The sequence below is a fragment of the Megalobrama amblycephala genome, linkage group LG14, assembly GCF_018812025.1.
Source record: "Megalobrama amblycephala isolate DHTTF-2021 linkage group LG14, ASM1881202v1, whole genome shotgun sequence".
NCBI classification, from domain to species: domain Eukaryota; kingdom Metazoa; phylum Chordata; class Actinopteri; order Cypriniformes; family Xenocyprididae; genus Megalobrama; species Megalobrama amblycephala.
Genome location: NC_063057.1, coordinates 31,661,200 through 31,733,288, shown reverse-complemented (window position 1 = coordinate 31,733,288; position 72,089 = coordinate 31,661,200). Strand labels below are relative to the sequence as shown.

Here is a 72,089-nt window from a genome sequence, read left to right as displayed (position 1 = left end):
AGTACGAAGCTCAGCCTAACAGACAGACCGTACTGTAGGCACATAGCCATGGAGGCCGGAACAAAGGGCCTACAACATAACTAGAGTTCTTAATAATGAACTAAGCATTCCACAGAAAGTCAACACATGAGGCGATATTCCAGGATGGCCCGTAAAGCCAAGCACCTGAAACATAGCATGCTGGAAGCATGACCACCAAGTAATTAAGTAGCTGTGAGTGCCCACGAAAACAGCCCATCCAACACAATCCAACGAGCAGTGTACTCGGAAAAAGCACCTTTCTACTCTTTAGCAAGAGGAGTACAGCATACGCCATCACGCGCTAAAGAAGGCCCCATGGGCCTATAACCGCATCAGCTCGTGGCAGTGTTATCCTAAAGGAAGCAAAAGCACTCAAAATGTACTCAGTAAAAGCACCTTTTACTCTCTAAGCAAGAGGAGTACAGAGCCAAACTCCAGCGTGATAGCAAAGGAGGCCTGTGAAAGCCTACGACTCATGAAACACGCGGCGTCAGCTAGTGCAATCACGATTCACCCATGGTGAAGAGACATACAAAAAACCCACACAAAGCTGTGCCAACATGCAGAACGAAAGGAGGTACTGATGAGGGCCTACAACCTCCATGAACACATGGCAACAACCAGTGGTAACTTATGACAAATGCCAGCCAACAGGCCAGTACTCGAAAGACCTATAGGTAGGAGAAGTACACACTATGCCTCAGAACTCAACGAAAAGCGTGAACTAAGGCTTATTCGTACAGAGGGGGCGTGGCCAATGGCGGCATGTGTCATAAGACATGACTCAACCATGGAAAGAATCTAGATATAACCAACCCAGCTGGGCCAACAGAGAGGCTACTTTTAAGCACCATGTGGCGCCAGCCCGTGGACATAACAGGGCCAGTGCTCAAAGGGGACCAGTTCTAGACCCTACACGATAACTGTGGGGAACTAGCTACACATCCTGAGCTTAAGCCTACTGTTACGAACCCCACTTTCAAAAAGCTCGCTAGGGAAAGGGGTAAGCAACATAAAAGGACACACGAGACAAGAAGAAACAATTTATCTGTTTATTGATGCCACAGCACTCACGTATCACAGGCAACTTGTTCCAATGGTAGAACCAGCTCTCTGTTACAAAGAACATGAATTGACAAAAGCACAGATCAACAAAATAAAAGAAAAAAATAAAACAACAAACAAACCACTTAGTAACAACAGCGGGCCATCAGGACGCACACAGAACTCATCGGACAGAAGCTGGCCATCCACGTCAGCTTACCGCACGAGCCCTCTCTCTCAAGTGTGCGCCACGCTCACGTAGAGCTAAAGACAGTGGCAGTGGTGGCTACACGACTGGTGTTGTAGTCATTGGGGGTTCCCAAGTGCGCACCACGCTCACATAAAGCCAAAGACAGTGGCAGTGGCGGCCTGGTGACTGGAGTTGATGTCGTTGGAATTTCTCAAGCGTACACCACGCTCACATAGAGCTAAAGACAGTGGCAGTGTTAACCTGGCGACTGGAGTTATGATGGAGGCAGCACAAGTTCGACACTCAACAGCACACCCTTCACATCCACACTCTCTCCTCTTATAACCAGCCCAGCGCGTCGTAAATTAATGGGCCGCAGGTGCCCAGGGGCGGAGCTTACCCTCGGGAGAAGAGAAAGACCAAAATTAATACAAAGAAAAAATACACACCACACTAAACAAATAATAAATACAAAGGCTTGGACTGTAACACTACACATTCCAACAGGCAATGTACATATAAATATGCTATCACGGTCTAAGGAAGGCGTATAAGGCCTAACACCTCAAATAACGTGAGCATAAGCCTGAGGCAGTGCTAAAAAGCGTGAGCAAACTAGTGATCGTAAACCAACAGCGCCCCAAAAACAAGCTGTAATAAAGAGAGGCTATAATAAAGAGCCAACAATCTAACAGCAAGTGTAAAACAGCTGCTGTGGTCATGATCGACTGGGGGGAAGTCGAGAATATACTGTTCTAACCAGAATAGGACTCTCTACACTCACCCCGAGTGTGCAATCCAACAGGTGATGCACTCAGTGAAACACAAACCCTAACCGGGGAGTACAATAAAACCATGTTCATAGACAGAGGCTAGTCACAGCCTGCTATCACAGAAACAGGTGTTAACCTGTGGCAGCGCTAGAGTAAGCTCACAAAAATATGAAGGGGAATATGGGCAAAAACGGCCACCAACTCCCTCAGGAGGAGGCCAGAACTAGGAACTATATGACCACAAGGGGATAGTAAATAACAGGGGAATCAAAGTTCAAGTCAAGTTCAAGTTACTTTATTTATACCCGAAGGTAGATTTTGTTTGCAGTAGAGTCCTCATACACACATATGAAACAGAGCACATAAAAAACTACAACCTCAAAAAGTTCTTGTCGGTCCAGAATAAATAATACATACATGACTCCTCATACACAAATAGAAAATAAAATACATAAAAACCAAGTACACAATAAGCTATAACTCATTCCTCAAAGTAATGGCTGCTGGAACAAAACTATTTTTGTATCTTTTTGTTCTACACCTGGGGATTCTAAACCTACGCCTTGACGGTAGAAGCTGGAATTCTGTGTGCAAAGGATGTGAACTGTCATTTAAAATCGAAGTAGTTATGCGCTGTAACTGTTTTGTATACAAGGTCTCCACATTAAGCTGCGGGTCACCTATCAGCCTGCTGGACCACTTTACTATTTTATTAAGCGAGTTTTTATTTTTCAAAGTGAGGTTCCCAAACCAGGCTGCTAGCGCAAATGATAAAATTGACTCAATAAAAGCGTGATAAAAAAGGATCATGATGGATTTATCAATATGAAATTGATTCAGTTTCCTCAAACAAAACAAACGCTGATGCCCTTTTTTACAGACTTGTTCACAGTTCGTTCCAAATGTAAGTTTAGCGTCTATTACCATCCCCAGGTATTTATATGATTCGACACATTCAACAGTTTGACCTTTGATTGATGTAATTTCTTGTGTTTGGATTATTTTTTTCCTAAAGTCAATAAGCATGTCCTTTGTTTTAACTACATTTAGTTGAAGGTGAGACGCCTCACACCATTCAACAAAGTCATTGATGACTGGACCGTGACCTGTTTCACTATCTTGGAGCAGGCTAACAATTACTGAGTCATCTGCATTTTTAATTATAGTCCTGTTTTCCCACCTGCTCTGGCACATATTTGTGTACAGGATGAAAAGAAGAGGTGAGAGTACGCATCCTTGTGGGGAGCCTGTTGATGAACAGACTTTTTCTGAGAGACTGCCATTCACTCTCACTCTTTGTGTCCTGTCCGTTAAAAAGTTAAGGATCCAACCGACCAGATTATTACTTAGATCAAACTGTTCCAGCAGCCTTGTGGTTAAAATATGAGGTTGAATTGTATTAAAAGCCGATGAGAAATCAATAAATAAAAGTCTGGCATGAGAGCCATTATTATCTAAATGCTTAAAGAGTAAATTAAGTAAGGTGACTATGGCGTCTTCCACCCCCCTACGGGGTCTATAAGCGAATTGCAGAGGGTCAAGTGAATGCTCCGTTTTCCTCAATATTTCAGACCTCACTAATTTTTCAAAAACTTTCATTACTATTGATGTGAGTGCCACTGGTCTGAAATCATTAAGATTTTTAGTGTTGTTAGATTTGGGGACAGGAATAACTACAGCATCTTTCCAGACCTCAGGTACTAATTGTGCCTCTAAAGATTTATTAAAAATGTAGTGGAAGGGAATACTCAATTGTTTTGCACAGGTTTTGAGTGTGCGCCCACAGATATTATCTGGACCGTGACTTTTATTAACTCTTATAGAGAGGAATGCTTTGTGCACTTCTGTTTGTGTTATATTAAAATGTTGAGTGTCTGCAAGCTGTTTACTCAAATTATCGATCTCATCGCTAAAATCAAAAATATTAAAACGATTGTAAAATTGAATAAGAGCACTGGCCAGCTCAGTATCTGAGCTGAAGCCATCCAGGGTGACTGGGCTGCTGCTTTTTAGATTCTGGAGGCCTGCTATGGTTTTCATACTGTCCCAGGCTGATCCAAGATTGTTTGTTGCCATCTGGTTCTCCAGTTTATATTTATAGTCTCGTTTTGCTTTGAGAATTCCTATTTTTAAATCCTTTTTTGCTATTTGTAGTTCAGCAATGTCACCCCCCTTAAAACATGATTGTTTTTTCCATAAACTATCTTTAACAGTTTTAGTTATCCATGGTTTGTTATTAGGATAAATTTTCACCTGTTTATATGGGACAATCATGTCCCTACAAAAGGCAATATATGAGCATGTCACATCAGTCCATTCATTTAGGTCATCCCCACAAGACTTTTTAAACATTTCCCAGTCTGTACAATCAAAACAGTCTTGTAAGCAGAGTATTGATTCATCAGTCCAGTCTTTAATTACTCTAACTTGAGCTTGAGGGGAATGTAAACAAACAAACACCTAGCCTAGCTCTAGCCTAGCCACTAGCTAAGGCCTACTGGGCCAAGCAAAGCTTGGGCTTCATCTTGAAACCTTCAAGTATCAGGAGAAAATGAAGCACTGCAAGCAAACAGTGCCAGGCGGCTGATAAGCCGTCCTGTACACAAATAACTGAAGCGACGAGTGCTAACTCAAACCAAACTGAAGTATTAGCTGAGAAGCTACCCTAACATAGGAGGCTACAAAATAGCGGCCATAAAGCGGCCTGCATGTTTTGAAAACTAGCCAACCTAATGCTACAGTTATTTTGCCCAAAAAAAGCCCCTTCTAACTTTACTGACTACATGCTCAGGAAAGCTGCGGCTCGTAGAACAAGGATATTCCCTCCTTATTTAAAGCATGAAGAAGGAAGAAATCAAAAGTTATTTAAAGCCTAAAAGCACTTTCACTATCAAGCCAGAAGGCAGCCTTAGAAAAAGGCCAGCCGACAGCCTAACTGTAAAAACACCTGAGCAAGTAGAAATATATATATATATTTATGGGAGGTGAAAGAAGAAGAGGAGAGGGTAGATATAAATCGCCCTAAAATAGCTGGGGAATCGATTACAAACGCAACGGTGTTTACAATCAATCATCCATTACTCTCGTTTCTTCCTCCTCCCATCTGTCTGGCTCAGATACAAATCTGAACGGCCAGGGGTTTTTCCATGCCCTCCCGATCTCAAACACGGAGATCAGGAGAGAATGGAAAGTCTATGGGAGCCGCAATATTCATGGACAGAAAGGAACCGTTCGTCGAACTGTCCACGCATGGCTCCTTTCTTAACGCGCACTCACGGCAGCTGCAGCCTGCCGAAAAGCGCATCCCAAAAACACAGCGGCTCACACACCCAGCAGCCAGAGGAGCGGTCATAGCACACATGGGGCTACAAACACATATGCAGACACCTCCTCCCTCAGAAAGAGTGTCAAACGAGAACAGAGCGTCCGAACAGAAGAGACGCTCGCACTGAATAATAGACAAACACACATAGACGCCGCCCTCAAGCATTGTCTATGCGTCCGCTCCTCTCAGACAGAAAAACGCCAGAAACGTGTACATCAAGTGTCAAACCAGGGGACACGGATGAACACATTCTCCTGAACGTTTGCAGACAAAAAAGAAGTAATTTCCTACCGGGGTTTGTGAAACAATGGCACGAACAAAAACAGTCCCGAAAAGACGAAAGGATGTTGGCTGCTTCCCCAGGCGCTCCCTTTATACGTCACGGTTCGCGCCATTTGACGTGATAGGCTGTCGCCGGCCAATAGGATTGGAGTGTTGTGATTCTTGGCATTTCGAACACGAGTCACGAGTGACGTTCCCCATAGCGCGATCAGCGCAGAGTTGAAGTTCCCTTTCGAAAGGGAACTCAACACACCTCCAACTACTGCATACTACTTTTGGAAGGTGGAGAATATGGGCGGCCATCCTGAGAAGCACTACAGAGCTCTGCTGAACAAGTATCTGAACACACCTAAAAAAAGTTGTGAAGGCCAATGCTGTATTCCATGCACAGATGCAAAATGAGCATGATTTCTTCTTCTCATCTTGAGTGGTTGATGGCTGGCTAGTGGTTATGAAGTGTTTCTACAATTATAAACAGAAATATGATACAAATATGAAAAAAAATTATTTGCATGACCCTCATGAAATTAATCAGAAATCCTATTAATGGTTATTCAGGGCATTTATTCTGTATTTTTCAGGTGATCTTTGATTGAAGTTTGTAGGAGAATAAAATTCAAGTTTTGTTTCATTAAAACTGTAGAGAAGGTGTGGGGATGGAGACCAGGATGGTTGTAAAACTGTTTGCTTGAAGTGCACTATGTATCTGAAACTTCAATATTATTTCCACACATTTATCTGCTACAATTAAAATAGTTTTGAAATCTGCAACTTGTGAAAGTAAATGGGAATCACAGTCTTTCTTACCAATCAACTAGTGAAGTTTGGAGGCATATATATTGAGTTCGCTCAGCACAATCTCTACCATGTTTGAACATGGAGGAACGTCACAACTCTAAACAGCTGCAGCTACAGCAGTGTTTCCTTTAATAAAATATAAATGTTCATTTTCCTTTTATACAGTATTGACTTATACCCAGAAAATGTTTGCCCTACAGTTGAAATCTGTATCTAAAAAGCTCAGTGTGATACACAAGCACTCAGCTAGACAAAACTGACATACTTCTATAGTATTGAAAGCAGTAGGTGTCAACAAAAAGCTTTAAAAAAGGTAAAAACAACAACAACAAAACATTACATTTGTAAATAACATATTTCCATGGTGGCATTTTTTTCAAAAACCAGTATAGCTCACACAATGACAAAAACACTTGATATTTTGGTGGCATTGGCCAATTTGCTGACACAGTAACTAGGTTTTGAAGCATGAATTTAATGTTTTACTGAGTTACTACATTTTGCAGACATGATGTTTCAGCAAACCGTTCAGACAATTGAACATTGAGAAACTATAATAGGATATGACTGTCTTTCCTCTATTCTCTTGGCTGTGTGTCTCAGATATGTACAGGTATGTTTCAAAGTTTAATGCTCTGCAGTTGTCTCGGCTGTTGAATTGTACAGCATCATCAGTGATGTGGAGCATTGTGGCTGGAATCTTTTGCCTTCATCCTCTCCAGCTTACCTGAGCTTCATGGTGTGCAAGAGAAGATAGATGGGATTTCCCTGAGTTGAAGAAGCCTATTGCTCACCTTTTGTTTTTGAGTGGTGGAGAGCCTGAGTCCTCTCAATCCACTGGTCCAACTAAAACTGACCACACACTTGAAGAATTTAGGGTGGATTTTGAGCCCAATTTGCACCCCTCAATGATCTGTGGCCTGATAATATAACACTTATAGTTAATTAACATTTGAATAATGTAGCAATGATAATATTGATAATTATTATTAGTAGTGGTAGTGATCATGTAGGAGGAAAATCAATTTTCTTGTTTCAAACCATAACATTACTTTGCATGCAGCTTTTAATAGTAATTTTGCCTGTACTAACAGGCAAAAAACAAACAAAAAAACTTACAAATACAATAAACAAGACTTACCAAATATTGTCTAAACAAAGATAACATCACTGCTTTTAAATCTGTTTTGATATTTATTTATGGAGCATACACGACAGACCTCTTATAGGTTTTCTGCTAATCAATTGCCTCTTTATTGAACTGCACCACCCTGTGGCTTCCACATGAACTGCATCATAATGAAGAAGAATAATGAAGATTTACATATCCTGACATCCCCCCTTTTTTTTAAACATAACATCTTTCTTGTTTATGAACATGTTTTTACATTTCCTGTACAAAAAACAAAACAAAACAAAAACAAACATTTTTTTTTTCTTCTTTTTCTTTTTTCCCTTAACGGCTTCTTTAATGTCCTTTCAACTATTGCACCTCAACAGTCATCACAAAGTTAATAGCTACTCCTCAATAAGCCTTCTTGGCTTGGTGACAATACGTCCACTTGCTGTTTTGGTTGGGAGACTTGAAAGCTCTGTAGGACTAGCATTTCTTTGTTGTGTTTTGTTTTGAATGTCCACTTCACATGGTTCATCGGCATTGTCACACAAATTCTGCTGTGTCACATTTTGATTGTCCCTGTCCTTAGTCATGTTATTTTTCACCTGTGACTGCATCAGAAACTTTCTGTTCCATCTATACATCTGTCCATCAGGAGTCTGTACAACATAGGATCTGGGCTGATCAGAAAGTTCAGTTACTTGAGCTGGTTTCCATATGCCATCTTGCAATATTCTGACACTGTCGCCAATCTGACGTTTCTGAAGCACCCTTGTTCCTTGATCAAAGTATTCTTTCTGTTTTTGTTGTCTTTTTTCTAACAACTGCTGCACTGTGGTAGAGACCAAACAGGGTTTCAACATTTGTGACATTGTTGGAAGTCTTGTTCTCACGCGTCGACCCATCAACAGTTGGGCTGGTGACGCTCCAATGTCTTCCAATGGTGTACTCCTAAGGTTCAGCAAAGACAAATACGGATCCTTTCCATCTGCGTTAGCTTTTTTTAGCATGAGCTTAACGGTTTGTACTCCTCTTTCAGCCATTCCATTCGACTGAGCATGGTGGGGGCTTGATGTTTTGTGAGAAAACTCCCACTCTTTTGCAAAAGCTTGGAATTCACGCAAGCTGAATTGAGGTCCGTTATCTGAAATTACTGTCTCAGGAATTCCATGTCTAGCGAATTGTGACTTAAGATGGGTGATGACTGTTGCACTTCTTGTGTCTGACTTCAGCCATTCTACCTCGATGAACTTGGAGTAGTAATCCACTAAGAGTAGATACTCCTGCTGGCCAAAGGCGAATAGGTCAACACCTATCTTTTGCCAGGGTCTTTCTGGAACACTGTGTGGATGTAACGGCTCTCTGGTTTGTCGTTTCTGATGAGTCCTACACACATCACAGCTGTTCACCATTTCTGTGATACTTCGCGACATTCCAGGCCAAAAGAGTACTTCTCTCGCTCTACGTCTGCAGCTTTCAATGCCTAAGTGACTTTCGTGAATTCGCTTAAGCATTTCAGCTCTCATTGCTGCTGGAACAATGAGTCTTTCTCCTTTGAATAAAACACCATCCACTACTGAAATTTCCTCTCTGTAATTCCAATACATTTGTATTTCTTTTGCAGCTTGACTCTTGGTCTTCGGCCATTCATTCAGGACTGTCTCTGTGAGTTTAATCAGCGTCTCATCACACTTTGTTTCTTTTTTGAATTCTTCTAATTTCTCACTTGACACAGGCAAATTGGAGATCACCATGTGCACCTGAGCTTCTACGTCTTTATCAAGTGAGCCGGTCACTGGTAAGTAAGCTCTGGACAATGCATCTGCAATATGCATCTCCTTTCCTGGCCTATACTGTACGTTCACTTGATATTTCTGCAGTCTCATTAACAGTCTCTGTATTCTAGCTGGAGCACTGTTCAATGGCCTTTTCATTATCACCTCAAGTGGCTTGTGATCTGACTCCACATTAATTTCTCTCCCATACACATACTGATGGAAACGTTTTCATTGAGCATTGTTTTCAATTGGTCGAATGCATGCTGATGCTCATCTCTCCACTGCCATGCCACATCATCTCTAGTTAGTCCACGTAATGGCTCAGTGTGCTGTGACATGTTTGGAATGAACTTTGCTAGGAACGTGACCATTCCCAGAAATCGCTCCACATCTTTTTTGCATTCAGGTGTTGGCATTTTCTTTACAGCCTCAATCTTGCTCTGATCAGGTTTCAGTCCTTCTTTTGAAAAAACATGACCCAGGTATTTGATTTCCTCAAGGCACACTTTGCATTTTTCTTTATTCAACTTGAAGTTTTTAATTCTTGCTCTCTCTAGCACTTGTCTCAATCTTCCATCATGCTGTTCTTTTGTCTCTCCCCAGATCAAAAGGTCATCAATGTACGTCTCAACACCTTCAATTCCCTCAAACAGTTGTCCCACGGTCCTGTGGAACACTTCTGGTGCCGAATTAATTCCAAAAGGAAGACGGAGGAATCTGTAACGGCCAAAAGGAGTGTTGAACGTACAGAGGCGAGAACTGGCTTCATCTAATTTGAGTTGCCAAAAACCTGAACTTGCGTCCAGCACTGTAAAGTATTTGGCTTTCGACAGTCTGCAGGTTATTTCCTCAACAGTTGGTAGCTGGTAGTGTTCCCTCATTACTGCTGTATTTAGATCACGTGGATCTAAGCAGATTCGTAATTTTCCATTAGACTTTTCTACAATCACGATTGGGTTTACCCACTGCGTAGGCTCTTCGATTTTTGCAATCACTTTCATTTTTTCCATCCTGTACAGTTCTGTTCTTAATTTTTCCCTTAAAGTGACAGGAATCTTTCTGGGTGGGTGTACTTTTGGTGTCACACTCTCATCAATTCGAATGGTGTGTTCCCCTTCCAGACAGCCTATGCCCTCAAACACATCAGCATACTCTTTGAAAATATCTGTTTCTTCACTTTTATTCAGTGCCATCACTCTCTTGATGAGCCCCATCTGTTCACATGCTTTAATTCCTAGTATTGGTTTGGCATCTGATTTTACAACAATGAATTCTAGGAAATAACTTTTCTTCTTGTATTTCACTGTCCAGTTGCACTTTCGTTTCACAGGTATTTTGTCTCCAGTGTATGTTGACAGCTTTACTTTTGTTGGTTTAAGTATGTTCTGTTTGCCTGTTCTCTGTAGTAAACTGTAAGGAATTACATTATCAAGTTTGAATTTGACAGTTTTGCGCTCCAGTTTCATTTCGATAGTCCATTCCTCTGCGTGTGACTGTGTGTTCGCGTGCACAGCTCCCACGAAAAGACTTGCTTGCTGATCCGTGACGTCATCATCTACTGCGTGCACTTTCCGCGATCTACACATCCTGGCAAAGTGGTTCATCTTCTTGCAATTTTTACATTGTTTGCCATACGCAGGACATGAACGCGATGTATGCTCAGTTCCACATCGTTTGCAATTAAACGTGCTTGCTTTGTCTTTTTCACTCACTTTCGTTTTATTTTGCTGGTCTTTTTTCCGTGTCTGTTTATGTTTCACGGCATCTACCTGCTTGCTTTCACGTGCAGAGGCTTGTACATTGAGATCCTCCTCATGCATTTTTTTAATTTGTGCTTTAGTTGTTTCTGCAGCGACGCAAAGCTGGGTTGCTTTTTCGAGAGTAATGTCAACTTCTCTTAACAATATTTCTCTCATTATATCCGACGTGATTCCACAGACAACTCGATCTCTAATAAGGGATTCTTGTAATTGTCCGAATTCACATGATTTTGCCCTCAGCTTTAATTCAGTGAGATACTGGCTGAATGACATGTCCCCTTGCACACACGTGAAAAACTTGTACCTTTCATAGGTTATGTTCTTCTTGGGGTTACAGTAGTTTTCAAATTTTTCCATAATTTTCGTCAGCTTTTCTTTATCATCTTCTTCTTCAAAAGTGAAGGTATTGTACACTTCCACTGCCTCTTCACCGGCAACATGAAGAAATAACAAGGACTGTACCTTAGCTGACTTGTCAGCTCCTCCGATAGCTGTTAGATATAGCTCAAACCTTTGTCGAAATCTTCTCCAATTTTCCGACAGGTTCCCGTGCTGTAGATCAAGTCCAGCGGGTGGCTTAAGTCCTTCCATGTTTGCAACACTGATGTTCGCCTTACTAATTTACTTCTGACACCATGTTTTGATATTTATTTATGGAGCATACACGACAGACCTCTTATAGGTTTTCTGCTAATCAATTGCCTCTTTATTGAACTGCACCACCCTGTGGCTTCCACATGAACTGCATCATAATGAAGATGAATAATGAAGATTTACATATCCTGACAAAATCCACAGTAAAGATTAGCAAAATAACTACAAGTGTGTCACTATTGTAAAGGAAAAGTCATGAAAGCTCCATTCAGAGGTGGTCATTTATCCAGACTGAAAATGTTTGCAGCGTTTCATGGTTTATGGTTTTAATAGAGATCTGCAGTAATGGTACATCTATTTATGCGTATTCTGCGATGTAGTATATCCACACCGCTAGGGGGAGCTCTCGCAAAGCTTTGCTCAAGAGCACACTGAACACTGCAGTTCATTCAGAGACGAGCTGATGATTAACTTCGTATTGTTAAATCTTCTCTTGCAGGTGAGATTAATTCAATACATTACAAGATAAAGGGTCTGTGAGCACTTTTCATTGACACTTTGATGTATTAAGTGGGTTTTGACTCAAAACAGTATTTTAATTACTTGCGAATATAACGTGAACAGAAACGACGCGAAAATTATACGTTTTTTAATGATACAAATTATCCTCCGATCTCCTTCTAGAATGAAAGTCTCCTCTCAGAAATCCTCCGAACAGCTTCAAAATCACAATATCCGCACAGAAAATACTCTGCAAGTCTCCTAAGACGAGGCAAATTCACAGATTGATTTACAGAATACTGAGAGTTTAAATGAAGAAAGAGTTATTTTATGTGGGGATTTTAACGCACATGACAGTATGGTGAGGAACAATGAATGATGCTAATGGGATGGTTATTGAAGAAATAATGGATCTAAAGAATTTGGAAATGATGTAAATTATACAGACTTTCCTACAGAGTTGTACGGGTGAGTAATTAATCCATTAGGAATGGAAACTGCCTGGTATTTTAGACTGTGAATGCGTTCGTGATCATGATATGAGGGCTCCTATATGGTGGATGCAGTCAGCCAATGTTCTCAATGCATCAGGGTTCAGCATGTTGTCAGTTATCTTCTCTTGACGTGTAGAATATATATCATCCAGCAGAGAGTTTGTGGCCATACACAGGATTGGGACTTGTTGGTGACCCAATATTTGTATCTCATTACTGTAACGGGAAGGTATGTCAACCTCTTAAGAAGCACTCACAGCACCCCCAACACTTCTCTGATCACAGACAATCTCATTGGGAATAGTAAGAACATCTGCCAGGATTGGTAAGCCAAGTTTTCTGACACGAAATTCATTTAGTCATTCAACTTCCTCCATGTCATCAAAATTAAAAAGCAATTGTTTACATGGTAAATCTATTGTTATAGACTAATTGGCATCATACAAGAGTAAAAACTCTTCTTCTGACAGCAGATGATCATTTAATGCCAAAAGATAAAACTCTACTTAAGAAAGAAGATTAAGTAAACAGTCATCAGTACCCTCCACTACATAAATATAACTTTGCATTATCATCCTTTATTTTTTGGGCAGTCATTGCCCCGGCAGAAGGACTACTGCTGAATTTCACTGAGGAAAGAGTCTGCAAAGTTACAAAGCACAAGATCGCTCCAGCAGGAGATCTTCTCTATATCAGAGTCACTGTTTCTGAACTCCCTGAAACACCTCCACTGTAGTCTTGAGGTTTCTTTTGGGAACAAACACGTCACAATATCTCTAAAGTATTGTTCACAAAAGACTGAAGCAAAATGTAGTTATTTGTTTTTATGTTTGTTGAAATAATTGTGATTATCAAATTAACCATTATGCAGCAAGATGGAAGTGTATTTCTTTTTCATCGACTAAAACTAGACTGAAATGATCAGAAATATGAGTTGATTATAATTTGTTACAATTATACATATATCAGTTACAATAATTAACATTATGTAGCAGCATTGATATTACAATGAATTAACCTGTTCGTCCAGCGAACACAGTTTTAATTGTCTATAAAACATATTTTTCCAATTATCTAAAAAACATTTCTCTCATACTACAAGCAGTGTGAAATTTGTGATTTCTTTCTCCACTCCTGTAGTTGTATCTGTATCCCCTGGATCTCATGTTCTGCATTGAGGACCATCTCCTCAAAAGACCTGGATCCCCTTCAAAAAGCAGAATCAACACATTTAAAGATCTGTCAGCCAATAAGAATAAAGCATTTAGTGTATACATAGGACAAATCTTTAATGAAATCTGTGCATGATCAATTTCAATTCAAAGGTACCTTTGATATTAATACAATTATTTGTGACATTACAATAAAAACAAAATGAGATTTCCATCAAAGCAAATAGAGTTTGAGAAAAGACTTACAGCAAAATCCTCAGTGGTAAATTAAGACTGCTCAGTGTCTATACAAGCCCTTCCATTCTACAGTGTCAAAGTAACACTTAAACAGTGTAGCAGTCAATGAGATAACTGAGGATTCATTAAAAAAGTACATTTCGATTGAAAACTGGAAGTCACCACTTTGACATTTATTTAAAAATCATACTAGCAGGCAACTTTAGCTGATCTGCTTCTTTATTCTCTTTCTTTAACAATGTGAAAAGTAATGTGTCAGTGAAACTCTATTGAAATTGTTAATAGAAAATTAAGTTTAATTGACGTCAACAGTTTAATTAAATGAAACACTAATCACCATAACAATGACCATTATTAAACCAAAAAAATATCTAGAGCTAAACTTATTAATTCTTAAGAAGAACTTCTGTAGACGTATGAAAGAAATAAAGTCAAACTGGTTAGTAATGAGTGAAGATGATAATGCTGATTTTGGAGTCGTCTGCTGAGATCTTGAGAGATTTAATGTCTTCTTTTATCTTCCGTTGATTAAGGCTGTGTGTGTGTAAGTCAGTTATAGTTGTGTTTCTGCTCACCTCTTTTCTTTGTTCTGTTCTTATTGTTCCTCGTTCCTGCAGTGATTCACTAATCCTCAATCATCCCTTAATCATTTAATTATCTCATAAACTGAAACATTGTTTCAGTGTTACTTTAACACCAGGTACACACTACATGATCTTCAGAGTCGTTGGATCACTGTTCTTCTCACAACACATGACTGTCTGGGGTCAGTTAGTGTCTGTTATGCACACATTACACAACATTTGAATAGGAAGAATCACCAACAACTGTCTGGAAAATTAAGTTTCATAACCAAACATGTGAGAATTAATACAGGAAATAACATGAGTTCATGCGTGAGACCGAATTTCTTCTTGCTAAAATGATCCATGCAAGAATCTTGTGAACCAAGTTTTCTGTGCGCAGATTTGCAACAAAAAGAAAATACTAATATGAAGGAGAGGATGGTTGCTTGCAGAAGTCATGCTTTCAGCTGCAGGTCTCTGACTCCCTCTGAACTATCTCTTTCCCTGTATCTTGCTCTGTCATTGGCTGTAGGTCATCACTGATGTAATTTCTAGTCAAAACACATTTCACACTGCATGACTCTTGAGTTGCAGACAGTTCCAGATAAATATCTCACAGGCATCGGTGATTGAAGTTCTAAATCAACACAGTTTCACTGATGATCCATAACAAACATAAAACCCAGGATAGAGCGGTTGAGTGAATGTGGTCTGGACTGTGTGGATGAGGATCATTGTGTCTCCAGAGACGCTGTAGAAGGACAGAGTTCCTGCACTGTGATCCACATACACTCCTATTCTACTGCTGATGGACTTTACAGGGAGTTCAGTCACTATCTTATTGTGTCTGAATGAGGAACTGGAGGAAGAGCAGTTCAAACTCCAGGACTGATCATTAGATCCAAACACACACTCAATACCCCCTCCCTTCCTGCTGATGCTCTTATATGACACTGATATAAACACACCAACACTCCACTCAATCTCCCAGTAACAGCGTCCACACACACTCTCTCTACACAACACCTGAATACAATAATCAAATCTATCTGGATGATCAGGATACGGCTGCTCTGTGTTAGTGTAAGTAATCACTCTGTTCCTCTCAGACAGATGGAGGTTTTTATTCACTGTGTTCATATCCAGAGTGAACTGATGGGAATCTGATGGAGATAAAACACATCAGAATCAGGAATTATGAATCTGATCTTTTAATGTATCTGAACTCTTCATGTTCAATATATCAGCAGTGTCTCAGTACAGTTTACCAGATATCCTGTGAAAATCATCATTTACATGATCAACTATAAAACTCTTCTGTCATGTTTTCTTCCTCCTTCTACAGGAAGAACATGAACACACTCAGTGAGTTTCTCTGCTTGTTTTTGTAACCGGGTGATAAATAACCTTAAAGTTTGTTTCTCTCCTTGCATGTTAAAATCTGTTATTTTATTATTCTCATTATTTTCAGTGTATTAAGTTAAGATAAATAGTAGTTACATGTATGTTCCTGGAGTGGTCAGCAGGTGACATTGTGTGTGTTGCGTATGAGACAGTCCGCATGCACTTTCACTCTGAAATATCCCGTTGAGATTGCGAGCAGTGCAAGCAGTGCAAGCAACGCGTGTTCTCTGGAAATTGTGATCATCCACGGGTAAATACACTGATTTGTGATTATATTTTAGTTAAATACCCATTTTGGATGTATATTTTGTTATGTTGATTTGGAGAACTGTCGTATTTGAAACGATATGTCGTGTTATGATGTCATACCATGCGGTTTAGCCCATTTCATTTAACATTAAGAAAATGTTATACAAATGTTATACATTTTCATATGTTGTTGTGCTTTTCATGTGACGTGTATTTAATGTGATTCTTTACGCAGTGAACAACATATGTTGGGGATTTCAGCCTTTGTAAAAGTGTACGTGATGTTATGTGAGTGTTATTTTCTCTCATTACATTCAAATGGTGTAAGTGGGTAATATAAAAATGTACTCATGTCATTTTGTACAGTATTCCCACTGCCGTATTGTGTTGTGCAACATTTGTGTTACATTACTCGTAAGGGTTTTATTGTCTTTTATGTTGCACTGACATTTCTGTAATTTTTCTATTCCCCTTGCATTTTGGAAATGACACTGTAGAGCTGTGAAGGTTTAATTTGTGTCATCAGCTCTGTGAAAGTGCTCATTTTGATTATCTAAATTTTGTTTCACTTTTTGAGATCTTTTTGTGAATTTTCTTCTCAATTTAAACTGAGAAGCCAGTTTTGATAATGAATAAACTAAATGAATAAACAGCAAAGTAAATAGAACCCCTCAATGTGTTCCTGGTGGTGAATTTAAATCCCCGGTCACATTTTCTCAGTGACTTACATTGTAGGAAGTCGTTCCTGGTCCTGGGAACAATGTTGGTGAAAGTGACTGTGGAAATCAACAGACATGAAGAGTGTGATTATCATGACAAGAGAAAATGATCCCTGCATTCCTTTCTAAGACATTTCTAATATGATCTTCTACATGATATGAGATGATAGAGGATCATTTCTGAGAGCAGATGAATCTCCAGGACTTTACCTTTGTCAGAGATCTTCTTGAGCTCCTCTTTGCAGAAAGCCTCCAGTTTGTCTCTCAGCTGATGGACAGATTCTCTCACAACAGCAAAAGAGGAGAGAGAACTGAAGGGATCGTCATTTACATCTGTAGATTCAGGAGGAGCTGAGAGAGACTGGAAACTCTACAGAAAACAGAAATCAAAGCTCATCACCTCCACACTTCAGCCAATAACCTGCACTACTGTCAGATTTGAGCAGCTCTTGTTGATCTTTAGTAACTCTCCTCAATCCAGCACTTTCACAGCATCAGATTCATTCTTCTCATATTCATTATATTAGAATAACAAATTAGAGTATATGTGAACTTTCTAACAAATCATTTTGTTTAGATGATAAATCATTTGCTAAGAACATAAATGTTGAGTAGGGTTTGAGGGTTGAGTAGATTTGATCAGGAAAAGCATTTCTTTTGAGCAGTTAGTCGTCATTTTATGCATGGCTTGCTTTCGATGGCTCTGCATGAGCTTTCAGCTCCATCTAGTGGCTATATTCAGCATATCCTTAAGATCTCAAAATGATCACTTGATAAGTGCCAAGCTTGTGATCTGTGATCCACAAGTCGCTTTAAACATGCATTTGATAACGTCTTCCAGGATTTGTAATGAGAATACCATCTTTTTTGTCTATACTCGATCACATGCCTTTATTACTTTCCTAATAAATTATTCAATATTATGTAGTTATTACACTTGTGAAAGTGGTCAAATAAAGTGTCCATTTATTCACTATAATTCAACAAATTCACATAAGGTATTTTAGTGCAGTGAATCTTATCACAAATGAAATAATTTATACTACACACTCAAAAAAGAAAGAAATGTACAGTATATTTCTTTTATGATAAATTACACCTGATGCAAAGGTTGTAGTTAATATGGTAACTCTGAAATCAAAGTACAGTTTAATAATTTAATCAAAATCAAAACTGAATATTGGACTATACGATCCTGTTCTGCATCAGGACATCTTTTAAACTGTCCAAATTATAAGCTGCTGGACCTGAACAGTTTTGACTGTGCAAATGTCTGCATTATGTTCTACAATTTGTACTTCATGAAAGACGTGCTGTAGTTCTGTCTAGTGCATTATTGTTGTTGCTCATGTTTTGCTGTCGGATTATCATACAATATGTATTAATGAATAACACGGTTTTGACTGTTCATGCACACACCATGACAAGCATAAAATACCTGCTAATTACGTTGCTTATTTTGATCACTTATATTGGCCACTTTTTGCATTTAATTTGGCTTATTTGGACTGTTGACACTGAAAATGATACAGGTGTTTTACCAAGGATATCTGTAAATTTCTTGATTGCCTTTTTGACAGTGTCTGCTTGGATATTTTAGTCATATTTGCTAATTCTCTTTAATTGCCCTGATTTGATCAGTTTTCCTGAAGAATTTATATAATTTTATATAATTTTGTTAAGAATTTTGTTCTCTGTGAGTCTCTTGCTCAAGTCCACTATGATCCTGTTCTTCTAGATCTCTGTTACCTGCAGGAAATGGATGTGATCCTGTGTGTGTGAAAGCTGCTCCAGCTCAGCGTCTCTCCTCCTCAGATCATTGATCTCCTGCTCCAGTCGCTCCAGTCGTCCTTCATCTCGACTCACTGCAGTCTTTTCCTGATCTCTGATCCGCTGTGTGGCCTCAGAGCGGCTTCTCTCAATGGAGCGGATGAGCTCAGTGAAGATCCTCTCACTGTCCTCCACTGCTGTCTGTGCAGAGCGCTGTTAGGACACACATCACAATCACACAGTGGCTTCAGTGAGTCCTGACTGAGACTTCTCAAACTTCTCTTCTTCTCCAGACTCACCTTATGAGACTTCACAGCCTCTCTCAGCTGCTGGAGATCTTTCTTTCTCTGCTGGATCCTCTGCTGGAACAACCTCTGTGTCTCCTTCAGCTGGTGCTAAAGGACAAACCAATGACAGGAGAAACATCACATAAATCATCATGAGAACATCTGATATGAATAGTGGTCGTCTGATATAGTATATCGCCAATGCTGATATATTGGCTGTAGCCCTATAGGTCGTTTTTAAGCACCTCATTATGACCTATATTTACATTTTAAAGTCATGCGCCCTCTAGCTGGCGTAAAAATAATGACAGTGTCGTGTTACGTCTGTCGTCATGACGTATGACTGTCATTACCAATCAAAATGCGTGTTTATTTAAATACAATGTATGGAGTTTTTACACCATTTCTCCTATTTCCATTTAGCAAAACTCATTTTTTTATTAACGACTACACCCACCCCACCCCTAAACCTAACCTTAGTGATTTATAGTGCATATACACTTTATGAGCACATGTCTTCCCTGGATCGAACCCACGATCGCATGATCACATGATTGCATATTGCTATTCCAATGCTCTGCCAATTGAGCTACGCAAAACCCGAAATATGATGCAGATAAAAGGGAACAATGCATTAAAATAAAAAGTGTCCTGTTGTCGATAGGGGTGCAACTATAGCAAACGCTCCTACGGGTCGTATTTCAGGGAAGTGACAAACGACCTATATGGACGTATTGGTTGGAGAACATGTTGCAGTAAGCACAGTGAAGGCTTCCGTGTTTACGTCCGAATGCCGGCTCAGTATTGGCCAAAGCTGATCACATGAGCAGCACAATGAATGCGTGTGATGCTGACGCAGGAGCCGGCCAATAATGAGTCGGCGTTGTGACGTAGAACCTGTAAGCGCTGGACGTAAAAAACGTATGACAATATGACAAAAAAAGAGAAGATATTGTTGAATAGATGTTATTTTTGCACACAAAAAGTAATCTTGAAGTGAATGTGGACAGGAGAGTTCAGCTTCACTGAAGACGCGATCGCCAAACTTTAAACCCTTAATTTCAAACTATGCTGCGCTATTTTCAGTTGCCCACTACGTCATATTCATGTCATTTTTACTCTGTGCTTAATGTAAAATTAGTGTTACCTTGTCTTTATTTGAAAAAATATGATTCCCAGTCCGCACAAACTTACCAGATATCTGAGTGCCCTGTTGGTTACAGTCTTTCTTTATTTGTGAAAAATACTGTAATATGATTAAAAGTTGTTATCTAAAGAAAGCCTGTTTAATTTAGAGATTTATTTAATTAATTTTCAACTTATTTTTTTCTAATTTATTAAATATTAATTAAAAGAAATATAAAGTATACAGGTGCTGGTCATATAATTAGAATATCATCAAAAAGTTGATTTCACTAATTCCATTCAAAAAGTGAAACTTGTATATTATATTCATTCATTACACACAGACTGATATATTTCAAATGTTTATTTCTTTTAATTTTGATGATTATAACTGACAACTAAGGAAAATCCCAAATTCAGTATCTCAGAAAATTACAATATTACTTAAGACCAATACAAAGAAAGGATTTTTAGAAATCTTGGCCAACTGAAAAGTATGAACATGAAAAGTATGAGCATGTACAGCACTCAATACTTAGTTGGGGCTCCTTTTGCCTGAATTACTGCAGGAATGCGGCGTGGCATGGAGTCGATCAGTCTGTGGCACTGCTCAGGTGTTATGAGAGCCCAGGTTGCTCTGATAGTGGCCTTCAGCTCTTCTGCATTGTTGGGTCTGGCATATCGCATCTTCCTCTTCACAATACCCCATAGATTTTCTATGGAGTTAAGGTCAGGCGAGTTTGCTGGCCAATTAAGTACAGGGATACCATGGTCCTTAAACCAGGTACTGGTAGCTTTGGCACTGTGTGCAGGTGTCAAGTCCTGTTGGAAAATGAAATCTGCATCTCCATAAAGTTGGTCAGCAGTAGGAAGCATGAAGTGCTCTAAAACTTCCTGGTATACGGCTGCGTTGACCTTGGACCTCAGAAAACACAGTCGACCAACACCAGCAGATGACATGGCACCCCAAACCATCACTGACTGTGGAAACTTTACACTGGACCTCAAGCAACGTGGATTGTGTGCCTCTCCTCTCTCCCTCCAGACTCTGGGATCCTGATTTCCAAAGGAAATGCAAAATTTACTTTCATCAGAGAACATAACTTTGGACCACTCAGCAGCAGTCCAGTCCTTTTTGTCTTTAGACGCTTCTGACGCTGTCTGTTGTTCAAGAGTGGCTTGACACAAGGAATGTGACAGCTGAAACCCATGTCTTGCATACGTCTGTGCGTAGTGGTTCTTGAAGCACTGACTCCAGCTGCAGTCCACTCTTTGTGAATCTCCCCTCTTTTGCAATGACCTTTTGTGTTTTGCCCTCCTTGTGCAAGGTGTCAATGGTCGTCTTTTGGACAACTGTCAAGTCAGCAGTCTTCCCCATGATTGTGTAGCCTACAGAACTAGACTGAGAGACCATTTAAGGGCCTTTGCAGGTGTTTTGAGTTAATTAGCTGATTAGAGTGTGGCACCAGGTGTCTTCAATATTGAACCTTTTCACAATATTCAAATTTTCTGAGATACTGAATCTGGGATTTTCCTTAGTTGTCAGTTATAATCATCAAAATTAAAAGAAATAAACATTTGAAATATATCAGTCTGTGTGTAATGAATGAATATAATATACAGGTTTCACTTTTTTAATGGAATTAGCGAAATAAATCAACTTTTTGATGATATTCTAATTATATGACCAGCACCTGTATATTTGCTTTATACCGATCATTGGCCACTTGGATATAGAAGATATTGGCATCGGCCAAACAATAAACAATATTGGATGTATAATATATTGCACTATAGATATGAATCAAATATTGATAGTGAGATCTAGTATGGAAATGCTCAAAGGTTCAAACTAGGGATAAACTTTTTCAGGAACACTGATACTTTCATTTTTGGTACTTGGTGATACTGAGTACAGATACCTGCATATACATTGCATTTGTAATTTTTCAAAAATAATGGTAAAGAAACTAAAAGAATATGAATCAAATTAGTTGCCATAAATTGGTTTAGAAAATATTTCCTTTTGACAGTGTTTTGTCTGGAGAGTTGACACAAACACTGTATACACTCTGTGTGGTATAGATTTTTGGTATTGGAGCATTGTAATCAGTACGAGTACACAAGTGCAGTATCGGTGCATCCCTAGTTAAAACCATACATTCATAGTGTCCTGAAATGAGATTATGAATGAACATGAGGAATAAGTGTGTCTACATTATTTCATATTGTAAGTTCATACCTGTTTCTCTTTCCTCTGTGCTGCAGCTGATACAGTGTCGTGGTTTTTATGTTCATCCATCGTACAGAGCACACATATACACTTCTGATCAGTGCGGCAGAAAACCTCAAGGAGTTTATCATGTGTTTGGCAGATCATCTCCTGCAGTCGTCCAGTGGCTTCAGTCACTTTATGTGGCTTACGTGAGTGAAATTCCTCATGACGGTCAAAATGAGTTTGGCAGTAAGACTCCAGACACACCAGACAGGACTTGACGGCTTTGTGTTTTCTTCCAGTACAGACGTCACACTGCACATCTCCAGCTCCAGCGTAACAGTCAGCAGGAAGTTTAGTCTTCTTCAGTTTCTCCACCACTTCAGCCAGCATGGTGTTTTTAGCTAAAGCAGGTCTTGGACTGAAGGTCTGTCTGCACTGAGGGCAGCTGTAGACTCTCATCTGATCCTCCTGATCCCAGCAGTCTGTAATACAGCTCTTACAGTAACTGTGTCCACAGGGAATGGCCACTGGATCCTTCAGGAGATCCAGACACACTGGACACAGGAACTCATCCTGAGAAAATCTGGCTTCTGCCATTTTACTGCATGAATACAGAGACACAAACACACAACAGCTCAACTACACTTCAGTTTCAGTTTCCCTGAACTCATGTGATTCCCATTTCCTGGTTCTGTGTTTTAGTGACGTGTACAAAACAGGTTTCTCTGCAAGTCTAAAGTTCACAGAAAATAAAACATCCACTAGATGTCAGCCTCAAACAGACACTCAAAGAATATATATAATAGATAAGCAGACAACACAGTTAAAAACCACAGTAATACTGCATCCTAATCACTGCACTGGTACTGCAGGACTGAAAACGGTCCAGATTTAGTTCCTTCACTCCCCATGAAAGTTTTAATTTTGTCAAGTCACTTTTTTTTATATAGCACTTTTTACAATACAGATTTTTTCAAAGCAGGTTTTGATTGATAACAGGAAAATTATGCTATTTAAGCTGTACAGAAGCTCTAGAAGAAAATAAAGTCACTGTCTAGCTTTAGTAAGTTCAGTGTTGATTCATTTCCATTGTAAAAAAAAAAAAAAAAAGCATTAGTTATTAACCTGTTAGCATTCAACTGCACACATACCTTTTAAAAGAGACCAAAACCATGCATATACTCCAAATGGATCAAGAACATCATGTAATTTACTTTGGGTATGCCTTTTTTTAGGCGTTTTAGGCAAATTTTACAGGAATGCTAAGAGGCTAATTTAGTTCATTTATCTATACAGCAGCTCTGGACAAAACAGTGATGTTATTGTCCAGCTTATCTAGTAAATGCTTCTTGTTTTAAAAAATATTTATATATTTAAACAAAAAAAGCATTGTGAATGCACACAGATTTGCGAGCTAAGGCAGAAAAACGTAATCGTATGCTGTTAAAGTATATCTAGCGACAGTCCCAGATCACATTCAGCATATAAAGTGTTAACGGGAAGATTTTTCATATGTTTAAAGACTGAACGTGTTAATTCTGCTCTGATCATCATAGCAGCTGCCATTTTGTGCTTCAGCGGAGAGGACTAATTTGTTTCTCTAATATTATTTTACAAGTTCACACGTAAAAATGATTAGATAGAGTAAAAGTGTATGCATATTTTGCATAGTCTCCAGCGAAGGGCTCTGAGCTCGCAATGTGGCCCGAACCCAGAGTACTCTCCTGTATCTCTGGTTAAGAAAGTAACCAGGTGAGTGTGAGGAGACGGTGAAAGGGATGCAGAAAAAAACTGTTGAGGAACAGGTGAGTCAGCCATGTATAAAGCAAGTCTTGGATGCATCAATGTGCATCGGATGCGCAACTAAAATTCATCGGCCATCTTCTGGTGTGTGATGCATTACTTTTTTCAGTATTGGACTGTTTTTCTGTTTCTGTCGAGGACCAAAGCCTCGCGTAATCACTTCTCTGTGTGAGCAACAGAGTGGAGTAATGAGATTTTGACTCTGTAAAACAAAAAGTGTCTTGTTTATGTCTGAAAAGGGAGTGAGATGCTTCATCGATGACGCTTTGGGAACGTCTGAAGCACGTTTGTCAAGTTGTCCAATGGTGAGAATGAACGTCACGGGCAGGTGACGTCATGGCCAGGAAAGCATTAAAGCATTTCCGGAATGACCAGCATTAGCTTCAATTAGCCAAAGCAAGTTGGTCACAGGAACAAAGGAAGTATGGCAAGGTGTCGCGGTGTCTCGTTCCCTTGGGGAACTATGGTTACAGTCATAACCTGAGACATTCCCTTTCGAGGAAACTTACGCTGCATTGACGACGCTTTGTCGCTTTGCCGAATAAGCATATCCTGGACCCAGTTAAGATCCTGGCAGTTAAATTTTGTACACATTGCAGCTTATTGAGTGTAGATTTAGAAACTCCATCTAATAGGGCATAACAGTAGTCTATCCAAGAGACGACGAAGCAATTTATCAGCTTTTCTGCTAAATGAAAATTTAACATAGGACGCAATCTTGATCTTGAATTGCAATGTTTCTGAGATGGAAAAAAGATGTTTTAACAGTATTCTGAACAAAAGAATCATGAAAGATTATCATTAAAAATAACTCTAAGGTTCCTCACTTTTCTTTGGGTTTCCAAAACACTTTACTTTGGGTTTATAAATGCAAACAGGCGTTTTAAGTTTAGAAACATTTTGAGTCACCCCTCCCTTGCCTCACAGTGGTTTGGTCCACCGCGCACGTCACACTTGTGTGTGTATAAGTCCGGCAGTGCCGGCGGGAGAGAATAGTTCTTCAAGTTCAGACAGTAACGTTAGTTGAGAGGAGCTCCAGTAAGTAGGCTGTCAAGGCTATTTTATTCAAAAACATCGGATGAAGTGATTATTTTCGCTTTAATACTGACAATGCTGAGTAATTAGTCATAACAAAAGTTATGAGTCCACTATTTTAGCAATTGTAATGTTACCTAGCTTGATTGCTAGCTTGTTTACAGTAGCTTGTTGGATACTAAGTCACCTACACCAACAACAACTAACAATGTGGTAAGCGTTGAAGTGTAATAAGGCTAATAGATTTACTGTTGTGTGTTGGGTTTTGCTCAATGTGTATTCATCATATTTTGGTGACTTGGTTGTAAACAACTTCAAAAATATTTCAATAAATAAATGATATTGAAGAAATATCATTATCAGAATATTTTGGTCAATTTAGTCAGTTTTTTCATTGAACCAAATAGAAACAATGAGCATAATGGCACAGTTTCCATGCTACAATGATAATAGCAGTAAGGTTTGTTTTCTTCTGTGTAACATTACATATATCCTTTATAAGTAAAATTTTGGCTGTATTATTTGTGTCCCCTTCAAAAATTGCTCTTGAGAAATTTTATGTTTTTTGTTACCCCCCCCCCCTACTGTCAGATGAAATTTACGCCCCTACATGTGTGTTCCCACCAGGAGTTATTTAACATAAAACAATGACAAACCTTAGTTTACTGCAAAACTCTCAACCTCAAATAGCACACTTGAACTCATAGTGTACTACAAGTGGTAACTAAATACATTTTTAAGTACTGAGATATATTAAAAGAACATTTTAGTTAATATTTGTCTCATGTTGTCTCAAAATAGCACAGCTGAGTACACTTAGATGTTCTTAAAATGATCTTAAGAAGTACTAAATAAGAATTTTTAGTATATTAAGTACAAAATTAGTGTGCGAAAATAGAGCACTTTAAGTATTTTTGAAATGTACTTTTTTTTGCCTGGGACATCTGGACAAACCAGGGACTTGTGCAAGGATCCTGTTTGTGGACTTCAGTTCAGCTTTCAATACCATAATCCCAGATACCCTCCTGAATAATCTGACCCAGCTCTCTGTACCCACCTCCATCTGTCAGTGGATCTCTAGCTTCCTGACAGACAGGCAGCAGCTAGTGAGGCTGGGAAAACTCAATCCAAAGTTGATGGTGAATCAGCACTGGAGCTCCTCAGGGCTGTGTTCTCTCCCCACTGCTCTTCTCCCTGTACACAAATGACAGCACCTCTAAAGACCCCTCTGTCAAGCTCCTGAAGTTCGCAGATGACACCACAGTCATTAGCCTCATCCGGGACGGAGACGAGTCTGCTTACAGACTGGAGGTTGAACAGTTGGCTGTCTGGTGCAGTCACAATAACCTGGAGATGAACACGCTCAAAACAGTGGAGATGAGAGTGGACTTCAGGAGAAACCCCCCTGCTCTCCCCCCACTCAGCATCATGAACAGAACTGTGGAGGAAGGGGAGTCATTCAGGTTCCTGGGCACCACCATCTCTCAGGATCTGAAGTGGAACAATCAAATTGACTCCATTGTGAAAAGACACATTTTAATTCATTCTGTGTGTGAACATTTTAATTAAAAGGAAATGATCAGTGCAAAGAAAAGCACAGATACACACCGTCACTCATCATGACTCACAAACACACACTGATCTTACTGTCTATATGAGGATTCATTACACACATTTATTCTGAGGCTTAGTCCACACATACATGGGTATTTTTATAAACAGAGTTTTTTCTCCTTATTTTAAAAATCGTGTTCACATGAAAACAAAAAAACACGCTGTAAAGAGCATGCCAAACCAACAGATGGCGATATAACCCTAAATGTAAAGCCATGTTGGCCAATCAGAAGCCTGGAAAAAAGGTTATTTCTGGTTCCGACATTTTTTAGAGTTTCTAAAAATCTTCACCTTGGCAGGAAGTGTGGGCGAACGGTCAAACCGCACAGAAAAAGCTGCGGTTTTGAAAATACCCTTGTTTGTGTGGACAGGGCCTGACATGTTATTTCACTGACAGAAGTTCAGCTGTAGTATTAATGTAATGAAGAGAAAATAAGAGACTCTTTAACATCTCACTGTTTCTAATTTATCATGAGCTCAAAGCATTATGGGTAGAATTTATTCTGATTCATCAACATAGTTTCACTACTGATCTAATCCGATACCCAGGATAAACAATAAACCCAGGATAGAGCGGTTGAGTGAATGTGGTCTGGACTGTGTGGATGAGGCTCATTGTGTCTCCAGAGACTCTGTAGAAGGACAGAGTTCCTGCACTGTGATCCACATACACTCCTATTCTACTGCTGGTGGACTCTACAGGGAGTTTAGTCTCTATGTTATTGTGTATGAATGTGTAACTGTAGTCAAAGTTGTACAAACACCAGGACTGATCATTAGATCCAAACCGACACTCATTACCCCGTCCCTTCCTGCTGATGCTCTTATATGACACTGATATATGCACACCATCATCTCCACTCCATTTAATCTCCCAGTAACAGCGTCGATCACACACACTCTCTCTACACAACACTTGCCATACATCATCAAATCTGTCTGGATGATCAGGATACGACTGGAGTGAGCCAGTAAATGTAATCACTCTGTTATTCTCAGACAGACGGAGGTTTTCATTCACTGTGTTTGGATCCAGAGTGAACTGATGGTAATCTGATGGATATAAAACACATCAGAATCAGGAATCTTTTAATGTATCTGAACTCCTCATGTTTAATATATCAGCAGTGTCTCAGTACAGGTAAAGGCAGGCTCACACTACAGGATTTTTGGCTGGATTTTGCTGTCGCAGATAGATTTCCAAGGTTTGCGACGAAACCCCCAGAACGCCACCAAATCAGTGCTCGTAAAACATAAGCAGGTCAGTGACATTATCTGGAACTGTCTCCAGCAGTCACAGACGCTGAGATATTTTCAAACCTGTTTGACATTATCACCACGTTTTTGTATGTAGTGCGAGCGAAGAAACAAAATAATAAACTGCTCATGCACCTTATCATATATGAATTCAAGGTGACAATTTGATAATTGTTTTATTCTAATAAACTAATAATTAATATATTTTTAAAATCTAAATATGTGGTCTTCAACATTATATATTTTTTTTTACTGTCAGTTTTCTGCTGAACAGACATTTAATGAATTCTGTGTGTGCAGCCCGCATTTATTTCTGCTCATTTGTTCCCCCCTTTATTGTCATCTTTTTTTGAATACATGACTTGGACAGCGGCTCTCAAAAGTCTTGCATGAAAACTTAATTTTATGAAGCATTTCCTAAGACCATGGTCATGTGAGCAGTCTATTTTCTAATGTCATTTTTTCTGTTGTTAAACTAGCAAAAGTGAATTCGGGCACGCCCTAATGAGTACACCTGCGCCTTGTGCTTCAGAACATGTGCTTAGATCCTTAAAATAGGGCCCTAAATCTTCATCATTCTTTTATAATTGTTTCTATTCAGCCATTATAAGCCTTTATTGTGGCACTATGGCTTGCCCATCTACACCACTTTCATCCCACTATACATTAATTCACCTATTATCTGAAGTCTTTCCAGAAAAAAAGTATTCTTCAACCTTTTGTGAATTCTTTTAACAAAATAGATTGTGAAATAAATATAGCTCCTGGCGTGTGAGGTGCATTAGAGCTACAATTGGCATCAAGCTATATAACACAATTTAAGATTAATATACACTTAAACTCAATTAAAATAAACATTCAATGATGGTTTAAAGGATTAGTCCACTTAAATAAAATTTTCCTGATAATTTACTCACCCCCATCATCCAAGATGTTAATGTCTTTCTTTCGTCAGTCGAAAAGAAATTACGTTTTTTTGATGAAAACATTCCAGGATTATTCTCCTTATAGTGGATTTCAATGCCCTCCAAACAGTTGAAGGTCAAATTTACAGTTTCAGTGCAGCTTCAAAGGGCTTTAAACGATACCAGACGAGGAATAAGGGTCTTATCTAGCGAAACGATCAGCCATTTTAAATTTTTTTTAAATGTATATGCTTTATATAAACAAATGATCGCCTTGCACGTGCTTCCGCTTTCCGTATTCTTCAAAACGCTTGTGCTGTATGTCCTACGCCTTCCCTATTCTACTTACAGAACAAATGCAGCGCCAGTTTTTTTCCCGTAAGTAGAATAGAGAAGGCGTAGGACATACAGAGTAAGCGTTTTGAAGAATGCGGAAAGCAGAAGCACCTACAAGGCGATCATTTGTGTTTATGATGGATGGAAGCACTTTCTTCAGTTCATACTCATTGGTCCTGTTCACTGCTATTATAAAGCCTGGATGCGTCAGGATATTTATTAACCCTCTGGAGTCTGAGGCTGATTTGGGGCCTGGAGAAGTTTTGACATGCCCTGACATTTGTGCTTTTTTCAGTTGTTCATAAACATATTAATGGAAAAAGTGTCATTACACTGTATTCAGCACAAACTAGGCTACAATAATATGTGAGGAACATGTATGTACATGTTTGTATTTTTGAAGGAATAATGTTTATGCGTGGTTATTGAAAAAACAAAAAACTTAAGTCACTGAAATAAGGCCAAAAAAGTATAGTAAATCTGTGTTTACAATACTTTAGGGTACTGGAGGTTGTAAACAAGAGTTTTTGCTTCAAAATTATGTAAAAATTATGCTGCCTACTCCTTCATATAAAACAATATATTGATTTAGTTTTTGTAAGACACTTTTTGCCAAGAAACACAGTATGCGTGGAGGCGTGAATCACCACTGAATAATGGGCCATTCTCACCTGAGAAGACAAAAGAATTGGATAGTAATGAGCTGAAATGACTTGCATATTAATGAGGCATTTCAGTCAGGTAGGCTGTGAAAAAAACCTTCTGTGATGTCTCAAGCTCATCATGATATATGAAACATACAGAAAAATATTATTACAATATAAAGTAATGGTTTTATATTATACTTTAAAATATAATGTATTTCTGTGATGCAAAGAGTCTGAATATAGGCTTTTAGTTTAAAAGCATGCACATTTGGAGAAATATTGGATTCTCATATGCTTATGTCAATTTTCTATACAGAGAAGTTATATTTATTTAATATTCATTGTCATTACTATGAGCGCTGGTGTTTTCAATTCATACTTGAAGTCGGAGGGCGTTCTCTGTGCATTTTTAGTCCACAAATTCATCTAAAAGAAGAAGAGGCTATTACATGAATGGAGTTTCCAATTCATACTGCAGCCGGAGGGCGCTAAAGAAACAAAAACTCATCTAAAATTCATCTATAGAAGAAAAGAAAACAGGAACTAACTGCATGTCTTCTAGAGCTTGCTAACCATGACTTTTACATCCAGATAAACACTTTTCAAGACAATAAATACACGATTGAGACGATGAATGCATGCATTGACTCAGAATTTGCGTCTGAATAGCGCTGGCTCCGTGGGCGTGGCCGGATTAGCAGATAATGAGCTGAATCACGGACTTCTGACATGGCTCTCTTTTCATACAGATTACATAAACACAGAAGGTTTGTTTTCGATTTGACTTACATGATTTAAAACCTGACATCTTAACGTTTTTTTTAGACATAAGTTTAATTTTTCTGTGATTAGTATTCACTAAGTTACAGTTCATTTTCTGAGAACTATCAGATTGGACTTCGTTCAGAGGGAGAGGAGAAATCACGCATCATGTTAGTTTTCTTTATTTTACAAAAAGCTCAACATTGTGTTTTTACTCTGAGTGTATACAAATAAAGAAGATATTCTATAGTCTCAATTGATATATTACTTATGTCTCTATGACAAAAAATGACGGAGTATTTTAAGTCTGTTTTGCTGCAATGTGAAAAAAAACCTGCAAAACGCGCCGGCGCGTTTTCAGACCTCAGAGTGTTAATATATCTCCAAGAGTGTTTATCAGAAAGAAGAAAGTCATATACACCTAGGATGGCTTGAGGGTGAGTAAAGCTTGGGGTAATTTTCATTTGAAAGTGAACAAATTAATGTCACTGCAAAAGAAATTAATGTCACTGCTGTAAGGCTTGATTTTCCTGCTAAACGAAAACTGAGATCAAGCATCCTGCAATAAAGCATATCTGGAGAGAAGATCTTAAAAGAATAGCATAGGACAACGCCTTGCCCCCATCTATCTACAGTATGCAACCCCCCCCCACACACACACAAACTCTCCTTCCCCCTGCCTCAAGTCACTGAAAGTTTATATTCCATGTATAATGTAACTTGTATATATATTGTTTTTCCCTTTCATGTTTGGTATCATTTAATTTGTCTCAGTGCGATTGGTAAAACGGTCTCAATTTCATAGCAGTCACTAGAATATGAAGAAGATGGAAAATTAAGGAAAATTCTGTCCTCTTTTTGGGTGGTGTCTCTTCTCCTCTCCCCCAAAACAGGTGTTGGTGTAATAAACATTTACGATCCTTTTGTTCTGGTCTGGTATAAAAGGTAAAGAGCAAAGCAGTCAGGGGGGACCTTCTGTAACCAGAACCCCCATACAGAGATGGGTGAATGTCTGAAGACATTCACGCATCACTGTGTGTATATATGCATTTCTTTGAGTAATCGATGTTATGCATTTATTATTTCTGAATTGGCTTCTAATTGTCTAATTGTAATGTAATTGGCATGATATATTTTTACTTGACAAATAAATGTTATATTTGGTTGATTCTGTATTATTCTTAATCCATTATTTCTAGTAGATCAAAGCGAAGGTATTACCTCAAATCTGTGTTCAGGATTGTTCATACGAAAGGTTTAATAGATGGAGCATAGGGCACGTCAATTAAGTCCATTTCGATTTCTGACTATCACTGCCTTAAATAAGTTGCAGTTTTCGTAAATATATAAAAACTATGCTTTTTGTTACGAGTAAGCAGAGCGCGACCGACTTAAAGGTAGATGTTTACCCTGCATCCAATGTTTAAGGTCAGACTGACGAGTTTGTGTCCGGGAAGAGCAAGTTGGCCAAAGTGACTCTTCTAAAGCGATACCGGGACTGCAGTGAACGAAATAATTGAAGATATAAGGTAATCAGAATAATCGAATATCTAAATTCATACATAACAAATGATTAATTTCTAATTGGAAACACAACCTAAGAGTAATAATCATTTGAAATTGGGGTCAGATTAAACGAGTGAAATTAAGTGAACATTCAGAGACGCTGAAAAGGCATACACGCGTTAACCTTCCCCGTCCTGTGGGAAACCGTCATTGGACCCATTAGGCGGGCCTTACACTGCAAACTAGTTTAATCATGAACAGTTGTCAAATATCAAAGCTGGAGTCTTTAATCTTTCTAACGATACTCAGTTTGTCCCAAAAAAGTAAGAGTGTGATGATTTAAAGTGCAGTGAATACTCAACAACATTAATCTGGGGTTGTCTGCAATCTATATGTAAAGGGGTTAAAGACAAGAAGATGATGAGAAAACTTGTTGTGTAGTGTGAGCACCATGGCAATTCATGTAGTCCTGTAGTGTGAGCTTGCCTTTACCAGATATCCTGTGCAAATCATCATGTACATTATCTACTATAAATCTCTTATGTCATGTTTTCTTTCTCCTTCTACAGGAAGAACACGAACACACTCAGTGAGTTTTTCTGCTTGTTTTCTCAGTGACTTACATTGTAGGAAGTCGTTCCTGCTCCAGTGAACAATGTTGCTGTAAGTGGCTGTGGAAATCAACAGACATGAGTGTGATTATCATGTCAAGAGAAAATGATCCCTGCATCCGTTCCTCAGACATTTCTAATATGATGATCTACATGATATGAGATGGAGGATCATTTCTGAGAGCAGATGAATCTCCAGGACTTTACCTCTGTCAGAGAACATCTTGAGCTCCGCTTTGCAGAAATCCTCCAGTTTTTCTCTCAGCTGACGGACAGATTCTCTCACAACATCAAAAGAGGAGAGAGAAATGAAGGGATCGTCATTTACATCTGTAGATTCAGGAGGAGTTGAGAGAGACTGGAAACTCTACAGAAAACAGAAATCAAAGATCATCACCTCCACACTTCAGCCAATAACCTGCACTACTGTCAGATTTGAGCAGCTCTTGTTGATCTTTAGTAACTCTCCTCAATCCAGCACTTTCACAGCATCAGATTCATTCTTCTCATATTCATTATATCATGTTAGAGCTATAAATTCTTGCATTTGACACTTACACCATATGTGAACTTGATGATCAAACATCTGGCAATAACATAAATGTAACAGATGAAGAGCATCAATGGCGTCACATGGCAGGATAGTGGCTCTGAAATTCCCAAGGACTCTTAGGACACGATCCCAATGTCAGGTTTTGTGTTTTAAATACACTGAAGCATTGATAATATACAGCCTCACTTCCTGTTTGAGGACTTCACTGTTAAATTCATTAATGTGTTAATGAAAATTATTATAAAAGGTTTTATTATCTAATTTTGGTAAACATTACTCAAAATTTGTAGTCAACGATTGTAAAAAATAAGTAAAGACATCGGAAATCTAGCTGGGTGAAACTTGGTACCATCAAGTTCATGGATTTCACATAGTTGCAAAACAAAGTTTAAATATTAATGTTTTGATCTTGTAAGGACTGTGGCTGAACCAGACAAATAAATCATTCAGATGATTCTTTCAAAACATAATTTCATAAACGTCTAGGTTACGTATGTAAGCGATCTCCGTACGCATGACAGGAGCATCTTTGCCCACCATCGTGGCACGGACTCCCGAAACCTGGGGGGGGGGGGGGGGGGGGGGGGGGGGGCGCCGAGCGAACTGAATCGCATAGCCGAGCCTGATCGTTCGAATGAGCCAGCGGGACAGGTTGGGTAGCTCTAACCAGGCTCCCAGGAGTGGAGGGGGCCGCGGGAGGGTGGCCTTGGCGACGAGCAGACTGAGGCACCTGGGCCGGCAGAGGTGCAGGAGCAGCAGCTGGCTGCCGGGGCAGGATATGGCTGATCGCCTCAGATTGCTTCTGAGCAGCCGAGAATTGCTGGGCAACAACCTCGACCGCATCGCCGAAAAGGCCGGCCTGAGAGACAGGGGAGTTTAGGAGCTGAGAGCGGTCCGACTCCCTCACGTCTGCCAGGTTCAGCCATAGGTGGCGCTCCTGGACCACCAAAGTGGACATCACCTGACCAATAGGCCGCGCCGTGACCTTCATAGCCCGGAGGGCGAGGTCGGCGGCCGTGTGTGCCTCTTGAAGGGCCGCTTGGTCAGCACCCGCCTCATGCAGGCCTTTGAGCACCTTCGCCTGGTAGACTTGCAAGGTGGCCATGGCGTGCAAAGCAGAGGCGGCCTGACCCGCAGCTCTGTAAGCCTTGGCCACAAGCGTGGACGAGAACTTACAGGCCTTGGACGGGAGCTTGGGATCACCGCGCCACGTAGAGGTGCCCGGAGGACACAACTGCATCGCAACCGAGCGCTCCACAGGGGGTACCCCAGCATACCCTTTAGCCGCCCCGCCATCGAGGGTGGTGAAGGCGGAGGAGGCAGCAGAACGATTTCGGGCAGTTAAAGGTGCCCTCCATGAACTGGTAACCTCCTCATGCACTTCCGGGAAGAATGGAACCGGTGGGGGGGGCCTTGGCATGCAGCCCCCAGGAACCAATCATCCAGCCTCGAGTGTTCAGGATGGGGTGGAGGATTCCACTCCAACCCAATGCTCTCAGCTGCCTGGGCAAGCATGGCCGTCAACTCGGGATCTGACTCGGATGACGCCGCTCTCCCAGGGGGAGGCAACGCAGCCGAATCTTCATCTCCCGAGGACTCAAACACACCTTGAGATGCAGCGATCGACATACAATTATCCTCTGGAGCCCTGAATGAGATGCTGGGTCCCCCCAGAGGAAGAGGCAGCAGGGCCCACCGGAAGCTCCAGCTACGGACGGGGCCTACGCCAAAGATCATTAACCTTATATATTCTGCTTGCTGTTTGGTAATAAATATCAGTGTTACGTTATCTTGCCTCCCGAGTCTTTCTGGTAGAACACATGGGCGGTAAGACATCTTAAAAAAAACGAAACCGTTTAAACCCATACACTCTTTTAGGAGGAAAGCTCTTTTAGTACTGAAGCGCTCAGGGGAAAGCAGGCAACAGGCAGGAACACTGGAATCTGCTGAAACGCGCCGTCACACCAGTACTGCAGGCTTGTAGAACACACTCCGATGAAAAGCAATGATGTGCTCGGCTCCGAAGCGAAATCTTGAAAGTGAGTTGCTTGCGCTGCTCCTTATATACCCACAGTGTGGGGCGGAGCTTGCGCATGCAAATTCCACAGACCAAGATACTCTTCGTATCATTGGCTTGTTTTGTTAACACTCAAAGGTGATAGGGCTCTCAGACGAGACCCCCATTTCGTCAGTCTCTGACGTAACGTCAAAGTGACCAACTGAAAGGGAACCCAAGCTATCTAATTTTCGGCTCCAGTCCGTCTACAGAACAACCCCCTTGCTAAGTACTCTTATGGCACCCATGCTTCCTGACTGAAGGAGAGGTGACAAAACTTAAACCATTGGTAGCAACCAAATGGTCACCAGAAGATAAAGAGTCTTTGATCTCCAGATCAAGAGACAGAGAGACATTGCAGGCCTGTTTCTCTGTTTCTCTAACCTTACAGAAAAACCCACAAAGACTGTTCTACAACTAAAACTGCATCAAATTGTTCCAAACAATTTAAAATGGACTTATCAAACATCTTTTAACTGCATAAATTTTATATCATGTCTACACATGCTACATGTGACCAGTTATGTTTTAGAACACCCACAACTCATGTAACTGTATAACTATTGAATGGTTGAATGAAAGTATTTCTTGTCTGATATGTGTTTAAATCTCTTTTTCTCATTTAAATCATGGCTTGAATGAAATCTGTGTAAAGTGTATCATAATCCATTTAATAGAAATTATCTAAACAGTACTCTCTGCCAAAGCCAGCAATTCCAGAGACTGGAGATAACGCTTATTTTATGATTGGGGGTGGATAAAAGCCACCTTTTGAAACAAGACGATATCTGATTGGCCAGAACTCCTCACAGAGGTGGGACAAATTCCTAAGTTTAAATAGTCGCATCACAGTAACGAAACTACCGTAGTAAGAAAAAAGCAACCATGGAGTAACAAGAAGAATGAAACAAAGACAAGACTAAGCTGACAAAGGACAGACAAGCAGCTCATTCAAGCCATCCAACTTTCACTCACTTTTCACTTCTTTCACTTAACTTTCTTTCCGTTGAGAGTCTAAGTTTGCCACAAAGTTTAACCAACGACTTTTGCTGCCTCAACTAACTGAAAAGATTCTGCAACAAATCATTGACTCGGAAAACCCTTCTCTCCACGCCAACGAGGAGTTTCCCATTTAAAGTCGACTCGACCAGCAAGTACCTCCAGGTTCTAAAGCTGAACCGGTGCATTAAATTAATGATTCATGGTTTGTTCAGGTCAGGTCTTTTGAAGTGCGTATTTTGCTAGAAATCCTGTTCATCATTTCATTCTCTCTTAAAACTCTTTTGCTCTCATTTCCTTTCTTACTGCAACGCATATGAATGTTTGTGTGTGGGTTTGTGTTAGATTAGTTTGTGTTGGAATAAATAAAGTCTCTTGTAGATTTTAAAAGATAGTGTCTTGTATTATGGGCTCCTAAAATTTAATGTCTTAAATTGTCTATCTTAAAGTTATCAGGCTCTAATCAGTGTTTTCACGATAGTGGATATTCATATCCTCTACAAGAGCTTATTACGGCCTGAGCAGATGAACGCTGGACGATTCAGTTGCTTGGTCGTAAACTAAATGACTCTTTATAATTCCGTATAAATTAATTCTTTCATTTGAGCTAATTTTGGTTCCTACAATCTGTTGTCTGGAAGCTCAATATATCTTTCAGAAAAATGTTTCCTAAGAGATTTCCAGAGCTGAACTGCATTTGTAAGTGCGTCTCTATCAAAAGAAGATGATCAGATGAGAGTCTGACTGATGATTATATAATAACCGAACACACAGATCAACACTTCAGTCAACGGCTCATTCTGCTCTCATGAAATGTTTCTCTGTGAGTCTCTTGCTCAAGTCCACTATGATCCTGTTCTTCTAAATCTCTGTTACCTGCAGGAAATGGATGTGATCCTGTGTGTGTGAAAGCTGCTCCAGCTCAGCGTCTCTCCTCCTCAGATCATTGATCTCCTGCTCCAGTCGCTCCAGTCGTCCTTCAGCTCGACTCACTGCAGTCTTTTCCTGATCTCTGATCCGCTGTGTGGCCTCAGAGCGGCTTCTCTCAATGGAGCGGATGAGCTCAGTGAAGATCCTCTCACTGTCCTCCACTGCTGTCTGTGCAGAGCGCTGTTAGGACACACATCACAATCACACAGTGGCTTCAGTGAGTCCTGACTGAGACTTCTCAAACTTCTCTTCTTCTCCAGACTCACCTTATGAGACTCCACAGCCTCTCTCAGCTGCTGAAGATCTTTCTCTCTCTGCTGGATCCTCTGCTGGAACGACCTCTGTGTCTCCTTCAGCTGGTGCTAAAGGACAAACCAATGACAGGAGAAACATCACAAAAATCATCAAGTAAACAGATATGAATCCAGTATCAGTGAAGTGGTGAGATTGAGGGGTTAAAGATCTTTCATGATAAGGTTATAGGTTCAATCATAAGTGCCAGAATTATTTCATCAATGCCTAGTTTTATAGGGATAGTTCTCCCAGAAATGTAAATTCTTTCATTTTTTATTCATCCTAATGTCTTTCCAAATTTGAATTGATTTTCTCTTGCATAACACAAAAGAAGATATTTTGAATAATGTCTCTGTTTCTAGAGCCTAAATCAAATATGGTGACACATCAATAACATTAAAACTCATTGGCACATGCATGTCACGTGACTAAACATGCCATCATATTATTTATGGCTTCAGAAGACTTAGGTCACCCCCTTGGAGTTTTATGGATTTCTTTAATCCTTAATGTCCTTTTTGAATATTAGAACTTTTGGATTCCATTGACTTTCAATATACGGACAGATGAGACATTCCTTGAAGTCAGCATGAAATCAAAATTGACACTGATACTTTGTTAGTGCATATTACTAGACTTGTGGTGAACAATTAATCTGTGCAAGTTAATACACAGAAAAAAATGGTTTGTCGCAGTAATCTTTAATAAAAAAAAATTTACTTCCGGTCTGATGACGTCAGTTTGACTGCTTGGATTGAAAAGGCGTAAACCACTCCCCTCCAACCGTTAGTCTGCTATGAGCGAGAGATGGAGAGGAGGAGTGCTAAAATAAAACTCTGCCCTCCATTTAATATTTTGTTTCACTTGGAAATACATCACAACACTGGAGAAAACTCGTTTGCAACTTCCGGTTCATGGGGACTTTAAAGGATTAGTCCACTTTCATATAAAATTTTCCAAATAATTTACTCACCACCATGTCATCCAAGATGTTCATGTCTTTCTTTCATCAGTCGAAAAGAAATGAAGGTTTTGATTGAAAACATTCCAGGATTTTTCTCCTTATAGTGGACTTCAATGGCCTCCAAACGGTTGAAGGTTTCAGTGCAGCTTCAAAGGGCTTTAAACGATACCAGACGAGGAATAAGCATCTTATCTAGAGAATCAATTGGTCATTTTGTAATTTTTTTTTAAATGTTTATGCTTTATATAAACAAATGATTGCTTTCTAAGTATGTCCTACGCCTTCCCTATTCTACTTACGGAACGAACGCAGCACCAGTTATATTTTTTCCCTAAGTAGAATAGGGAAGGCGTAGGACATACGGAAAGCGGAAGCACGTGGAAGGCGATCATTTTTGTTTATAAAGCATACAGGTGCTGGTCATATAATTAGAATATCATAAAAAAGTTGATTTATTTCACTAATTCCATTCAAAAACTGAAACTTGTATATTATATTCATTCATTACACACAGACTGATATATTTCAAATGTTTATTTCTTTTAATTTTGATGATTATAACTGACAACTAAGGAAAACGTCTCGGGTTACAGATGTAACCCTGGTTCCCTGAGTAGGGAACGAGACGCTGCGTGACAACGCATTGGGAACCTTCTGCGTGATGTCGTCACTGAAGCACTCATGTATCTAACCAATCGCGTAGCGAGACGTCAGAGACGGGTGACGTCACGGACCAGGAAACTATAAAGCACACCCGGATGCAGAGCACGCTAGCTTCTGAATAAGTCTGAAGCAAGCACTCGCAAGTGTGCAGGGGTACGGCAAGAGACGCAGCGTCTCGTTCCCTACTCAGGGAACCAGGGTTACATCTGTAACCCGAGACGTTCCCTTTCGTGGGAACTATCGACGCTGCGTGACAACGCATTGGGAACGCAATCCCAACTGAGCCGTAGCTCAAACACTTGTCAAAGTTATCTTGACAAAACGGAGGACCCCAGAGTGGAGCCGATATCAAGGTTATAATACTTAATAAATGTGTGCTGGTATGACCATCCAGCTGCATCACATATATCACCCATGGAAACTCCTGACATCAAAGCTTTTGATGCCGCCATACCCCTAGTTGAATGGGCGCGAACATTCAAAGGAGAAGGCTGTCCGGCCGCTTCATAGGCAAGTGAGATGGCCTCGACCACCCACTTGCTCATTCTCTGCTTCGATGCTGGGCCGCCTTTTTTAGGGGACCCATAACAGACAAACAATTGATCTGACTTACGCCACAGGGCAGCTCTGTGGACATAAGCATCCAAAGCCCTTACTGGGCACAGCAGATTACATTTTTCCTGATCCGCAGATTGAAATGGAGGAGGATAGAAGGCCTGAAGCACAGTGGGGCCTGGGACATTGGTAGGGACCTTTGGGACATAACCCGGTCTAGGATACAGGAATGCTTTCACCATTCCTGGAGCAAATTCAAGAAAAGAAGGAGCAACAGAAAGTGCTTGTAAGTCTCCTATCCGCTTCAGAGAAGTGATAGCCAATAAAAGAATCGTTTTAAGAGTGAGGAACCTCTCAGGAACCTCCTCTAGTGGTTCAAAGGGAGCCTCAGCTAACCCCTGTAAGACCACGGCCAAGTCCCAGGCCGGAACCCTTGTGCGCACTGGAGGCCTCAACCTCAGTGTGCCACGGAGGAAGCATGTGACGAGGGGGTCTCGACCTACCGAGATATTCCCCTCAAGAGGAGCATGATATGCTGAAATTGCTGCAATGTAAACCTTCAAGGTTGAGTGAGATAGGACCTCCGAGAATTTTTCCTGGAGGGATTTTAGCACACAGCTAATAGAAGAAAGGACAGGGTCCGTATTATTGTTTCTACACCAGGTAGAAAACAAATTCCATTTGTAGGCATACAACTTCCTCGTGGCGGCAGCATGGGTCCCTGGGACAGGAATCAAGGCTTTTTCCACATGACCCGAGCACGAAGGCATCGCCGCGTGACTTCGATCATGCGAAAAGGATTTCCCCTCAGGGAAAACCCCTTGGTCCTGTGCCACCACTGTAAGGGTCTCATGTGCAGAAGGCCAATAGTAATCACGTTGGACGCAGCTGCCATCAGACCCAACCGTCTCTGAAACGGTTTTACAGTGAGAGTGGTTCGAAGGGAGCCTCAGCTAACCCTTGTAATACCACAGCCAGGTCCCAGGCTGGCCTCAACCTCAGTGTGCCACGGAGGAAGCGAGTAACGAGGGGGTCTTGACCCACCGAGAAGCCACCCTCAAGAGAAGCATGAAAGGCTGAGATAACCGTGACATAAACCTTCAAGGTTGAAGGCGATAGGCCCTCCGAGAATTTTTCTTGGAGAAATCTTATCACAAAGCTGACAGGAGGGTGGACAGGGTCCATATTATTCTGTCTGCACCAAGCAGAAAATAAATTCCATTTATAGGAATAAAGCTTCCTCGTGGCGGGAGCTCTGGAGTTAAAGATGGTCTCCACAACCTCAGTTGGAAGACCAGCATCTATGAGCCTGGCCCCCTCAGAGGCTAGGCCCATAGCTTCCACAGTTCTGGGCGGGGATGTATTATCGAGCCGCCCGCTTGCGACAGGAGGTCCTGTCTAAGGGGAAGCTCCATTGGGGAGCCATTTAGTAAGGACACTAGGTCCGAGAACCATATTCTGGTTGGCCAGAAGGGGGCTACCAGTATTAGGCTGACCCCTTCCCGGTATAATTTCTCCAGAACTCCCGGGAGCAAGGCGATCGGGGAAATGCGTACAGACGTAGCCTCGGCCACGTCTGTACCATAGCATCCAGACCCAGAGGTGCTGGATGTGTTAGGGAGTACCAGAGTGGTCACTGGGTTGACTCTCCCAAAGCAAATAGGTCGACTTCCGCTCGACCGAAATTTTTCCATAGGAGATCCACCACTTCTGGGTGGAGTCTCCACTCCCTGGGCCTCGGCCCCTGCCTCGACAGGGCGTCTGCTCCCTTTATACCCCGGGATGTAAGCTGCCTTCAGAGAGAGCAGCTTCCCTATGGACCATAGGAGGATCCGACGGGCCAAGTAGTAAAGTTGGCGAGACTGCAGACCCCCCTGATGGTTTATATCTGAGACCACCGCGTGTTGTCCGTGCGGACCAACACGTGATGGCCTCTCAGGTCTGGGAGAAAGTGTTTTAATGCTAGAAACACTGCCATCATCTCCAGCCGATTTATGTGCCAGGAGAGTTGATGGACCTCCCATAGAGCCTGAGCTGAGCGACCACTCGTGATCGCCCCCCAGCCCGTGAGGGAAGCATCTGTCGTAAGCATTACACGACGACCAGAAGTCCCCAGCACGGGTCCCTGGGACAGGAACCAGGGATCTTTCCACATGGCCAGAGCACGAAGGCATTGCCGCGCAACTTTGATCATGCAAAAGGATTTCCCCTCGGAGAAAATCCCCTGGTCCTGAGCCACCACTGTAAGAGTCTCATGTGCAGAAGGCCAAAAGGTATGACGTTGGACGCAGCTGCCATCAGACCCAACAGTTTCTGGAACTGTTTTACAGTGAGTGACTGGCCTAACTTCACCCCTTTCACGGCTGCGAGAATGGAACTCACACGAGCAGGAGACAAATGTGCCTGCATCGCGGTGGAGTCCCAAACTACACCTAGATAAGTGGTAGTCTGAGCCGGAACTAGCACACTCTTTTTGGCATTGAGCCTCAGCCCAAGCCTCTTCATATGGGACAGAACAGCAACTTGATGCTGAACTGCTAGTTGCTCTGATTGAGCTAGAATCACTTTCTATGTAATTCAGTACGCGGATGCCCTGGAGTCTCAGTGGAGCCAGCACTGCATCCACGCACTTCGTGAATGTGCGGGATGATAATAACAGGCCGAAAGGAAGAACCCTGTATTGGTAAGCTTTGCCCCCGAAAGCAAACCTGAGGAACTTCCTGTGAGAAGGATGGATAGACACCTGAAAGTACACCTCTCTCAGGTCTATCGCCACAAACCAGTCCTCGGACCTGATCTGTGGGATAATCTGTTTAAGTGTAAGCATCTTGAATTTGAGCTTTCATATTGAGCGATTTAACACATGTAAATCTATGATAGGACACATCCTTCTTTGGAACAATGAAGTAGCGGCTGTAGAAGCCTGACAGCTTGCTGGGAGGAGGAACCCTTTCTATAGCTCCTTTTCGCAAGAGTGTCATAACCTCTTGTTCCATAACCAGAGACTGCTCGGGGGTCACCACTATGGGAAAAACCCCATTGAATCTGGGCGGGAAAGACCCCATTGAATCTGGGCGGGCGAGGCCCTGTAACCCTTTTCTATGATGAGCAGCACCCATTTTGATATATTCGGTAGAAGTTTCCATTCTGCCATAAAATCTACTAAGGGAACCAGTCTCTCGAGACTGGCCTCTGGTGTTTTTGAGCACTTGAGTCGACGTTCTGGAGCGGCGCACCGGCAGAAAACAGACGAATCAAGTCATGACCGGCTCTCCTCGGAGGGTCGGTGGAGACCGCTGCGCCCTGACGCACACTGGGTGGCAGAGTTAGCATAACGGCCTCCTGAGGGCACCAAAGGGGGACGGGTGTCAGATATTCTAACACAGGACCCCCTCCGGAGGGGGCTGCCCTCATGAAGCCTTCTTGGTGATAATAACAGTCCGCAGATCTGTCTTACTTCACAAAGACTTCAGCTGTGTCACCTGTCCCGGTCCCCAGGCTTTCTGCGGGGGAGCAAGGGTGGTGACACCCTTTTCCTTTAAATTCCTCAGAATTTAATGTATTCAATATTTCATTTAATCCTTAAATTAAATGCAGCCCAAAACAGTCAAAAATGACAGGCTGAATATATTAGAATACAAAGAAAATTATAGCTCGTAATAGTTTGCAAGGTATTATAGGGAAAGAGAGAAAGGGAAACTCCCGTCTGCTCAGTTCCCTCCAGATATATATAAACACATTATATACAATACTACGTGCACGCAATCTATGCGCAGCCTCGGCAAACGCAAGATCCGAGCGAGACGTATATTTTTTGTTGCACACTTAATCTACGCGCTGCCTCGGCAAACGCGAGATTCGAGCTATATATTCCTTATTGCAGGCTTAATCCACGCGCTGCCTCGGCAAACGCGAGATCTAAGCCTCGTGTTAGACTTTTATTCCCTCGAGAATAAAGCCACCAGGAGTGGAGATAAAAACTCCCGCTAGTGCATTTCTTTCTTTACACTCCGGGACATTTTTATGAATGAACCGTCAGCTGCTTTGTTTTCGAACTGACGTGCATGCTCCACTCCCTAACACGATGTGTGTGAGGTGGCGAGTCCTCAGATCGATATCACAATATCCACCTCCTCAGAGCTGGGCATGTGAAATACCGGTGCCTCAACCCAGGGAAGAAACCGCAGAGCGTGCTTCCACCTGGGAGACGGCACTGAATCTGGCAGGTAAGGGCAGAGAAAGGGCAGCGCCCGTCTCTAACCCCTCTGTCAGATCCATTTGTGAACCCCACGAATGGCTTCTTTTTCGCGATCCGCGGGGAACACTGGAACACAGTATTGTGAGAGCGAGTTTCTTTTTTATAGTGCACACAGACGGCTCCCTCGAGAGCTGCCCGGGCTTACTCAACTCCCATTCAACTGCTGTTTCTCGCCATAATACGTGTCTTTTTTATAAATATATATATATGGATTGGTGTGAGATACTCTTGTCCTCAGACAAAGATATCGTGACTTGTTTATATGAAATAAGACAAACAACACCAAATAAGACACACGATAACATAGAGTGCTTGCTGAAGACACAGAAGCTAGCGTGCTCTGCATCCGGGTGTGCTTTATAGTTTCCTGGTCCGTGACGTCACCCGTCTCTGACGTCTCGCTACGCGATTGGTTAGATACATGAGTGCTTCAGTGACGACATCACGCAGAAGGTTCCCAATGCGTTGTCACGCAGCGTCGATAGTTCCCACGAAAGGGAATCCCAAATTCAGTATCTCAGAAAATTAGAATATTGTGGAAAGGTTCAATATTGAAGACACCTGGTGCCACACTCTAATCAGCGAATTAACTCAAAACACCTCCAAAGGCCTTTAAATGGTCTCTCAGTCTAGTTCTGTAGGCTACACAATCATGGGGAAGACTGCTGACTTGACAGTTGTCCAAAAGACAACCATTGACACCTTGCACAAGGAGGGCAAGACACAAAAGGTCATTGTAAAAGAGGCTGGCTGTTCACAGAGCTCTGTGTCCAAGCACATTAATAGAGAGGCAAAGGGAAGGAAAAGATGTGGTAGAAAAAAAGTGTACAAGCAATAGGGATAACCGCACCCTGGAGAGGATTGTGAAACAAAACCCATTCAAAAATGTGGGGCAGATTCACAAAGAGTGGACTGCAGCTGGAGTCAGTGCTTCAAGAACCACTACGCACAGACGTATGCAAGACATGGGTTTCAGCTGTCGCATTCCTTGTGTCAAGCCACTCTTGAACAACAGACAGCATCAGAAGCGTCTCGCCTGGGCTAAAGACAAAAAGGACTGGACTGCTGCTGAGTGGTCCAAAGTTATGTTCTCTGATGAAAGTAAATTTTGCATTTCCTTTGGAAATCAGGGTCCCAGAGTCTGGAGGAAGAGAGGAGAGGCACTCAATCCACGTTGCTTGAGGTCCAGTGTAAAGTTTCCACAGTCAGTGATGGTATGGGGTACCATGTCATCTGCTGGTGTTGGTCCACTGTGTTTTCTGAGGTCCAAGGTCAACGCAGCCGTATACCAGGAAGTTTTAGAGCACTTCATGCTTCCTGCTGCTGACCAACTTCATGGAGATGCAGATTTCATTTTCCAACAGGACTTGGCACCTGCACACAGTGCCAAAGATACCAGAACTTGGTTTAAGCACCATGGTATCCCTGTTCTTAATTGGCCAGCAAACTCGCCTGACCTTAACTCCATAGAAAATCTATGGGGTATTGTGAAGAGGAAGATGCGATATGCCAGACCCAACAATGCAGAAGAGCTGAAGGCCACTATCAGAGCAACCTGGGCTCTCATAACACCTGAGCAGTGCCACAGACTGATCGACTCCATGCCACACCGCATTGCTGCAGTAATTCAGGCAAAAGGAGCCCCAACTAAGTACTGAGTGCTGTACATGCTCATACTTTTCAGTTGGCCAAGATTTCTGAAAGTCCTTTCTTTGTATTGGTCTTAAGTAATATTCTAATTTTCTGAGATACTGAGTTTGGGATTTTCCTTAGTTGTCAGTTATAATCATCAAAATTAAAAGTAAAAAACATTTGAAATATATCAGTCTGTGTGTAATGAATGAATATAATATACAAGTTTCAGTTTTTGAATGGAATTAGTGAAATAAATCAACTTTTTGATGATATTCTAATTATATGACCAGCACCTGTATACAGTTTCACTAGATAAGACCCTTATTCCTCGTCTGGTATCGTTTAAAGCCCTTTGAAGCTGCACTGAAACTGTAATTTTGACCTTCAACTCTCTAGAGGCCATTGAAGTCCATTATAAGGGTGTTACGTTCCACGTGTCATGTGTGCACTTTTGCGCTCTTCTGTTTTTTTTTGTTCTTTTCTCCCTGCCTGCAGGTTGGTGTTTATTGGCTACTTCGACTGCCAATCATTGCTGATGTCATGATGTCCGGCCCATTTGTTGATGCGCCAGCTGTATTTAATAGCTTGATTTGACAGTGTTTGGCGTGCGCCAGATCAGCGTACCTCGTGCTCCAACGCGGCCAGTTATTTCGGGTTATGGTGATTTGTTTCTTTAGTTAACTCACTTGGTGTCAATTTTGTTTTGTGACGTGAGTTTTGATCAAATTATAGATTTGTTTAATAACGTTCGTGTTGGAGTATTTGTTACTCTGTGTGTTGGGTTGGCGTTCATGTGTCTTACCAAATATGACATGTTTTGAGAACGTAGTCATGAGTTTTCGGCTTTGGTGTCGATTAGGTTAATTTATACTATGTTAGCCTAGGTTTGTGAGTGTCGCACCACCCATGTATTTTTGTTTGTAGATTATGATAGTTTAGCTTGGGCGTCGTATACGCTGAAGATTTCAGTTTTCTTTTCACATTTTTCTTTTGTTAGTTAGTTTAGAGGTTATCCATAAGGACTGGTTTATTTTGTTTATTTTTTTAATTTGGGCGACACTCCTGTTTCTTTTATGTATGGTTATATTTTCTTCATTTCATCTTTTTAAATTATTTGTAAAACATAACGCCAAAGTAAAACAATCTAAAACTGCTCTGTTTGCTTCATCTTTGGCCTGCACCACACCTTGAAACAGTTGTCTCACTTAAATGTTATGAAACATCCCATTTTTATCATCAAACACATAACAAGGGGAATAATCCTGGAATGTTTTCATCAAAAACCTTCATTTCTTTCTTCATACCTTATTTACTGTTCCTCAAAAAAAGGAAAAGAATAAGAAAGACCAGTTTGGAATGACATGAGTAAATGATGAATGTCTTTTTTTGTGGGAACTACTGGTTTAAAGGGGTTTTGTTATGCTTGTAAATGATTATAATGAGACGTCTTTAAGTTTATACCTGATTCTCTGTTCTCTGTGCTGCAGCTGATACAGTGTCGTGGTTTTTATGTTCATCCATACACAGCACACATATACACTTCTGATCAGTGCGGCAGAAAACCTCAAGGATCTTGTCGTGTTTCTGGCAGATCATCTCCTGCAGTCGTCCAGTGGCTTCAGTCACTTTATGTGGCTTACGTGAGTGAAATTCCTCATGACGGTCAAAATGAGTTTGGCAGTAAGACTCCAGACACACCAGACAGGACTTGACGGCTTTGTGTTTTCTTCCAGTACAGACATCACACTGCACATCTCCAGCTCCATCGTAACAGTCAGCAGGAAGTTTAATCTTCTTCAGTTTCTCCACCACTTCAGCCAGCATGGTGTTTTTAGCTAAAGCAGGTCTTGAACTGAAGGTCTGTCTGCACTGAGGGCAGCTGTAGACTCTCTTCTGATCCTCCTGATCCCAGCAGTCCGTAATACAGCTCTTACAGTAACTGTGTCCACAGGGAATGGCCACTGGATCCTTCAGGAGATCCAGACACACTGGACACAGGAACTCATTCTGATCCACTGAAATTCTGGCTTCTGCCATTTTACTGCATGAATACAGAGACACAAACACACAACAGATCAACTACACTTCAGTTTCAGTTTCCCTGAACTCATGTGATTCCTGTTTCCTGGTTCTGTGTTTGAGTGACGTGTTTCTCTGCAAGTCTAAAGGTCACAGATAATAAAACATCCACTAGATGTCAGCCTCAAACAGACACTCAAATAATATATGTAATAGATAAGCAGACAACACAGCTAAAAACCACAGCAATACTGCATCCTAATCACTGCACTGGTACTGCAGGACTGAAAACTGTGTCCATATTACAGTTCCTTCACTCCCCATGAAAGTTTTAATTTTGTAAAATCAAGTTGAGTCACCTTTCTATATATAGCACTTTTTTTATGTTCATTTCAGCTGTACAGTAGCTCTAGAGGAAAATAATGTCACTGTCCAGCTTTAGTAAGTTCAGTGTTAATTCATTTCTATAGTAAAAGCATTAATTATTCATTTAGATAATTCATCTATACTGTAACAAATTAGCTCAAATGGGTGAAATATAATTAAGCCATAATGCATCAACCATGTAATTATGTATATATAGATAATTAATTACTAATTATAATTAATTATGAATATATATGTTCTATGTTGTGGATGAACCTTGCGGTTAGAGGCAGTGAGGTGACCAGGACAAGCAGGAATATGTTTGATGCAAAATTTATTTTACAAAAAGTAGAAAAATCCCACAATGCAAAGAAAAAAAAAATAGTGCTACAAACAAAAAAATAAATCAAAGAAATAAACAAAGCCGTACAGGACAGGAAAAATATTCGTAACAACAGTCTATTGCTGCACCAAACAGACTAAAAAGTGTCGGTACTCCAACCATGCTTACACCACACTCACCACACCTGCTTACTGAATGTTACAGTGGCCATCTTAAAGTCGTGGCCCCACCTACGGAACAAACCATGCTGCAGGTAAGTCTAACATAACACATTCACATTCACAACAGGTAGTCAAACATGTTTACACAAGCCACACATAAACTCCATAAATACAGTTCTCCTATAAGCAAAACAATACATCAAAAAATAACTAGATATATGCGCATAAGGCTTTGAACCAATAATGCTCCTGACTGGTATGTATATCTGTGGTACTTACATCAATAAATGTCTTAACCTGTATTACTGTCTTGTAGATATTTATAGACTTAAGAATGACCAACTTGTGAAACATTAACAGAATATACAACCAAACATGTACACTTTCACAATAACTCTACATAAATTGCACACAACATATATCTTTCCAGAATCACAGAAGTCAATGTAAATATATGTGTGTGTATATGAGAAATGAGGGAATGTGCCCCATAGTCTGTATATGGTCACGGAGTATCTTCGTGACAGTCTAGAATTAGTTTAGTTTTAGAATTTTTAGAAAGTTTTAGAAAACTTATCAGTCCGATCTTTTGTCGACTCTTAAAAATGAGGTCATTCTTCTGGCCAAGAGGAATTCTCCTATCCTAGTACTTACAAAAACATATAGCTAGCAAAATTAAAAATGTTAAAATGACCTGGTTCATTCATGAGCATCAACAGAGACAATCAAGCATGATCACAATGGATTTAATACATGAATATAGGAATACATACAACTAAATCTAAGCTAAGAGTACATATATATACACAGAATAACTAAAGTAAATAAAGAAAGAGAGGGAAGACTAAAGAAGAGAGCCAACAAAAAATCACATAACCTTATTAGGGGCATATAAACATATTACTAGTCTTGTGGTGAACAATTAATCTGTACAAGTTAATACACAGAAAGAAAATTGTCATGGTAATCTTTAATCAAAAAAGTTACTTCCAGTCTGGAATGGTGTGTCTTCTCTGATGACGTCAGTTTGACGGCTTGGGTTGAAAATGCATAAACCACTCCTCTGTAACCATTAGTCTGCTATGAGCGAGAGATGGAGAGGAGGAGCGCTAAAGTAAAACTCTGCCCACTATTCAATATTCCGTTTCACTTGGAAATACGTCACAACACTGGAGAAAAGACATTTACAACTTCCGGTTCACGGAGACTTTAAGATCGATTGGTTGCTTGCATGAATTTGAGTGCTGAGTTTCAGATAGATACGTGTGGAGATTCAGTGCATCCGTGGCTGAGGTTCGTTGGCTTCTTTCGTGCATCCGCAGGAAGTTTGAACTGAGGTAACTTGAAAGCAGGTTTTGCCGAAGGTGGTCGTCTCGAATAGGAGATGAGTGCGCAATGGGAGCGCGATTGCCGGAAGATGAAAGACGTACGAGAGATGGCAAGAGACAATAGGCCTGGGTCCCTATGTATAAAGCCACTCAGAGTAAAATTTTAGTCTTAAGTGTGTCAAAATTCTAAGAATGATGTAATTTTACTCTTATTCTTAGACTTAAGAATAAGTGTGATTCATAAAGGTTCCTAAGAGTCAAGACTAGGTCTCAACTCCTAAATTATTTAGGAGAGCTGGAGAGGCCTCCAAACCTAGTTAGGAGTAACAAGATGGCAGAAAGAAGAGGAGACACACGCTTTCCAATGAAGATATGATGTGTTGGAGTTATATAGTGTATTGGAGTTACTGGCAAAAAAAAAAAAAAAAAAAGAAGAAGAAGAGGAAAACTACAACTACAGGTTTCAGATGTCAAGAGAAAGTTGTTGGAGCCATTGATGGAACTCATGTTTACATCATTGCTCTAACTGTAAATGAGGAGACATATATCAATAGAAAAAGATTCCACACCATCAGTACTAACTTGTGATAATTTTGCACAATGCAAAGCTATTTTTTAAAAATAAATGTAAATATTAAAACATTTCAGTGTCTTTTTAAATGATTTTTTTTTATAATAACATTAAATAATTGGTGCTGTGACTTCACCCTTGCAGGCTCACTATTGGCTGATTCAGAGGTTGAGGGCGGCCATTTTGAGTTGAAATCATTGTAGTCCTTAGTTCACAACTCTTAAGTCAGTACTTAAAGGTGCTAAAGAGGATGTTTTGTTTTATAAATTTTTGCAATATTACTTGAAACTGTCTTTACTAACTGATAGAAGACTATTTATTAGGCGCACTGAAAGGAATAATATTAATATACATCATCTGTGCACGAGGTAGGGCCTTAAAAACATCATCGCATAAACGATTGGCCCTCTGGCTTGTCAATCACTGCCATGACGTTCCTTGTGAGAGACACGCGGCTGCGCTCTCCAGTAACTTTCCACACTCCACAGGCGCTGCATGCAATGTTTTTGTCAGGAGACAGGAGTAACAACTGCAGATTATGAGTTACCTGCGGTGAGTCCGACATAATAAATCCACTAACACGACACAGCGAATGCCGGTGGTAAACACTCGTGTTCCAATACTCGTGCACAAGTTTTGGGAGGCGTACCCTCGAATTGAGCTGTGAAGGAGGGGGGTTGTTCTTACGCATGCACTCATTTCAAAAACTCACTAACAGTCTTTGGTTTCTCAGTCGACGGAAAGATCCTCTTTAGCACCTTTAAGAATTAGTCTTAGACTTTACTAAAAGTTGCTTTTAGCTTCTTTATAAAAGTCTCCTACTCTTAGGAAAGTCCTAATTTTTACTAAGAATTTTTTGACACAAGTCAAAACGTAAGACTATTCTTAAGAGCATTTCTGAGAATTTGTATACATATGGGCCCTGATATCAATTAACTTAACTGAATCTTTTCAAAATTTCTTGCTTTTTCAGCCATTTTTTGCCCCTGTGGCAACTTTTTTGAGACCTGTAGCAGGCATCAAATTTGAAATGAGCTCATTTAGTGGATAAAAGTGTAAAATCTCTCCGTTTAAACACTTGTTATGTTATCTATGTTCTATTGTGAATAAAATATTGGCTAATGTGATTTGAAAGTCTTTTAGTTTCCATTTTATTCAAATTTAAAAAATGTCCCAACATTTCCAAAATTCAGGTTGTAAAGCGTTTTTAAAATATTAAAACGTTTCAGTGTCTTTTTAAAAGATTTTTTTAATAATAACATTCAATTATTGGTATTGTGCTGCTGTGACTTCACCTTTGCAGGCTTGCTATTGGCTGATTCAGAGGTTGAGGGTGGCCATTTTGAGTTGACATCATTGTAGTCCTTAGTTCACAACACTTCAGTCAGCACTTAAGAATCAGTCTTAGACTTTACTAAAAGGTGCTTTTGGCTTCTTTATAAAAGTCTCTTAGAAAAGTCCTACTCTTTACTAAGAATTTTTTGACACTTAAGTCAAAACTTAAGTTTATTCTTAAGAGCATTTCTGAGAAGTTTTATACATATGGGCCCAGGTTTGGTGTTGTCTTTTAAGGACAAGTATGCCTACACGCTTCCTTGGATGAACTGGCCAATGGCGAGGGTGCATTTTGAGCAGGGAAAATTTTTTCTTTGTCTCTTTTTATGACCTAATTTGCCTGATTTATGATGTTGTCTGATTTGGTAGTCTTTACTCCAAAGGACTTTAAAAATAGAATAATACATTTTCTTTTAACATAACACCTATAGTTGGTTAAGACATTCGAAGAGGATTAAATCAAGACTAAACATGAAACACGAGTTTGGGCAACGCAGTGTCTTATGCCATTTTGTTGGATTAGATTAGTGAGTTTTATTGGATGGTGTTTGATCTCAGTTGGGTCCTCCTTTCTCAGACCGTCACACCACACACTGGCCAAACATGGACCTAGCAGAACAATCTTCTATCTTACCATCTCTATGATAAAGCAAGAGATTGGTGGCAGATTATGCTATTGAATTTAGAACTCTCGCAGCCACCAGTCAGTGTAATACCGAGGCACTGGCAGAGCGGTACCTGGATGGGCTCGTTGATGACATTTAAAGATAAGATTTATGCCTATGATCCCCCAGAACATCTGGATGATCTCATTGACATTGCTATTCGTCTCGATTCCAGAATGGAGTTACGTTGTTGGGTTCTCCTCCTGTGTTGATTCTCCTTCCAGTTCCCAGGTACTTGAAACATTGTTGGCAGAATGCATTTTTTGTGAAGGGAAAACAACAATGCTTGTCTGAGGGTCTCTGTCTTTATTGTGGTGGCCATGGTCATCTGACTGCATCCTGTCCAGTAAAAGCCAGCACTCGTCAGTAGTTGGGAATTCTGGCGAATAGAACCTTTACATCCTACAGAACATTCCATGGTGGGTGCAGGGTTCTTCTTTGTGAAGAAAAAGGATGGCTCTTTGTGTCCCTGTATAGATTATTGGGGGCTGAATGACATAATAGTTAAGAGCAGGTACCGCCTGCCTCTTATGTCTTCAGCCTTCTAACTCTTGCAGGAGGCGAGATTCTTCACAAAGTTGGATCTGCGCAATGCTTACCATCTTGTTCGGATTAAGGAGGGAGTTAAGTGGAAGACGGTCTTTATCCTCCCCACAGGGCACTTTGAATATTTGGTTTTACTGTTCAGCCTGTTCAATGCCCCAGCCATCTTCCAAGCAATCATTAATGACATGCCGAGAGATATGATGAATAAATTAGTTTTTGTGTACCTGGATTATATTTTAAAATTCTCTCCCTCCTTCCTGGTGCACATCCGGTACATCAGACGAGTGCTCCAGTGGCTGCAGGAGAATCAGTTGTTTGTCTGAGAAGTGTACTTTCCATGCCCATTCGGTCTCGTTCTTGGGTTCCATTATTTCGGTGGAGGGGATTCGCATGGACCCTGCGTAGGCGAGGGTCGTCTCTAACTGGTAGGTGCCTGACTCCAGAAAGAGTTTACAACAGTTCCTGGGTTTTGCCAATTTATATCAGCGATTCATCAGGAACTTCAGTCAGGTGGCGGCCCCTGCCTTGACCTCCACACCAAGGCTAAATTTGTCTGGACTGTGGCAGCTCAGAGTGCTTTTGATGAACTCAAATGCAGGTTTACTTCTGCTCTAATTTTTGTTACACCTGACTCTGCTCTGCAGTTCGTGGTGGAGGTTGATGTATCAGACGTTGGTGTTGTAGCAGTTCTTTCTCAAATATCCACTCAAGATAATACATTACATCCAAGTGCTTATTTCTCACATTGTTTGTCTCCTGCAGAGCGAAATTATGACATCGGCAATTGAGAGCTGCTGGCGGCAGGACTGTCTCTGGTTGTTAAAATAACCACATCATCTGCAGCTGTTAATGTGTTTAATGTGTTTAGCGGGATAGAGAACAGAGAAGCAGCGTGCACAGAGTGGAAAGGGCTTGAATGAAGCGCATTTAGCTCTAGATAAAAATACAAGAGGATGTAGCGTTGAAAGATCATAAACGACCCTGAACACTTGTGGTGTAAACTACTCCGTTGTTTTGACGCACTGATCACTTGTATCTGTAGAAATGGTAAAATGCCGCAATTATGTCCCATGGCCCTCCATTTGAATACCGCTGATCTAAAATCTATTCTGATTCATTAAATGTCACAGCTGGTTGCAATGATTAACTGACTCATAACCTAGAACTCAGGCAGACACAAAGGGAAAAGCAGAACATGCATGTGACATCAACACAGTTTTACTGATGATCCATTATAAACCCTAAACCCAGGATAGAGTGTCTGGGTGAATTTGGTGTGGACTGTGTGGATGAGGCTCATTGTGTCCCCAGAGACGCTGTGGAAAGACAGAGTTCCCGCACTGTGATCCACATACACTCCTATTCGACGGCTGATGGGCTTTACTGGGAGTTTAGTCTCTATCTGATTTTGTCTTAATGCATATCTAGAGGAAGAGCAGATCAAACTCCAGGACTGATCATTAGATCCAAACACACACTCTTTACCCGATCCCTTCCTGCTGATGCTCTTATATGACACTGATATATATACGTCACCACTCCACTCAATCTCCCAGTAACAGCGTCTACACACACTCTCTCTACACAACACTTGCTGATTATATCCATCAAATCTGTCTGGATGATCAGGATACGGCTGCTCTGTGAGAATGACAGTAATCACTCTGTTCCTCTCAGACAGATGGAGGTGTTTATTCACTGTGTTCAGATCCAGAGTTAGCTGATGAGAATCTGATGGAGGTAAAACACATTGCAATCAGGAATTATGACTTTTTCTGATCTTTTAATGTTTCTGAACTCTTCATGTTCAATATATCATCAGTGTCTCAGTACAGTTTTCCAGATATCCTGTGCAAATCATAATTTACATGATCAACTATAAAACTCTTCTGTCATGTTTTCTTTCTCCTTCTACAGGAAAAACATGAACACACTTTGAGTTTTTCTGCTTGTTTCCTTAGTGACTTACATTGTAAGAAGTCCTTCCTGCTCCTGGGAACAGTTGGTGGTGAAAGTGACATGTTGGTGAAAGTGACTGTGGAAATCAACAGACATGAAAAGTGTGATTATCATGTCAAGAGAAAATGATCCCTGCATCCATTCCTAAGACATTTCTAACATGATGACATACATGAACTTTACCTCTGTCAGAGATCTTCTTGAGCTCCTCTTTGCAGAAAGCCTCCAGTTTGTCTCTCAGCTGATGGACAGATTTTCTCACGCCATCAAAAGAGGAGAGAACACTGAAGGGATTGTCATTTACATCTGTAGATTCAGGAGGAGCTGAGAGAGACTGGAAACTCTACAGAAAACAGAAATCAAAGCTCATCACCTCCACACTTCAGCCAATAACCTGCACTACTGTCAGATTTGAGCAGCTCTTGTTGATCTTTAGTAACTCTCCTCAATCCAGCACTTTCACAGCATCAGCTTCATTCTTCTCATATTCATTATATCATGTTAGAGCTATAAGTTCTAGCATTTGCTATATGTGAACTTTCGGTCACACACTTCAGATTAGGGTCCAATTCTTATTAGTAACTAACTATTAAGTATGACTTTTGCCTCAATAAACACCTAATGACTACTTATTAATAGTTAGCAGGTAGTTAAGGTATTGGGTAGGATTAAATATTGGGTAGGGATGTAGAATATGGTCATGCAGAATAAGGCATTAATATGTGCTTTATACATATGAATAAACAGTCAATATCGTAGTAATATGCATGATAATAAGCAACTAGTTAATAGTGAGAACTGGACCGTAAATTAAAGTGTTACCTAACTTTCTAGTTGTTACGTATCCGGCGCCTGCTGGTTCCTGCTACTCCCCACCAGAGGTCGCCGGTTCACCATTTCATTGCACACACAGTCGTACATCACTCTGGACTACATTTCCCATAATTCCCTATCTAGGAACCAATCACACACTCGCACCTGTTTCCCATCAGTGGACCCTTTATAAGCTGCACCCAGACACACACACAGGGCTGAGTATTGTTTAGTCGTATGATTTCCGTGTTAATTCTTGTTCTTAGTTCCTAGCCTTGCCTTGTTTTTGACCCTGGACTGTTTCTCCCTTGTTTGATGATCGTTTGCTGCCTGTTTTGACCATTGCCTGTGACTTGGATTACTCTTCTGCCTTGCCCTTATGTTTCTGTTTGCTGGTGTTTGACCCTTGCCTGTACGACTACGGTCATTCTAATAAAGCCTGCGTTTGGACCTACCCCTTGTCGTCACGACTCCCAACGTTACACTAGTAAAACCCTTGGATGACAAAACATCTGCCAATAACATAAATGTAAATGTAAATGTAAGAGATCAGGCACATCAGTTGACATTCAGGGCCATTTCTAGGTGCTTGTATTGGGCCCCACCAGCTGATGGGGCGCCCAATGAGTGCCTCAAAGCCCCCGTTACCACGGTAACAATCACACACTACTTTAGCAAACATTCAACACATGCTAAGTACATATTAAGTACTCAATTAAGTACATACTGAGTACTCAATATTAGCATAAGAAATACATGATTTTTTTATTAGAAAGACTGCAATAATAAATTCAAATGTTTAGTGTGATTTGAAATTATATATAAAAAATAATATATATAAATATATGTTTAAAACAGCAAAATAATGCAAGTTTTTAAAAAATAACATTTGTCCAGAAAACATGAAAGTGATTAATTCATGTTTTGAAATAAAATCTTGAGGTCATTAATATACCAACATCTATCCCACTGTCACATGTTTGGTTTATTTGTACATGTTGTCACATGTCTTCCTTTGTTCAGTTTTCCTGCCACTCTTTAGTTGTCATAGTATCAGATTGATTTGAGTTTTAGTTCAGAGGTGTCTTGTCATTAACTCAATAGTCTCTGTGTACTTAAGCCTTCTGTTTCTGTCAGTCCGTTGTCTGGTGTTTGTCGTGTTAAGTTGGTCTGCTATTATCTTCTCTTGTGATTATTTGCATCTTCATTTGTGGATTTAAGTTTATCTTCGGACTCTTGTTTCTTGTGCCTTTGTGAGTGGGTTCTACACAGCAGTACTGTGACACCCACATTAAATATTTTTATTAATCATTTCATTATCCTGATCAAATGCATCAATCGCCATCTTAGCTGAATTACATTGCATAAAATGGACTCTAAAAAGTTTAAAACATGCTGGGAATGTCATTAAAATCTTTGTTTATTGACAGAATTATAGGGAAAAGATTGCTAAATTCATATTTGTGTGATGAAAAGGCATTAATATGTGATATTTTTGTTTTCATTAATTTAATTTACGTAGAATGTGAAGTAGTATTACAAAACAATAAATTAATATATGCTTGGACTTGGACTAATTTAGCTTATAACAGAGCACGAAGTTTTGCTGAAAAAATAATAGGCTACTGTAGCATTATTGAAACTGAAGAAACAATACTCTCGCGAATCCTCTCATTAACAAAAACAATGTAAGTAAGAGATTCATTATGCAGTGTGTGTAGATTGTGAAGTGTGAGATTTTAATGAAACTTTGTGAGATCGCGAACTAAAATGAGTGACCGCTTTTTAGTGATTGTAAAGTGAGTGCTCTTTCGAGGCTATAATAGCTATAATCGATTAAATAAAAAAAAAATTTTTTCATGCTGCTAAGAGGACTGATGGCTGGAAAGTTTTGGAGGTGACATCTACATCAAAAGTTTTCATCTCCAATTCTTAATTCATCGTGTTTCCAGGAGCATCAATGAATCTTTGCACCTTTTTTAATAGTTGTGTTTCATCTGTGACAGAACAACTGACCACTCATCTCCATCACTGGTCACGACCAGCCCCCTGGATCCATTGGTACCACCGATGTCATCAAGCTCCTCAGCTCTGTCCCTGCCACTCACTCCGTGTGGCTCATCCTCCTCGCCTCGGGCTTCCCTACCACCAGCTCAGCTAGAGGCCGAGTCCCCGGCTGCACCTCGGGCCTCCAGGCCCACACCTCCACCTCGACCTGTCAGCCTGTCGCCTTCACCTCAACCCACCACTCCTTCATCACCTCCGTGGTCCACTTGCCCGGAAGCTCCGCTGGGATCGCTTGACACTCCAGGTCAGCCTTCGGCAGTCGACACCCAGCTACAGCCACGGACTTCCGGGATTTGGGCTGCACCCTCACCCTGCACCCCTTTGGCATCACTGGACTCCTCCCTTCCTCTGACCTCCCTGTCAGCCTCCCTCACCACATCGTCACCCCGGTCATCTGTTAAAAATGTTATCGCCTCAGTCCTGTGAGTCAGCCGCTCAGCTCCAGTCTTCCAGGTCTGCGATGTTGCCACGGTCCGTCAACCACTCTGTTCTGCCGGTTCCTCCACCTCTCACCATGGTTCCGCGATCGGCTCCCGGTTCCCGCCCAGCACGTCAGTCAAGGCTCCACCCTGGATCCTCCCTCCTTCAGCGCCACCATGGTGCCTGTGGCCAACGTCTTCAGGGTTCAGTCCGTCTCCAGCTCCACGCCCTCCACCAAAGCCTCCACCCTCTTTTTTTGTGTACCTGTTTCTGTTACGGTGCAAGGTCGCACATTCTGGAGGGGGAGCTAATGTCACGTGTGTTCTGTTTTCTGTCATGTTCTTATCAGTTGCTATGGTGTTTGATTTATGTTAATCCTTGCCCAGCTGTTCCCGTTTAGTTCCCTCATTTCCTCCTGTGTATATATTTTCCCTGTTTAATTCAGTCCCTGACGGTTATTGTTTGTGTTTGTAGCACACTGTTGCGCTTCTTCCTGCTTGTTGGATAAAACCATTTATATTAGTGAATCTGCATTCGTCTTCCTTCTTCACCCGTGACAGAACAACCGACCACTCAAAATGAGATAAGAAAAATATGGACTCACCAGTATTGCGGTTTCTCCTCCTCCCTGAATGCAGGCCATATCTGAGTTATCTGGCCTGGATGCTCCGGAATGGCAGCCTCTCCCTCACAGCCAGCAAGCCCGAGGCGCCCACCTGAGTCCCCACCCTCGAATCCTCCTCATCTTCGCCAGTCCCGTCCGGTTATCTGGATGCTCCGGTCCTGTCTGGACATCACCTTCAGCCTGTATCCCTGTCTGTCTTCCTGATCCCATCTCCATCACTGGTCACGACCAACCCCCTGGATCCGTTGGTACCACCGGTGTCGTCAAGCTCCTTGGCTCTGTCCCCGCCGCTCACTCCGTGTGGCTCATCCTCCTTGCCTCGGGCTTCCCTACCACCAGCTCGGCTAGAGGCCGAGTCCCCGGCTGCACCTTGGGCCTCCAGGCCCACACCTCCACCTCAACCTGTCAGCCCGTCGCCATCACCTCAACCCACCACTCCTTCATCACCTCCACGGTCCGCCTGCCTGGAAGCTCCGCTGGGATCGCTCGACACTCCAGGTTGGCCTTTGGCGGTCAACGCCCAGCTACAGCCACTGACTTCCAGGATTTGGGCTGCACCCTCACCCTGCACCCCTTTGGCATCACTGGACTCCTCCCTTCCTCTGACCTCCCTGTCGGCCTCCCTCACCACATCATCACCCCAGTCATCCGTTAAAAACTTCATCGCCTCAGTCCCGTGAGTCAGCCGCTCAGCTCCTGTCTTCCAGGTCTGCGATGTCGCCACGGTCCGTCAACCACTCTGTTCCGCCGGTTCCTACACCACTAACCATGGTTCCGTCGCCAGCTGTTCCCGTTTAGTTCCCTCATTTCCTCCTGTGTATATATTCTCCCTGTTTAGTTCAGTCCTTGTCGGTTATTGTTTGTGTTTGTAGCACACTGTTGCGCTTCTGCCTGCTTGTTGGATTAAACCATTTATATTCATGAATCTGCATTTGTCTGCCTTCTTCATCCGTGACAATGTTTGCTTGTTATGATGCATAAATCTCAATTTTAACAATGAAAAGTATTAGACAGACAGTGATGCATGTGCAACAACAATAATGTGGTCTGATCTACTGTCTTAACATAATATAACTTATTCTAAATCATAATATGGTTAGTTTCTATTAATATCAAAGGTTATATGCTTAATATGTAGCTCTGACACATTTTGTATATGGGGTACCTGCTCCATGTCTTTATCACCTAAGGGGTCCTTGCCCTGAAAAACTTTGAAGACCCCTATTCTAATTAATTGTAAGTGTGAACTTGTGAAATGAGTTTGGATTTAGATACTGTTTACTCGTGACTTCCAGAAGAAAGTGTTTTCCTAGGAGATTTCCAGAGCTGAACTGCATTTGTAAGGGTGTCTCTTTTAAAAGAAGATGATCAGATCCTGTTCTTCTAGATCTCTGTTACCTGCAGGAAATGGATGTGATCCTGTGTGTGTGAAAGCTGCTCCAGCTCAGCGTCTCTCCTCCTCAGATCATTGATCTCCTGCTCCAGTCGCTCCAGTCGTCCTTCAGCTCGACTCACTGCAGTCTTTTCCTGATCTCTGATCCGCTGTGTGGCCTCAGAGCGGCTTCTCTCAATGGAGCGGAAGAGCTCAGTGAAGATCCTCTCATTGTCCTCCACTGCTGTCTGTGCAGAGCGCTGTTAGGACACACATCACAATCACACAGTGGCTTCAGTGAGTCCTGACTGAGACTTCTCAAACTTCTCTTCTTCTCCAGACTCACCTTATGAGACTCCACAGCCTCTCTCAGCTGCTGAAGATCTTTCTCTCTCTGCTGGATCCTCTGCTGGAACGACCTCTGTGTCTCCTTCAGCTGTTTCTGCAGCATAAAACCAATAACAGCAAATGTCACATTACACTGTCACTAAATCATCATATGAAGAGGTTGTTTTTTTTGTAAAAATGTTCGTGTTGGTAAATGTTTATGGTGCATTTTCACCATATTTTGTGTTAAGTTCAATGCGGAGCACAAATACGCTGAGCAGTGAAACTCCACTTGCAGCTACTGTTCACTTCTGTTGACATCTGCAGTGTGAATGATGTCACCTGATCATATGAGTGCCAATATAAATAATGCCAACATTATTTCATCAGTGTCTAATTTAAAGGTGCCCTAGAATCCTTTTTCACAAGATGTAATATAAGCCTAAGGTGTCCCCTGAATGTGTCTGTGAAGTTTCAGCTCAAAATACCCCATATATTTTTTATTATTAAATTTTTATTAAATTTTTTAATTTTATTTAACTGCCTATTTTGGGGCATAATTAAAAATGCGCCGTTTCAGCGTGCATCCCCTTTAAATGCTCGTGCTCCCCACCCCCAAGCTTGCAACTCTATAATACATTGCATAAACAAAGTTCACACAGCTAATATAACCCTCAAAATGGATCTTTACAAAGTGTTCGTCATGCAGCATATCAGATCATGTAAGTATAGTATTTATTTGGATGTTTACATTTGATTCTGAACAAGTCTGAGGCTGTGCTCCGTGGCTAAAGCTAACATTACACACTGTTGGAGAGATTTATAAAGAATGAAGTTGTGTTTATGAATTATACAGACTGCAAGTGTTTAATAATGAAAATAACGACAGTCTTGTCTCTGTGAATACAGTAAGAAACGATGGTAACTTTAACCACATTTAACAGTACATTAGCACAGTACATTAGCACAGAACATTTAACAGTATATTTCGTTACATTAACATGCTAACGAAACATTTAGAAAGACAATTTACAAATATCACTAAAAATATCATGATATCATGGATCATGTCAGTTATTGTTGCTCCATCTGCCATTTTTCGCTGTTGTCCTTGCTTGCTTACCTAGTCTGATGATTCAGCTGTGCACATCCAGACGTTAATAGTGGCTTGTCTAATGCCTTGAACATGAGCTGGCATATGCAAAATTTGGGGTCATACATATTAATGATCCCGACTGTTGTGAAACAGTTGGTGTTATGTTGAGATTCGCCTGTTCTTCAGAGGTCTTTTGCACAAATCAAATTTACATAAGAAGGAGGAAACAATGATGTTTGAGACTCACTGTATGTCATTTCCATGTACAGAACTCTAATTATTTAACTATGCCGAGGTCAATTCAATTTTCAATTCTAGGGCACCTTTAAAGTTCATACCTGTTTCTCTGTCCTCTGTGCTGCAGCTGATACAGTGTTGTGGTTTTTATGTTCATCCATCGTACACAGCACACATATACACTTCTGATCAGTGCGGCAGAAAACCTCAAGGATCTTGTCGTGTTTCTGGCAGATCATCTCCTGCAGTCGTCCAGTGGCTTCAGTCACTTTATGTGGCTTACGTGAGTGAAATTCCTCATGACGGTCAAAATGAGTCTGACAGTAAGACTCCAGACACACCAGACAGGACTTGACGGCTTTGTGTTTTCTTCCAGTACAGACGTCACACTGCACATCTCCAGCTCCAGCGTAACAGTCAGCAGGAAGTTTAGTCTTCTTCAGTTTCTCCACCACTTCAGCCAGCATGGTGTTTTTAGCTAAAGCAGGTCTTGGACTGAAGGTCTGTCTGCACTGAGGGCAGCTGTAGACTCTCTTCTGATCCTCCTGATCCCAGCAGTCTGTAATACAGATCTTACAGTAACTGTGTCCACAGGAAGTGGTCACTGGATCCTTCAGGAGATCCAGACACACTGGACACAGGAACTCATTCTGATCCACTGAAATTCTGGCTTCTGCCATTTTACTGCATGAATACAGAGACACAAACACACAACAGATCAACTACACCTCAGTTTCTATTTCCCTGAACTCATGTGATTCTTGTTTCCCGTTTCTGTTTGAGTGACGTGTGCAAATGTCTGCAAGTCTGTAATGTCACAGATTATAAGACGTCCACTAGATGTCAGCCTCAGACAATCAAAGAATATAAGTTACAGAGAATCAGGGCAGCGTTTCCCAAAAGCATCGTAAGCCTAAGTTGATCGTAGCTCCACTGGTTTCAATGGAGCTACGATCAACTTAAGCTTATGATGCTTTTGGGAAACGCTGCCCAGGACAACACCATTAATAACTGCAGTAAAACTCCATCCTAATTATTACATCTATACAGTAAGAAGGTGTGTAGGCACCTATTGTAATCGTTAGTGTTTTTATTATTATTATTATTATTATTATTATTATTATTATTCCACTCTTGAGTCTATGGCAGCCCATAGAACCGGTTGTGGGAAAGTTATGAAATTTGACACACAGTCTGAACTGTCACCATAGCACATTTGGTGTCTTTCAATCCCTCGAGAGCCACCAACTGTCCAAAGTTGCACTCACGGTTAGGTTAATAAATTTTGAACTGTAAGGGCTAGAAACATTTTCTTCCCTCTGATTCCTTGTGTTACATCCAAGGATGTATTTTTTATTTGCATTCTTTGTATACCTCTGTGGATACCTCTTGGTGTCTGTTTTCTCTCCCTCTGTTTATACTTTTTCCTTTTGTGCTCCATTTCTTGTTGCCACTCCTCCTATCACTCAATAGGTTTGTACCATCTGGAGTCAATTCCCTGCTCATCAGTGGTGGCTGTTTTGATTGGCTCTGTTGAGGAGTGCTGGAGTTTAAAGGGTTAGTTCACCCAAAAATGAAAATTCTGTCATTTATTACTCACCCTCATGACGTTTCACACCCGTAAGACATTCGTTAATCTTCAGAACACAAATTAAGATATTTTAGTTCCGTTAATTCCAAAATGATGGCCGATTTCAAAACACTGCTTCAGGAAGCTTCGGAGCTTTTGGCAATAAAATTGCCACACCCAAGTCTCAGCATTACTTTTCTTATACACAAATACAATCACTTTCTTTAACTTAATCATAACATACTTCAACAAACATTTCTTTCATTTTCTTTCAAAATTACTAACGCTTGACAGTTTTATTCATCAAAGCATATTGAGAGGATACAAATTTATTCATAGCATGATTAATCAAAGCCCTGATAAATGGAATAATACAACAAATAATAAATGAGATGATTAATAGGATCACACTTACAGGAATTAAGGCAGATACAAGCATTTGTTGCCATCCTGTGAGCCATGCTAAGAACCCACTCTGATCATCAACATCTCGTCCTTGTAATTCTTGAGCAATTCTAGTCATATTTTTTAAACCCTCTGAGATTAATTGGCCGTCTGCGTCATTCTCAGGGATATAGGTACAACAAGATGTTCCAACCATAACGCACACTCCTTCTCTCGCTGTAGTTAACTGATCTAAGACCAGCCTGTTTTGCAGGGCCATTAAAAGGAGCCTTCGAAGTTCCTGTTGACCATCAGCCAATGTGTCTCTTGTAGTATTGATGAATGAAATTAATTCATATCTTGTTACCTCTACTTCAACTGAACTTCAGCCAGAAAGGAAGCGTTTCTTTTTCTGTTTTATCATAACGTCAGGTTTTTGTGGTCTAATAACCATGGAATATTCTTTCAAAGTTACTAGAGCACTAGATCTTCCACTCCAATCTTTTGGGAGAGTAGTGTAGACTATATATATACACAACCAAAACCATTCTTTGATGGCTCTAGTTCCCCGTGAAGCAGGAGCACATCTGTGGCATTTTTGACCTGGCATAAGTGCACAATAACTAGAACATACGTCTTTAATAAAAGGATTAGCCAATCCATAAGCAATCGTAGTAGATACAGGATGTGGTGTTCCTCTACAACATGCAGTCACATTAAATTTTCCATAATTCAAAACGCAGTCCATACAACAAGGCATATCTTTTATCTCACAATGTTGGTATGTTCGATTACATTTACTTTCAGGAATTGCCTCCAGTCTCACTGTTCCAGTTTCTCTTTCCATACACATCAAGGAGTCTGGGATAGAGCCAATGGTTGTCACTTTAGCATGTACTTGCGTTGCAAGCATCATTATTCTGCTCTCTCCACAACTCCATATTGCGGTTTTATTTAGCCGTGCCAACATTCTGGTAATGCTGACAAATAGAGGGCATTCTAATTCTTCTTCTGTTATTGGTGATTTAACCTCTACATGTCACGGTGCACACAAGAACAAGATGGTAAGATCCAAGTGCAGTGATGTTTATTAAAGGGAACTCCAAACACGTAATCCAAGGAACAGGCAAGGGTCAAAATCACAGAAACAGTCCACAAAACAAAAGGCCAGAGAAACAAACGGTGCACGTAACAAATACAACAAACCACAACTGAGGACAGAAACAACTGAGATTAAATAGACAGACACTGATTACAAAATACATGACAGCTGGGTGTAATGATGTGATAAATGGATAATGAGTCCGGCAGTGCGTTATGGGTAGTGTAGTCAATGGGGTGAAAACAGTCCAGGGTGGAGTGCCCTCAAGTGGCTAATTCGGGCACTCTCACTGACGGTCGTGACATTACCCCCCCTCAAAGGAGCGGCTACCAGACGCTCCACCAGACAAAACAAAAACGAAAAACACAAACTCAGGAGGGAGGTGGACAGGAGGAGGATCAGGGGGAGGGATGGTGGGCCAGATCCAGGGTGCCCAACTGATAGCCAGGGCGGTGCTGGAGGAACTGACCAGGCTGGTTCCAGTGGTTCTGGAGTCCTGGCTGATTGCCAGGGTGGCGCTGGAGGAACTGACCAGGCTGGTTCCAGCGGGTCTGGAATCCTGGCTGATTGCCAGGGTGGTGCCGGAGGAACTGACCAGGCTGGTTCCAACGGTTCAGACGGCCTGGGCAGTGGCGGCAGGGCAGAAAGCCTGGGCGGCGGCGGCAGGGCAGAAGGCTTGGATGATGGCGGCAGGACAGAAGATCTGGGCGGTGGCAGGGCAGAAGGCTTGGACGGCGGCAGGGCAGTAGGCCAAGGGTGCTTCATGGCCATATCAGGGAGAGCGGGCAGCTCGGTAACGGTCTCCGTGGCCGTATCAGGGAGAGCGGAGGACTCAGGGACAGCAGCGGGCTCAGACTGGAACTGCTCAGGGACGGCAACGTGTTCAGACTGGGGCTGCTCTGGGACGGCAGCTGGCTCAGGCTGGGGCTGCTCTTGGACGGCAGCGTGCTCAGACTGGGGCTGCTCTGGGACGGCAGCTGGCTCAGGCTGGGGCTGCTCTTGGACGGCAGCGTGCTCAGACTGGGGCTGCTCTGGGACGGCAGCGTACTCAGACTGGGGCTGCTCTGGGACGGCAGCATGCTCAGACTGGGGCTGCTCTGGGACGGCAGCGTGCTCAGGCTGGGGCTGCTCTTGGACGGCAGCGGGCTCAGACTGGGGCTGCTCTGGGACGGCAGCGTGCTCAGACTGGGGCTGCTCTGGGACGGCAGCTGGCTCAGGCTGGGGCTGCTCTTGGACGGCAGCGTGCTCAGACTGGGGCTGCTCTGGGACGGCAGCGTGCTCAGACTGGGGCTGCTCTGGGACGGCAGCGTGCTCAGGCTGGGGCTGCTCTGGGACGGCAGCGTGCTCAGGCTGGGGCTGCTCTGGGACGGCAGCGTGCTCAGGCTGGGGCTGCTCTGGGACGGCAGCGTGCTCAGGCTGGGGCTGCTCTGGGACGGCAGCGGGCTCAGGCTGAGGCTGTTCTGAGAGCATCCTCCAGGCACGCAAGACCGCCAAAACATAGAACGTGAGGACAGCCCTCTTGGCTATCACCGGACTGATAGGGAGAGCATGCCGTACTGGAGCGGACTCACTGGCTGGAGCGGGCTCACTGGCTGGAGCGGACTCACTGGCTGGAGCGGGCTCACTGGCTGGAGCGGGCTCACTGGCTGGAGCGGGCTCACTGGCTGGAGCGGGCTCACTGGCTGGAGCGGGCTCTGTAGTAGACTCACTGGCTGGAGCGGGTTCTGTAGTAGACTCACTGGCTGGAGCGGGCTCTGTAGTAGACTCACTGGCTGGAGCGGGCTCTGTAGTAGACTCACTGGCTGGAGCGGACTCTGTAGTGGACTCACTGACTGGAGCGGGCTCTGGAGTGGACTCACTGGCTGGAGCGGGCTCTGGAATGGACTCACTGACTGAAGCGGGCTCTGGAGTGGACTCACTGGCTGGAGTGGACTCACTGACTGGAGCGGGCTCTGGAGTGGACTCACTGGCTGGAGCGGGCTCTGTAGTAGACTCACTGGCTGGAGCGGGCTCTGGAGTGGACTCACTGGCTGGAGCGGACTCTGGAATGGACTCACTGACTGAAGCGGGCTCTGGAGTGGACTCACTGGCTGGAGTGGACTCACTGGCTGGAGCGGGCTCTGGAGTGGACTCACTGGCTGGAGCGGGCTCTGTAGTAGACTCACTGGCTGGAGCGGGCTCTGTAGTAGACTCACTGACTGGAGCGGACTCTGTAGTGGACTCACTGACTGGAGCGGGCTCTGGAGTGGACTCACTGGCTGGAGCGGACTCTGGAATGGACTCACTGACTGAAGCGGGCTCTGGAGTGGACTCACTGGCTGGAGTGGACTCACTGGCTGGAGCGGGCTCTGGAGTGGACTCACTGGCTGGAGCGGGCTCTGTAGTAGACTCACTGGCTGGAGCGGGCTCTGTAGTAGACTCACTGACTGGAGCGGACTCTGTAGTGGACTCACTGACTGGAGCGGACTCACTGGCTGGAGCTGACTCACTGGCTGGAGCTGACTCACTGGCTGGAGCTGACTCACTGGCTGGAGCTGACTCACTGGCTGGAGCTGACTCACTGGCTGGAGCTGACTCACTGGCTGGAGCTGACTCCGGGCCTTGAAGGATGGAAGAAGCCTTCTTCCTTCTCCTCCTCCTCCCTTTACCGGAGTGAAGCTGAGGCTCAGCGCCCACCTCCCCTGTGCCTTCTGAAACGGATTCCTGGGCTGGAGCATGCAGACTGCCTGGTTGACTCGGTGAGGTCCATTCTCTCCGATGGCGGAGATATGCGGCAAATCTCCAGAAGTCTAAAATCCGTAGCCCTTCCATCTCACATTGAGGCAGAGGATCGTCAAGGCAGCAATTAAAGAAATCCTTTAAAGCTGCATCATTGTACCCCAGCCCCACCGCCATCGTCCAAAAGACCTTGGCGAAGCATCCTACCTCCCAGCCGTCCTGACGTTGGGCCGTCAAAGCCCGAACTTGAGCCATCCGCTCCCTCGTGGTGGCTGGCGGAGGAATCCGGAAGCTCATGCTGCTGGATCTGTTGTCTGGTGGTTTGTTCTGTCACGGTGCACACAAGAACAAGATGGTAAGATCCAAGTGCAGTGATGTTTATTAAAGGGAACTCCAAACACGTAATCCAAGGAACAGGCAAGGGTCAAAATCACAGAAACAGTCCACAAAACAAAAGGCCAGAGAAACAAACGGTGCACGTAACAAATACAACAAACCACAACTGAGGACAGAAACAACTGAGATTAAATAGACAGACACTGATTACAAAATACATGACAGCTGGGTGTAATGATGTGATAAATGGATAATGAGTCCGGCAGTGCGTTATGGGTAGTGTAGTCAATGGGGTGAAAACAGTCCAGGGTGGAGTGCCCTCAAGTGGCTAATTCGGGCACTCTCACTGACGGTCGTGACACTACATGTGGTCCAGAAGCACTATGTGGCATTTTTGTGCAAACATAACAGTCACTTGTTTTTCCTTCATATTTGGCAGTGTAGTTGGCTAATCACCACCACATATTACCTGCGAAAGCATGTGGTTCTTCTTCATAATGTACCCAAGTTTGATTACCAGTGTTAACAGCTTGTATATGAATAAATAAATTTGTGGTTACACTTTATTTTAGGTGTCATTGTTACAGTGTAAATATATATTTAAGTACTGAGTAATATTAATTAACAACATGTATTTACTATAGGGTTAGGGTAGGATTAGGGTTTGGTTGAGGGTTATTTGCATGTAATTATGCATAATTACTATGGTAAGTACATGTGACATATGTAACAAGGACACTGTAAAATAAAGTGTTACCAAATTTGTTAGCACGACCAGGTAAAAATTCAATTGAGCAATTATGGCTTGAGAGCTTCAACGTTAATTATTGCTGGTTCTGGATTAGCAATCTCTTTCCTCTTCTCCTCTTTGAACGTCTTGGTTCACCTTCCACATCAGCAAATGGGAATTCAAAAGAGAACACTTTTTTTTTCTTTGTAGAGAGGGGGAAAAAAAATTAAATGGTCAAATTTACTCAGTATTCCATGATCTAATTCACTCATCTCAATTACAATTAAGTAGGCTACAAATTAGGCAAAGTCCAGTACATTATAGTCAGACTAATTTTTTTATGTTGAAATAATGAAGATTTCTGTGCCACCCCAGACTGGTTGCTGGCCCCTGTCTGGCCATCTCTATAAAAAATGCTGGCTCTGCCACTGTGCATGGTGCTGACAAAGTCAGACATTGTTGGGAATTTCCAGTGAATTTCAACAGAAAAAAAAAAGAACACAGATTAACGATGACAATGTGGTTGCACAATCTGAGAAGACTCCAGGTTTCATGTATATGCTAACACTTGTTGCAGTTGCTCATTTTGAAAGTGAAAGTAAGAGTTAAACTGCACATTGCTATTTGTGTAATTAACTGAAGTGGATGTAAGTAAGCCATTAGGAATAACCAGAGAGATACTTAGAGGGACATTGTTGGGAATTTCCAGTGAATTTCATCAGGAAAAAAAAAAACAAAAAACAGAAATTAACAATGACTATGTTTACATGTGCACCATTTTTTGCAGTAAGATGTTTACATGATGTGACCATTACTCTTCACTCCAGTTTACATGCAATGTTTTTATTCTGATTATTCACTAATAAGTATGGTTCCCTGATCAATACGGTTCACTCGTATTGCGTAGCAGCATCCCAAGGCCCCTATGTTTCCGGGTGCGTGATGAGATATATACTCACCGGGGACCACTGCACCCTGAAGCACATGAGGTGGCAGGGTTGGCAGAATGCCCCCCTGAGGGCACAGAGGAGAAATGGGCACTGTATACTGAGGTGTTGACCACTTCTCCCCTGAGGGGACTACCCTCAAAGTTCTGACACCACTGGTGTCAGGACCTCTTCCCCGCCCCTCTCCGTGTCCCAACCAGTTCCGCAAACACAAGTGAGTGAGGTGGTGAGCTCTCAACATCTTCTGCCTCGATGCTTTCAACATCCAAGTCCTCAGAGCAGGACATCTGCAGCACCGGTGCCTCACTTGGTGTGAAAGTAACCACAAAGAGTGCTTCCTGACACTGAGGAAAGGCACCCAGATGCCTCTACACCCTTAAATGGTCTGCCTTCTCCGACTGGTGTGCAGTACGGAATGAAGACCCCACTGGTGTTTTCTTTCCTGCAGGAGCTGCTGGAAAAAAGGCGCACCCCTTACACGCTCAAAGTTTACAGGGCAGCCATAGCAGCGAACCATGCTTTAAAGGTGCCGAAGAACGTGTTTTCAAAAGATGTAATATAAGTCTAAGGTGTCCCCTGAATGTGTCTGTGAAGTTTCAGCTCAAAATACCCCATAGATTTTTTTTAATTCATTTTTTTAACTGCCTATTTTGGGGCATCATTATAAATGCGCCGATTTAGGCTGCGGCCCCTTTAAATTCTCGTGCTCCCCCGCCCCCAGAGCGCGCACTTGCCTTAAACAGCATAAACAAAGTTCACACAGCTAATATAACCCTCAAAATGGATCTTTACAAAGTGTTCGTCATGCAGCATGTCTAATCGCGTAAGTACAGTGTTTATTTTGATGTTTACATTTGATTCTGAATGAGTTTGAGGCTGTGCTCCTTGGCTAATGGCTAATGCTACACTGTTGGAGAGATTTATAAAGAATGAAGTTGTGTTTATGAATTATACAGACTGCAAGTGTTTAATAATGAAAATAACGACAGTCTTGTCTCCGTGAATACAGTAAGAAACGATGGTAACTTTAACCACATTTAACAGTACATCAGCAACATGCTAACGAAACATTAAGAAAGACAATTTACAAATATCACTAAAAATATCATGTTATCATGAATCATGTCAGTTATTATTGCTCCATCTGCCATTTTTCGCTATTGTTCTTGCTTGCTTACCTAGTCTGATGATTCAGCTGTGCACAGATCCAGATGTTAATACTGCCTGCCCTTGTCTAATGCCTTGAACATGAGCTGGCATATGCAAATATTGGGGGCGTACATATTAATGATCCCGACTGTTACATAACAGTCGGTGTTATGTTGAGATTCGCCTGTTTTTCTGAGGTCTTTTAAACAAATGAGATTTATATAAGAAGGAGTAAAAAATGGAGTTTGAGACTCACTGTATGTCATTTCCATGTACTGAACTCTTGTTATTCAACTATGCCAAGGTAAATTCAATTTTTGATTCTAGGGGGGGATTTTTGATTCTTGAAGGGGACCATAATACCCGCCTCACCTTGCCCCCTTATTATTCCAACTTGGGACCTGTCGACAGGACCCCGAGGGGCCCACACTATGAGCCGCTTCAGTCGGTGGAGTACCGGCCCTTCTTGCTGAAGACTGCCCTCCTGCTGGCCCTAGCATCTGTCAAGTGAGTGGAAGACCTTGAGTTTGGGCCAAACGACTGTAAAGTCGTCCTCAAACCAAGACATGAATGTGTGCGTAAGGTGCTCTCCACTCCGTTCAGAGCACAGGTCATTACGCTCTCCATTCTTCCTCCGTCCGAGAACGAGCGAGAGTTGCACTTACTCTGGCATGTATCAGGCATGTTAACACCTTAATCTCATTATTACTGCTCTGAACAAAGTGAGCATGTGCTTGGTTCTACACTAATGCCATGTGTTGTTTGCACAACTTCATGAATGAACTCTGTGACATTATTTTGAAGTTTTTTCCTTTTCCGACTCATTAAACTCTGTCAACACAACTCACTGCACAGTCTTTGCTCCGTATCTTCATCCAGACGAAGAACACAATGGCAGGGTAGACAAACCCGGCATTGTGATGTTCATCACAGTGCTGAAAAATATCCAGTTCGTCCATAAAAAAGTATTTTGAATTTGATGTGAGTAGATTAAAACAATGGCAGGTAACATGCATACTGTATGCCTCGGAGTTTGGTATAACTATACTTATTAGAGAATAATCAGAATAATGAACACTGTATGTCAACTGGAGTC

The 72,089-nt window shown here is 41.7% G+C and overlaps 3 protein-coding genes across 4 annotated transcripts; all 3 read right to left on the bottom strand.

Moving 5' to 3' along the window:
• Positions 1 to 13,940: 13,940 nt before the first annotated feature.
• On the bottom strand, positions 13,941 to 23,276 carry LOC125246206 (tripartite motif-containing protein 16-like). Its single transcript, XM_048157133.1, has 6 exons — positions 22,449 to 23,276; positions 19,094 to 19,189; positions 18,774 to 19,007; positions 17,235 to 17,394; positions 17,034 to 17,081; positions 13,941 to 15,815 (listed from the first exon to the last, which is right to left on the bottom strand). Exons 1-6 carry the CDS (start codon positions 23,019 to 23,021, stop codon positions 15,295 to 15,297), a joined length of 1,632 nt encoding a protein of 543 aa, XP_048013090.1. The 5' UTR covers positions 23,022 to 23,276; the 3' UTR covers positions 13,941 to 15,294.
• A 2,900-nt stretch (positions 23,277 to 26,176) lies between these two features.
• On the bottom strand, positions 26,177 to 50,949 carry LOC125245076 (E3 ubiquitin-protein ligase TRIM16-like). 2 transcript variants are annotated; one of them, XM_048155521.1, is made up of 7 exons: positions 47,269 to 47,928; positions 37,705 to 37,800; positions 37,385 to 37,618; positions 33,108 to 33,267; positions 32,913 to 32,960; positions 27,726 to 27,929; positions 26,177 to 26,753 (listed from the first exon to the last, which is right to left on the bottom strand). In XM_048155521.1, the coding sequence occupies exons 1-7, from the start codon at positions 47,842 to 47,844 to the stop codon at positions 26,722 to 26,724; spliced, it is 1,350 nt and encodes a 449-aa protein (XP_048011478.1). In that variant the 5' UTR covers positions 47,845 to 47,928; the 3' UTR covers positions 26,177 to 26,721. The 2 variants fall into 2 exon arrangements, with proteins under 2 accessions (XP_048011478.1, XP_048011477.1); XM_048155520.1 differs by lacking the exon at positions 26,177 to 26,753 and having other exon boundaries at positions 26,785 to 27,929; positions 47,269 to 50,949.
• Positions 50,950 to 52,881: 1,932 nt separating this feature from the next.
• Positions 52,882 to 62,820, bottom strand: LOC125245074 (tripartite motif-containing protein 16-like). Its single transcript, XM_048155519.1, has 6 exons — positions 62,159 to 62,820; positions 60,744 to 60,839; positions 60,424 to 60,657; positions 55,284 to 55,443; positions 55,111 to 55,176; positions 52,882 to 54,872 (listed from the first exon to the last, which is right to left on the bottom strand). Exons 1-6 carry the CDS (start codon positions 62,735 to 62,737, stop codon positions 54,349 to 54,351), a joined length of 1,659 nt encoding a protein of 552 aa, XP_048011476.1. The 5' UTR covers positions 62,738 to 62,820; the 3' UTR covers positions 52,882 to 54,348.
• Positions 62,821 to 72,089: the final 9,269 nt, after the last annotated feature.

Coding starts and splice junctions, on each gene's coding strand:
- LOC125246206 (XM_048157133.1), bottom strand. CDS start 23,021: ATGGCAGAAGCCAGATTTTCTCAGGATGAGTTCCTGTGTCCAGTGTGT. Junction 19,008..19,093: donor AGGCTGTGAAGTCTCATAAG/GTGAGTCTGGAG, acceptor GTGTCCTAACAG/CGCTCTGCACAGACAGCAGT. Junction 17,395..18,773: donor ATCACATCCATTTCCTGCAG/GTAACAGAGATC, acceptor TGTTTTCTGTAG/AGTTTCCAGTCTCTCTCAGC.
- LOC125245076 (XM_048155520.1), bottom strand. CDS start 47,844: ATGGCAGAAGCCAGAATTTCAGTGGATCAGAATGAGTTCCTGTGTCCA. Junction 37,619..37,704: donor AGGCTGTGGAGTCTCATAAG/GTGAGTCTGGAG, acceptor GTGTCCTAACAG/CGCTCTGCACAGACAGCAGT. Junction 33,268..37,384: donor ATCACATCCATTTCCTGCAG/GTAACAGAGATT, acceptor TGTTTTCTGTAG/AGTTTCCAGTCTCTCTCAAC.
- LOC125245074 (XM_048155519.1), bottom strand. CDS start 62,737: ATGGCAGAAGCCAGAATTTCAGTGGATCAGAATGAGTTCCTGTGTCCA. Junction 55,444..60,423: donor ATCACATCCATTTCCTGCAG/GTAACAGAGATC, acceptor TGTTTTCTGTAG/AGTTTCCAGTCTCTCTCAGC. Junction 55,177..55,283: donor CAAGAAGATCTCTGACAGAG/GTAAAGTTCATG, acceptor TGATTTCCACAG/TCACTTTCACCAACATGTCA.